Raw genomic sequence first — 72,089 nt, 5'->3', positions numbered from 1 at the left:
GTGTTAAGGTATATGTCATGCTTTCATTATAACTGTCATTTTATTATTAGGGGCCAAGCACCGAAGGTGCTTAGGCACCTATTGTTATTGTTGGCGTTCCGTACGCTTATTATTCTTCTTCTTCTTCTTCTTCTTCCGCTCTTGAAGTCTATGGCAGCCCATAGAACCGCTTGCGGGAAAGTTGTGAAATTTGGCACACAGTTAGAGGACAGAATGACCTTTGTCCATAGCAAATTTGGAGTCTCTAACTCAATCCCTCTAGCGCCACCAGCTGTCCAAAGTTGCACTTATGTTTATGCTAATAACTTTTGAACCATAAGGGCTAGAAACAAACTTCTTTTTTCCTCTGATTCATTGGGTCAAGACGAATCGATTGTACCATATGACGTCATTTTCCGTCATGAAAAATTTTCCGCCATTTTGAATTTTCTGAAAAACCTACTTTTTCGAACTCCTCCTAGGCCGTTAGTCCGATTTTCATGAAAATTGAACCAGATCATCTTCAGACAATGGTGACAAAAAGTTATGGAATTCAAGTCGATTGCCCAAACTGTTTTCGAAAAACACACGAACGAATTGTACATAGCGCTTGCGAAAATAGAAGTAAGGCTGTATCTCTGCAACACTTTATCATATTCAGACCAAACTTGGTACATGTCATGACAAGCATGACCTGAGGCATCATACAGTGTTTCGGCGCAGCGCCACCTACTGGAGTGGAGATATGAAAAATTGATGTTTTTGCTTATAACTTCTGATGGGTTTGTCCAAAAATCATAAATTTGGTCTCGTTGGATTCAGAGCATCATGCCGAGTCGAATGTTACCCAATTTTCCCATATCAGACATTTTGGCCGTCGGCCATTTTGAATTTTGTTCTAAAATGCTGTATTTTACGAACGCATTAGCGTATCTTTACAAAACTCGGTATAGGCCATCAGCACAATGCCCTGAAGGAGCCTGAGAATTTTCAGACCAGCGCCACCTTGTGGTCAAAAGTTATAACAAAATTTACGAAAATGCTAATAACTTTTGATTATATCAACCGATTGTAATGAAACTGGTCTCAGTAGATTCCTTGGGTCATGCTGAGAACATAGATATCAAATTTGCCATAGTCAGCTGAACTTCCTGTCCGCCATATTGTTTTTCTTTAAAAACCTACTTTTTCGAACTCCTCCTAGACCGTTGCTCCGATTTTCACCAAAATTGAACCGTATCATCTTCAGACCATGCCGACAAAAAGTTATGGATTTCAAGTCGATATGTCAAACCGTTTTTGTATACCGGAGCAATGAATTTGAGGTATGATGCAAAAATTACTCTTGAAGCTGTATCTCTGCAATGCTTTATCATATTCAAACCAAGCTTGGTACGTGTCATCACAAGCATGACCTGAGGCATCATACAGTGTTTCGGCGCAGCGCCACCTACTGGAGTGGAGATATGAAAAATGGCTATTTTTGCTTATAACTTCTGATGGGTTTGACCAAAATTCATAAATTTGGTATGGGTCATCAGGACAATGCTCTGAAGGAGCCTGAGAAGTTTTGGACCAGCGCCACCTAGTGGCCAAAAGTTATAACAAAATTGACAAAATTGCTAATAACTTTTTTTTCTAATTACTCACTGCTGCTGTTGGTCTGATGCTCCCAGCCATGTTGGCTGGCTTCTTGTGCCGTTTTTGTGCTTGGCCCCGTAATTGCTGCTTGCAGCTATATTTATTATTATTATTATTATTATTATTATTGATATCACTGTCCCGTCATCGCAAAACATCATCATCGCATCTTTAGCATTACTAATGTTTTTAATTACTATTGTTGTTGTTGTTATTATTATTATTATTATTAATTTTATTATTATTGTTGTTGTTATTAATGTTATTATATTATTACTATTGCAGTTGTATTGTCAATACAAAATTATCACCATTATCATATTTAGTATTACAATTATCACTGTTGCCATTATTATTGATACAAATGTTATTGTTATTATTATTATTATTATTATTGATTTTACTTTTTCTGTCAACACAAATTTTTTCATCACCATCTTCAGTATTAGTACCGCTTCTGTTATTATTATTATCAATGTTATCTATGATTGTTACTGATATTACTACTTATCATCACCATCTTTAGTATCATTATTAGGGGCCAAGCACCGAAGGTGCTTAGGCACCTATTGTTATTGTTGGCGTTCCGTACGCTTATTATTCTTCTTCTTCTTCTTCTTCTTCCGCTCTTGAAGTCTATGGCAGCCCATAGAACCGCTTGCGGGAAAGTTGTGAAATTTGGCACACAGTTAGAGGACAGAATGACCTTTGTCCATAGCAAATTTGGAGTCTCTAACTCAATCCCTCTAGCGCCACCAGCTGTCCAAAGTTGCACTTATGTTTATGCTAATAACTTTTGAACCATAAGGGCTAGAAACAAACTTCTTTTTTCCTCTGATTCATTGGGTCAAGACGAATCGATTGTACCATATGACGTCATTTTCCGTCATGAAAAATTTTCCGCCATTTTGAATTTTCTGAAAAACCTACTTTTTCGAACTCCTCCTAGGCCGTTAGTCCGATTTTCATGAAAATTGAACCAGATCATCTTCAGACAATGGTGACAAAAAGTTATGGAATTCAAGTCGATTGCCCAAACTGTTTTCGAAAAACACACGAACGAATTGTACATAGCGCTTGCGAAAATAGAAGTAAGGCTGTATCTCTGCAACACTTTATCATATTCAGACCAAACTTGGTACATGTCATGACAAGCATGACCTGAGGCATCATACAGTGTTTCGGCGCAGCGCCACCTACTGGAGTGGAGATATGAAAAATTGATGTTTTTGCTTATAACTTCTGATGGGTTTGTCCAAAAATCATAAATTTGGTCTCGTTGGATTCAGAGCATCATGCCGAGTCGAATGTTACCCAATTTTCCCAAATCAGACATTTTGGCCGTCGGCCATTTTGAATTTTGTTCTAAAATGCTGTATTTTACGAACGCATTAGCGTATCTTTACAAAACTCGGTATAGGTCATCAGCACAATGCCCTGAAGGAGCCTGAGAATTTTCAGACCAGCGCCACCTTGTGGTCAAAAGTTATAACAAAATTTACGAAAATGCTAATAACTTTTGATTATATCAACCGATTGTAATGAAACTGGTCTCAGTAGATTCCTTGGGTCATGCTGAGAACATAGATATCAAATTTGCCATAGTCAGCTGAACTTCCTGTCCGCCATATTGTTTTTCTTTAAAAACCTACTTTTTCGAACTCCTCCTAGACCGTTGCTCCGATTTTCACCAAAATTGAACCGTATCATCTTCAGACCATGCCGACAAAAAGTTATGGATTTCAAGTCGATAAGTCAAACCGTTTTCGTATGCCGGAGCAAAGAATTTGAGATATGATGCAAAAATTACTCTTGAAGCTGTATCTCTACAATGCTTTGACATATTCAGACCAAACTTGGTATGTGTCTTCACAAGCATGACCTGAGGCATCATACATTGTTTCGGCACAGCGCCACCTACTGGAGTGGAGATATGAATTTTTTTTATTTTTGCTTATAACTTCTGATGGGTTTGACCAAAATTCATCAATTTGGCATGGGTCATCAGGACAATGCCCTGAAGGAGCCTGAGAAGTTTCGGCACTGCGCCACCTTGTGGTCAAAAGTTATAACAAAATTTACAAAAATGCTAATAAGTTTTGACTATATTAACTGATTGTAATGAAACTGGTCTCTGTAGATTTCTTGGGTCATGCTGAGAACATAGATATCAAATTTGCCATAGTCAGCTGAACTTCCTGTCCGCCATATTGTTTTACTTTAAAAACCTACTTTTTCGAACTCCTCCTAGACCGTTGCTCCGATTTTCACCAAAATTGAACCGTATCATCTTCAGACCATGCCGACAAAAAGTTATGGATTTCAAGTCGATAAGTCAAACCGTTTTCGTATACCAGAGCAAACAATTTGAGATATGATGCAAAAATGACTCTTGCAGCTGTATCTCTGCGATGCTTTATCATATTCAGACCAAACTTGGTACGTGTCATCACAAGCATGACCTGAGGCATCATACAGTGTTTCGGCACAGCGCCACCTACTGGAGTGGAGATATGAAAAATGGCTATTTTTGCTTTTAACTTCTGATGGGTTTGACCAAAATTCATAAATTTGGTATGGGTCATCAGGACAATGCCCTGAAAGAGCCCGAGAAGTTTTGGACCAGCACCACCTTGTGGTCAAAAGTTATAACAAACTTGACAAAAATTCTAATAACTTTTTTTTTCTAATTGCTCACTGCTGCTGTTGGTCTGATGCTCCCAGCCATGTTGGCTGGCTTCTTGTGCCGTTTTTGTGCTTGGCCCCGTAATTGCTGCTTGCAGCTATATTTATTAGGGGCCAAGCACCGAAGGTGCTTAGGCACCTATTGTTATTGTTGGCGTTCCGTACGCTTATTATTATTCTTCTTCTTCTTCCGCTCTTGAAGTCTATGGCAGCCCATAGAACCACTTGCGGGAAAGTTGTGAAATTTGGCACACAGTTAGAGGACAGAATGACCTTTGTCCATAGCAAATTTGGAGTCTCTAACTCAATCCCTCTAGCGCCACCAGCTGTCCAAAGTAGCACTTATGTTTATGCTAATAACTTTTGAACCATAAGGGCTAGAAACAAAATTCCTTTTTCCTCTGATTCCTTGGGTCAAGACGAATCGATTGCACCCTATGACGTCATTTTCCGTCATGAAAATTTTTCCGCCATTTTGAATTTTCTGAAAAACCTACTTTTTCGAACTCCTCCTAGGCCGTTACTCCGATTTTCACAAAATTGAACCAGATCATCTTCAGACCATGCTGACAAAAAGTTATGGAATTCAAGTTGATTCCTCAAACCGTTTTCGATAAACACGCGAACAAATTGTACGAAGTGCTTGCGAAAATAGACATAAGACTGTATCTCCGCAACGCTTTATCGTATTCAGACCAAACTTGGTACAAGTCATTACAAGCATGACCTGAGGCAACATGCAGCGTTTCGGCGCAGCGCCACCTAGTGGTGCGGAGATATGAAAAATTTATGTTTTTGCTTATAACTTCTGATGGGTTTGTCCAAAAATCATAACTTTGGTCTCGTTGGATTTGGGGCATCATGCCGAGTCGAATGATATCCAATTTTCCCATATCGGACATTTTGGCTGTCGGCCATTTTGAATTTTGTGCTAAAATGCTGTATTTTACGAACGCATTAGCGTATCATTATGAAACTCGGTATGGGTCATCAGCACAATGCCCTGAAGGAGCCTAAGAAGTTTCGGACCAGCGCCACCTTGTGGTCAAAAGTTATAACAAAATTTACAAAAATGCTAATAACTTTTGAGTATATTAACCGATTGTAATGAAACTGTTTTCAGTAGATTCCTTGGGTCATGCTGAGAACATAGATATCAAACTTTCCATAGTCAGCTGAACTTCCTGTCCGCCGTATTGTTTTTCTTTAAAAACCTACTTTTTCGAACTCCTCCTAGACCGTTGCTCCGATTTTCACCAAAATCGAACCGTATCATCTTCAGACCATGCTGACAAAAAGTTATGGATTTCAAGTCGATAAGTCAAACCGTTTTCGTATACCAGAGCAACGAATTTGAGGCATGATGCAAAAATGACTCTTGAAGCTGTATCTCTGCAATGCTTTATCATATTCAGACCAAACTTGGTATGTGTCATCACAAGCATGACCTGAGGCATCATACAATGTTTCAGCACAGCGCCACCTACTGGAGTGGAGATATGAAAAATGGCTGTTTTTGCTTATAACTTCTGATGGGTTTGACCAAAATTCATAAATTTGGTATGGTTCATCAGGACAATGCCCTGAAGGAGCCTGAGAAGTTTTGGACCAGCACCACCTTGTGGTCAAAAGTTATAACAAAATTGACAAAAATGCTAATAACTTTTTTTTCTAATTGCTCACTGCTGCTGTTGGTCTGATGCTCCCAGCCATGTTGGCTGGCTTCTTGTGCCGTTTTTGTGCTTGGCCCCGTAATTGCTGCTTGCAGCTATATTTATTATTATTCTTCTTCTTCCGCTCTTGAAGTCTATGGCAACCCATAGAACCGCTTGCGGGAAAGTTATGAAATTTGGCACACAGTTAGAGGACAGTCTGAGCTATGTGCATAGCAAATTTGGAGTCTCTATCTCAATCCCTCTAGCGCCACCAGCTGTCCAAACTTGCACTTATGTTTATGTTAATAACTTTTGAACCATAAGGGCTAGAAACAAAATTCTTTTTTCCTCTGATTCCTTGGGTCAAGACGAATCGATCGCACCCTATGACGTCATTTTCCGTCATGAAAATTTTTCCGCCATTTTGAATTTTCTGAAAAACGTACTTTTTCGAACTCCTCCTAGGCCGTTACTCCGATTTTCACGAAAATTGAACCAGATCATCTTCAGACCATGCCGACAAAAAGTTATGGAATTCAAGTTGATTCCTCAAACCGTTTTCGATAAACACGCGAACATATTGTACGAAGTGCTTGCGAAAATAGACATAAGGCTGTATCTCCGCAACGCTTTATCAAATTCAGACCAAACTTGGTACATGTCATCACAAGCATGACCTGAGGCACCATGCAGTGTTTCGGCGCAGCGCCACCTACTGGTGCGGAGATATGAAAAATGGCTATTTTTGCTTATAACTTCTGATGGGTTTGGCCAAAAATCATAAATTTGGTCTCGTTGGATTCGGGGAATCATGCCGAGTCGAAGGATGTCCAATTTTCCCACTTCGGCCATTTTGGCCGTCGGCCATTTTGAATTTTGTGCTAAAATGCTGTATTTTACGAACGCATTAGCGTATCATTACGAAACTCGGTATGGGTCATCAGCACAATGCCCTGAAGGAGCCTGAGAAGTTTCCGACCAGCGCCACCTTGTGGTCAAAAGTTATAACAAAATGTACAAAAATGTTAATAACTTTTGACTGTATTCACCAATTGTAATGAAACTGGTCTCAGTAGATTCCTTGGGTCATGCTGAGAACATAGATATCAAATTTGCCATAGTCAGCTAAACTTCCTGTCCGCCATATTGTTTTTCTTTAAAAACCTACTTTTTCGAACTCCTCCTAGACCGTTGCTCCGATTTTCACCAAAATTGAACCGTGTCATCTTCAGACCATGCCGACAAAAAGTTATGGATTTCAAGTCGATATGTCAAACCGTTTTCGTATACCAGAGCAAAGAATTTGAGGCATGATGCAAAAACTACTCTTGAAGCTGTATCTCTTCAGTGCTTTGACATATTGACACCAAACTTTGCAAGTTCCATTGTCACCTCACTCTGACCATACCACAACAATTTGGACACAGCGCCACCTATTGGTCGAAAGTGATGAAGCAGTAAATCCTCATTTTTGATCATTTTTCAGCTCTTTTGCCTAAAATGATCTTAATAGGTCTTTAATTGCTCACTGTTGCAGTTAGTCTGATGCTCCCAGCGGTGTTGACTGGCTTCTTGTGCCGTTTTTGTGCTTGGCCCCGTAATTGCTGCTTGCAGCTATATTTATAATCATTACTGTTATTATCAATGCTATTACTGTTTAAATACTTCTACTATTACTACTATTATTTGTCATTTCTGCTTAGTTTTCATTGCTGTCACTATCACTGCTGTTTTATTGTTGTTTTTGTGTTTTGTTGTTGTGTTTTGTGTTCACCCTATGTTGTAAGTTTTGCACTCCTAATAAATAAATAAAAAAAAAAAACTAACAATAATGGTGTCATATGTTGTTTTGTTTTTGTACATTAAACTACACTAAAGTCATGGTGTATCAGTAACATGCAGATGTTTTTCAAGCAGCTCCTTCATCTAAAGCTGTTTATAAATGTATTACTCATAACTCATTTCTCATGAGCAGAAGTGAAAGTGTTCCAGTTGAGAGTGTTGAACCAATCAAAGAGTGAAACTGTGAGTTTGAGGTGAAAATCACATTTGCATTGGCAGGTTTAGTGATTGTGATCCTCTCAGAATAGAGCAGCTCCGTCTCCAGTGACCATGTTCAAACCCCAAGAGCTTCATTTGACATTTCCTGCTAAATGCAGCTGTTCTCAACTATTACAATCAATCAAAAGCAGCTGAAACTTTAGTGCAGGACTTTGAATGAACGACACACTGATCAATGATGCAGTCGGACACAAATGTAACGCGTTCAGAAGCTTTATTGAATGAACAGCAATGGCAGCACATTGAAAGACTGCTTCAGTATTGAGCTGTAAATCACGTGACTGCTGTGAATCCTGCCGGACGCTCAGATACGGCTCGTCTGGACCGGAGAAACATCAGCACTGGGAGCTCTTGAGGAACGAGGCCTCGTGATCAGCTCCGTCATGTCTTACTCTGCAGACGAAGCGATCCGCGCCTTCCCAGCGTGCTTTGCTGAGGCTCAGGACGCTGCTGCGGCTGTAGCGTCCTGTCCCGCTCGCTCTCTGCGCTGGTCTGAATCCCCTCGCTGACCTCTGACCCGTCCAGCGTCCAGCTCACCGTCGCCCCCTGTGGAGAGTAAGAGCTGAGCAGGCAGAGCAGTGCGGCTGAGTCTCCAGAGATCTGCAGAGAAGAGGGCGGCAGCAGAGACACGGAGGGCTTCACTGCGGGACCAGCTGCACAAACACACACAAACAACACCAACGTCTTTAGATCATCAATTAGTCAGATGTCACACACAGTAATGGAGGAAAAATCACAATCATTTCATCTTTACAGAAATTCCACATCACTGCTTTCTTTCATAAACCACATAGTAATGATCCTGCATTTAAATTTCAATATTCTCAGTTCAAATAAAATATTCACTGATACTAAATATATGAAGTATAAGATATATGAATAAATATAAATCAGTTCTCTGAAGCAGACATGATATACAGCAAATATTACAGTCATTTCATCTTTTCTGAATAAGGTTCAGTTTAATCTCAAACTGATTTTAAAAACATTGTCCACAAACTGATGATTTATATGTAGAAAACAAATTTAAATGATCATTTCATTATTAACTTAAGACACTCACAATCATAATTATCAGCAAATGTAAGATAAAATTATGAATTTTTCAGATCTTTCTCTTTGTCTGATGATGACGCCTACAAAATTATAATTATTTTGTCCGTATCATCAAACTTTTGTTTCATGCATTACAACATTTCTGAATTATCAAATTTACCATCAAAATTATGGACACAATTATGTATTTTAAGAAATAATTGAAAATGTCAGAAAATATTGCAATCAATATGTTTAAAAGACAATGTTATATCTGAGTTGTTATAATATCTGAAAATTACTCATTGTAAAATGAAATAAATATGTTAAAAGTAACATGAAAATATGCCTTGCCAATGAAAAAAAGATAAATATCATGAAATATCACTGAATATGAAACATGTAATTTGTGAAACAGCAGACAAATTTAGAAATTAGGAAACTAATTAAATTTACTATGAAATATTGTAGTTAATTGTTTTTTTTTATTTAAACTAATTTTATAATTTTTAAAAACTTTTTGCAAAATGCTTGTTTGAATAATCTAAAAACAAAACAATTATATATGAACAATTTTTAGAGAATTTTAGAGACTTACTGATGGTCAGTTTAGTTCCTCCACCGAAAGTGTACCACAGTGCTTCATTCTAGTGAAAGCGTCGTACAAAAACCTCCGTCACACTCAAATGAACACAAACTCCAGCAGAGAAAGAGACGAACGACACTCACACACACTGATATGAGACTCAACAGCAGCTCTTCTCAACATCAACATGATTGAGCTGAAAACACACACTAAATATTCATCTTTTAATGAAAAAACTTGTTATTGCATGAAGGCTTAAATCATTTGTATCATAATCAGTCCTAAAATGCATTGATCACATTTACAAACACATATGTGATTTAAACTCTGCTACTTCTATTTACCTGTTTTATAATGAAATCTTTAGCCAGATTTAGATGGTCATTCTCTATCGGATGACCTTTGACCTGTTCTACAGTATCATGATGATATCAAATCTGCAGCACAGGTATTAAATGCTCTCAGCATCAAAGTCTGAATGAAACTGATCATTAAAACAGTGTTTAGAGGGAGAAGATCCACCCAAAATAACATGAAGTAAATCAGGAGTGTCTGTTTCTGAAAATGATCAATAGAAATTTATTAGCAAAGATACTAAATGACAAAACAGTGTTTCTGCCAGGGACGTGCACAGGAATTTTGAGGGGCAGTTGCTCTGACCTAAAAAAAGGGCACTCCCCTACCAGGGCTGGACTGGGACAAAAAAATGGCCCTGGCATTTTTGCTCAGACCGGCCCACCACAATCGGCCAGACACCACCCACCAGTACACCATCCTTGCGGTCCCTGTAAATATGCATATCTACTGTTCCATTCCCCAAAGCCCCTACAAAACTGAGTAGTAAGTGCAAATGGACCAGTGTACTCACTCTCTCTTGACTGACTCCCTGGTGATCAAAGGTGGCAGTGGAGTAGGGCCTGCACACCAATGGACAGCAAAGATCATCAATCTTGAAGATTTTTTCATTTTTTTTCAATGAAACAGACAGCAGAAAAACTATAATTTACAATTACAACTATACTTTGTTTTAAAGAGCACAAACCCCTGTTTAAGTGTCAAACATTTACCTCTCATTGTTTAGATACATCCCCATTAAAAACAATGAAAAAGAAAACTATACTACCAAATTAATCACAAAAAACGTCCTAATAAAATGATATTCATGTTATTCACTTGCCATAAACAACCAAGTGTTCATACCAGAGTAATAGGGTACAAGAGCTACAAAACAACTTTTTATAGCTGAAAAGTGAGATCTAGTAGACCATCATCACGACTAACGGCTATAAATAGACACCTATAGTCTCGTTGTGAATAAACACATCATCAGTAATATTACATTATAATAATAACCTGATTTTTTTTTTTGAAAAATCAAATTGCATCATTTCACGTTTTTCTAGTTAATGAGAAGGGCCGTTACTGCATAAGTGAACTCTGATAGCTACAAAAAAAAAAACAGTGCAAAATAGCTTTTGCTGTGCTATTTGACTTTAGCTGACTGAGTGAACAGTGCAGTAGGTGACAGTCTGACTTTATAATAACGACGACGATTATGTTGTATTCATTAATTTAGGTAAAGCATCATCATCGTCGTCGTCGCATCGTGAGTCCCTCGCTCCCTCCCTCCCTGTTAATCATGTAACTACCCTTCTTACCGCTTCTATTATACTCTCCTGCTTACTCTGTCCCTCGTTGGCTTCACTGTCAGACACCTGCTGCTCCTCTGCCTGACAGGTGTCTCTTCCATGTTCTTCTATGTTCACCTGTTTTTGCACGTCGTCAGGTAATGTAGGTTTGGAAACTGAAGCTACAGTAACCGTACTAAACATGTCAGTAATTTTTGCACATGTTGAGGCATCAACCTCTAATTTTTTTCATTTTTTTGCCCGCAACTTCTCCGCACCCCCCTTGCACTTGCGCTTTTGTTTCTCCATCCTCCTAATCCACAGATGTTTTGGCTCTGAGTCTGAGCCACTGCATCTGACACACGAAACAGAGGGGACAGGGTGGAGTCTGTTAAGAATGTGATTGGGCCAGCCCAGTGTCAGTATGGAAAATGAACCAATGGGCCGCTGTCCCTGCTTTATGGGCCGGTCTTTGGCCAATTTTATGTTTATTAAAAAAAAAAAATCATATCATATCGCGACCCCGCCCCCAAGTGCGTCGGCCCACCGGGCATTTGCCCGGTATGCCAGATTAAAGTTTAAAGGTTCCCCTACCAACACCCCCCCCTCACGTGGCTATGTCAAGGACTGATAATAACCGTGGTATAAGCGGAATAATTGACTCCGCTTCGAATCACAGCTTAAATAGTGTTTTGACATCGACAACCCAAGTGCATTTTACCTCAAACTTGCGTCTAGTTATCTTTCTAAAGTAGAAATCGCTTCTCAGGTCGACATTAACACACTGACAAAATTATATTCAGAATTAAAAATATTTTTATACCACTTTTTAATGTGTGATTGAGTAAAGGTTTTCACGAGACACCAACCTTTCGCGAACTTGCTTCCAACACTCGTGTCATGGAGGGCTGTGCGCGCGCGAGACACGAGTATCTTAGATCGTTGTGAGAGACGCAGGGAAATGAAATGCAGCTGAACGTTTGCTCTAGTGTCACTTGACAAAGACGAAAACTAAGGACATTTAATCTATAATTTTATTTTATTTTAGTTAGTTTTGCCAAACACACATTACAGTTTTGGTTAGTTCATCGTTTTTTTGTAATGCCTCGTTTTTATTTTTATTTCAGTTAACGACGATGTTTTTTCCCACCTAAATTCGTTTTTTTCTTTCGTTTTCGTTAACGATTATAACCTTACTCACCTGTTCCGACCAACTGTAAGTCGTCTCACCCGACAACCGCGACAATCTCCTTCTAGTGCCGCTCATGCAGGCTCAGCTCAGGTGCCGGTCGCGTGCAGCGCTGCAGCCACATAAACAGAGTTTGCCCTTCCCCTACTGACTTTCACTTTCAGACGGGTGCCCGAATGAGACGAGAAGCTGTGCGATTTTTTTTTTACAGCAGACTCTAAATCTGCATCCATTTCATTTTTACTTCTTTCCCACCTCGGAAGGGCAACTTGAGTCGAGAAGGGCATATGGGCAGTTGCCCGGGCAACCTGAGCAACCCCCCTGTGCACGTCCCTGGTTTCTGCTGTCTTCAGGTAAATGATCTGGAGTGTGTTTGCATATTGATCAGATGCTTCAGTGCTCTGAGAGTGTTTATAGTGCTGTGAGTTTAACACTTCATCACTGACACACACAACAATCTTCATCAACATGACCTTCATCATCATCTGGACGCTCTTATACTGCTTTATACTACAAGGTGAACAGCATGTATTTGAAATATTTTATTTATAGAATATAATTTTGACTGCTTAAAAATATGTGAAATAATACTTTATGGACTAAAAAGTTAAGAAATGGTTTGTTTTTCAGGCTGTAGAGCTCAGATCACAGTGACTCAGACTCCTGCAGTGAAAACTGCTAAACCAGGAGAAAATGTTGAGATGAGCTGTAAACTCAGTACTGCTACACCCTGTGGCTCGACACCCTGTGTGTCCTGGTACTTACAGAGACCTGGAGAAGCTCCTAAACTCCTGATTTATTTAACAAACACCCTCCAGTCAGGAACTCCATCTAGATTCAGTGGCAGTGGATCTAACAGTGATTTCACTCTGACCATCAGTGGAGTCCAGACTGAAGATGCTGGACATTATTACTGTCAGAGTTACCATTGCAGAACAGATTCTTATGGTTATTGTGAGGGTGACTATGTGTTCACACAGTGATAAAGAGTCGTACAAAAACCTCCATCAGTCAGAGTCACAGTGACTGAACTGATACTGCAGCTGCTCAAAGGAGGATCTGAAACAACATCGTCACACAAACATTTTCTGAAATATTAAATCATCTAAAGCATTAATCTGCCACTCTTAATCTCTTTAATTATAGAGGTCAGAAAGAGATTTTGTGCTCTTATAGATCAGTCACACGTTTGAGATCTTGACTGATTTCAGTTGCCGCCTTTTATAAATATGAGCTAAAGCCCTGATCCTGTTAATCGTGATTCATAATTCTCCATGGTTATTTGTGATTGACAGGATGAGTATCTCATCCTAACATGTCATTTGTACACTATACACTGTATTCATACTATATACTGCAGACAGTAAGAGTTTTATATCAGCTGCTGTTTTAATTGTAGTCCTGATCAACAGTTCAGTTCAGACACGCCTCTCCCTCCTCTGCACCAATCACAGCCTCCGATAAGAAAGAGCAAGATAAGAATATTAATTTGTGCTTTTAACTGAATTTTTATTGAAAACTTGTTTACTAAACTGGCATCTGATGATAACATGATCTGATAAACCTCAGTGTAACTGATGAATATGAACAAACCTCTGATCCAATGGAGAGAAACTGGAACAGGAGAAACTTCTTCAGCTGGTACTTACAGAAACCTGGAGAAGCTCCTGAACTCCTGATTTATGCAACAAACCTCCTCCAGTCAGGAACTCCATCTAGATTCAGTGGCAGTGGATCTAACAGTGATTTCACTCTGACCATCAGTGGAGTCCAGACTGAAGATGCTGGACATTATTACTGTCAGAGTTATCACAGGCCTGGAGCATCCAGTGATCACACAGTGATAAAGAGTCGTACAAAAACCTCCGTCAGTCAGAGTCACAGTGACTGAACTGATACTGCAGCTGCTCAGAGGAGGATCTGAAACAACATTGTCACACAAACATCTGAAATAAAATCATCTAAATTAACCTCCTTTATAGATTAAGATCTTTTTTATTGAGGTCAAAAATCAAAGCATTAGTTGAGAGAAACAACTAGACAAAATCTGTCAGTGTCGCTGCCCGAGTGGCAACGTGGTTTAGGAATGACCAGCCAAAAGGGGCCCACTTAGCTTCTGCTGGGAGCGGCCCCCGGCAACAGGTGAGTGGGTTCCATTGGCTGATGGCGGGATGAAAGAAATTGGAATGCCTGGCCAGGAGGGCTCTCGCTGCATCCGACGGGAGATCAAGACTCATTCTGTCGGATGGGTAAGCCTCACTGGACAGAAAAAGTTAAAAAGATGGAAACTGACTGGGAGGGCTCTCGCTGCATCCGACAGGAGATCAATACTTGTGGCATCGGACAGGTAAGCCTCGCCGGACAAAGAAGGAGATAAGATGGAAACTGATCAGGAGGGCTCTCGCTGCATCCGACGGGAGGTCAAGACTCAATGTGTTGGATGGGTAAGCCTCACTGGACGGAAAAAGTTAAAAAGATGGAAACTGACCGGGAAGGCTCTCGCTGCATCCAATGGGAGATCAATACTCATGGCATAGGACGGGTAAGCCTCGCCGGACAAAGGAGGAGAAAAGATGGAAACTGACCGGAAGGGCTCTCGCAGCATCCGATGGGAAATCAAGGCTCGCAGCATTGGATGGGTAAGCCTCGTCAGCGGTGGAGAGAAAGGTTTTTTTTTTTCCCCTCTTCTTCTCCTTTCCTTTCCCTCCTCAGAAAACTGAGCTCCAGCAGAAGCAGAGGGGACATTGCTGCAGCAGAGGACTAGCTATATTAGCTATAGGATTAGCTATAGAACTGGGCTCCTATGGGAGTGGAGGGGACATCGTTGCTGCTGCAGTGGAAGGATCAGCCAGACAAACTGAGCTCCTGCGAGAGCATGGAGATAACGTTGCTGCACCGTGAAGGAGCTCCTGTGGGAGCGGCAGTGTAAGAACAGAGTGGGCTCCTGCGGAATCAGGTGAGAAGATGCTGCTGCAGCGATACTATTTTAGTGGATTAATGGTGTTAATTGCGGTGGATATGATGAGCTTGTAGGATTGAGCGAGAGAACAAGCTGAAGCTGAAGAATTTGGCTGGAAAGGGTTTGCTGAGCTTCTTTAACATGGAAGCGACTGGATTAGATAGGATATAGATCCTTAAAGCCTCTGATGGCCAGCGACTAGAGTGTTTGAATCTGATGCTTGGAGAGGCCTTTTGGGGCAGCTGTGGTTCCTTGCCGCTGTTGCTTCTGGCTTGCTTAGTTGGGGACACTTGATATTCAAAAATGTTTTGATCTGCCTTCATTGTCTTCACTGCACACCATTGTATGCAAACTGAACTGTCCTGGATGATGACCACTTTTCCTCCAGAGCTGTTGTATAGATAAATTAACTATGAATAAGTAGTTTTATGATGGAATGAATCAATACTGGACTTACTTAAGCTGCACAGTGGCACCATTTTCTTCTAGAGCTGCTGAGCAGCCAAAAGTATATTGCTATTACTGTAAAGCTGCCCCGACACAGCCTGCATGTAAAAAGCTCTATAAAACTGACTTGATTTGGTTGCTGTCTTGTGCGTAAGAAATATTTGGAAAAGTGAATAGGTTGGGTCAGGGTCCACCTTTGGAGCCAGCGCCTGAATTTCAGATTCATAAGGCAAACAAAACAAGATAATTGTAACAACAATTTAATAAAATAACACATAATACCGACATTTCATATTAGGGTTGCACGGTGTACCGGTACTACAGTAGTATTGCGATACTAAAGCTTCAAAATACTGGCAATGCCATTGTATTGGTAGTATGTCAGTACGGTAGTACCGTAAGGAATGTAGTATGAGCGGCAGGTACACTTCGTTTGAACGATTTTGCCTGCAAAATCATTAAAACAGACTGCCGTTGCCTGTCTGCTGTGCCCAGTGTAGTAAATGTTGTGTAGCGCCTTATTGTTCCCCAATCATGCAAAAAGATAAAGTTGTTTTTTTAAACAGCAACTCAAGCATCACTTAATCAACATCATTATATCTTTATATAAGAATGAATTCTCAGTTTTCCTGCTGCTCATTTGACCACTTCTGGAACAGGTGTAATTGTTTATTTATAAAAACATCTTTGCTAAGATGATTCAGACAAATGCAATTCCATTCATCAAGTGGCTTTGCACTCGTTATTTTTATTTATTTATTTATTTATTTATTTTATATATATATATATATATATATATATATATATATATATATATATATATATATATAAACATTGTATTATGTTTTAGTACTGCTCTCCAGTCAAGGTTGGAAATTTCATACCATGTTGGGTGCTTTCTTCGGTTACCAGTTTAGTAACCGTAGCTTTCTGCCAGCAGCAGATGTCATCAGGTGGTACCCAACCTTCCTTGAGTGTTTTGACCTTTAACCACAACACTCTCCAGTTGGTGGGTCGGCAGTGGTGGCCAAATCACTGCCCATCTACTCCTGGCTTCCAGCTTACTTCCTCTCTCTTACTCCATATCCAGCATGAAGCTCGTTCAGCCTCCTGTCCCATCCTATGAGTCACATGCTTCTTGCTCCTCTCATCCATGCCTAAAGCTGACAGCAACCGCCATGCTGATTTGGCAGAAAAGCCTGTACAACCTATTTCCACAGGGAACAACCATGCCTGCCACCCTCTTGTTTTTGCAGTCTTGGATTAACAGCTGATATTTCAAGGCTTTTCCCTCATGTGCCTCCTCACAGCCCTCCTCCCATGGCACGGTCAGCTCAACTAGGATGATTTTACGATCTTTGTCTGACCACAGAACGATATCCGGGCGAAGAGCTGTGTGGACCACTTCCGGGAACTGCAGCCTCCTTCTGACATCAACTCTCATTTCCCAAGAGTTTGTGGCCTGTAGCAGATTGGGTTTTGCTGACGCATTAGTTGCGAAGGGCCTAGATCCCTCCTTGATGAAGGTGATAATTTTCCCCTCACCTGTGCCACTTGGCCTCTTCTTGCACCTCTCTTGCTCTATTGTGTCAGCGAGGGACAAGAGTACCTTGTTGTGGCGCCACCTATAGCGCCCTTGGGTTAAAGGCGTTTTGCACCCTGACAGTATACAGGTCCTTCTCAAAAAATTAGCATATTGTAATAAAAGTTCATTATTTTCCATAATGTAATGATAAAAATTAAACTTTCATATATTTTAGATTCATTGCACACCAACTGAAATATTTCAGGTCTTTTATTGTTTTAATACTGATGATTTTGGCATACAGCTCATGAAAACCCAAAATTCCTATCTCAAAAAATTAGCATATCATGAAAAGGTTCTCTAAACGAGCTATTAACCTAATCATCTGAATCAACTAATTAACTCTAAACACCTGCAAAAGATTCCTGAGGCTTTTAAAAACTCCCAGCCTGGGTCATTACTCAAAACCGCAATCATGGGTAAGACTGCCGACCTGACTGCTGTCCAGAAGGCCATCATTGACACCCTCAAGCGAGAGGGTAAGACACAGAAAGAAATTTCTGAACAAATAGGCTGTTCCCAGAGTGCTGTATCAAGGCACCTCAGTGGGAAGTCTGTGGGAAGGAAAAAAGTGTGGCAAAAAAACGCTGCACAACGAGAAGAGGTGACCGGACCCTGAGGAAGATTGTGGAGAAGGACCGATTCCAGACCTTGGGGGACCTGCGGAAGCAGTGGACTGAGTCTGGAGTAGAAACATCCAGAGCTACCGTGCACAGGCGTGTGCAGGAAATGGGCTACAGGTGCCGCATTCCCCAGGTCAAGCCACTTTTGAACCAGAAACAGCGGCAGAAGCGCCTGACCTGGGCTACAGAGAAGCAGCACTGGACTGTTGCTCAGTTTTGCATGTCATTCGGAAATCAAGGTGCCAGAGTCTGGAGGAAGACTGGGGAGAAGGAAATGCCAAAATGCCTGAAGTCCAGTGTCAAGTACCCACAGTCAGTGATGGTCTGGGGTGCCATGTCAGCTGCTGGTGTTGGTCCACTGTGTTTTATGAAGGGCAGGGTCAATGCATCTAGCTATCAGGAGATTTTGGAGCACTTCATGCTTCCATCTGCTGAAAAGCTTTATGGAGATGAAGATTTCGTTTTTCAGCACGACCTGGCACCTGCTCACAGTGCCAAAACCACTGGTAAATGGTTTACTGACCATGGTATTACTGTGCTCAATTGGCCTGCCAACTCTCCTGACCTGAACCCCATAGAGAATCTGTGGGATATTGTGAAGAGAAAGTTGAGAGACGCAAGACCCAACACTCTGGATGAGCTTAAGGCCGCTATCGAAGCATCCTGGGCCTCCATAACACCTCAGCAGTGCCACAGGCTGATTGCCTCCATGCCACGCCGCATTGAAGCAGTCATTTCTGCAAAAGGATTCCCGACCAAGTATTGAGTGCATAACTGAACATAATTATTTGAAGGTTGACTTTTTTTTGTATTAAAAACACTTTTCTTTTATTGGTCGGGTGAAATATGCAAATTTTTTGAGATGAGCTGTATGCCAAAATCATCAGTATTAAAACAATAAAAGACCTGAAATATTTCAGTTGGTGTGCAATGAATCTAAAATATATGAAAGTTTAATTTTTATCATTACATTATGGAAATGAACTTTTATCACAATATGCTAATTTTTTGAGAAGGACCTGTATGTGCCAGTGTCCCCAATTGACCGCAGAGCTTGCAGTAGGAGTCGTCCCTCAGCCCCCATGTGTGCAGATGAGATGGTGAAAAAGTAATAGTTATACTTTACAAATAGTGTGATGCATATTTTTTACACATTACTGTTGCTCCTCTCTTGCCTGCAAAACTTCCATTGCAAGTTTTCAAAAACTCACAGATTCTGTTGCATTTAGTCACCATGAAATCAAAATGGACAATTTATGTTTTTTTATGGAATACTATGATATTGATTATAAAAGATTTATGAATGCAAATCATGATTTATTAACTTCATGTGCCTTGTAATCTACATGTAGCGACATCTGTTCTCTGAAAGGACAATGGGGCAACCTGTCACTCACATGAGATCCACCAATAGCAAACCACAACCATCCAATCAATTCCCCACAGACAAACTCAAGCCCCGCCCTACATTTATTAACTTCATTAGGATATATATCACAACAATAGGGAAGAAAATATGAGAGCAACGTTTTAATGTTGCAAGGTTCATCATTTATGAAGCAAACTCAGTTCAAATAATAATAAATGGTACACTAATGAAATGAGAATAGCACATAAATATTAATAAAAACATTATCTATGAACTTATTTCAGAATCCTGATGATTTGATATATTTGATTGTGTGAATGACAGGATGAGATGAACGAGCTCCTCCTGAACCTTCATTTAGAGCCTCATTTAAATACAGAATGAGTTCATTTGCATATTGATCAGATGCTTCAGTGCTCTGAGAGTGTTTATAGTGCTGTGAGTTTAACACTTCATCACTGACACACACAACAATCTTCATCAACATGACCTTCATCATCATCTTCATCTGGACTCTCACAGCGTTTGCTCAAGGTTTGTGGAGCACAAGTTTGATATCAATTCATTTCTTCAAGTATATTGTCAAAGTTTTGAGTTGATTTTCTTCTTGTTTCAGAGTGTAGAGGACAGATCACCGTCACTCAGAGTCCCTCAATGACAGCAGCTCAACCAGGACAAACTGTGAACATCAACTGTAAAACCAGCAGTAGAGTGTATAATGGTGATTATTTAGCCTGGTACTTACAGAAACCTGGAGAAGCTCCTAAACTCCTGATTTATAGAACAAGGAGCCTCCAGTCAGGAACTCCATCTAGATTCAGTGGCAGTGGATCTAACAGTGATTTCACTCTGACCATCAGTGGAGTCCAGACTGAAGATGCTGGACATTATTACTGTCAGAGTTTATACTGGCCTGAGAGCATTCTGTGGTTCACACAGTGATAAAAAGTCGTACAAAAACCTCCGTCAGTCAGAGTCACAGTGACTGAACTGATACTGCAGCTGCTCAAAGGAGGATCTGAAACAACATCGTCACACAAACATATGAAATAACATCATCTATATTAAGCTTTTTTTTTTTTTTATAAATTATTGAGGTCAGAATTCAAAGCATTAGCTGAGAGAAATAACTAGACAAAGTCCATAAGTGTCACTGTTAAATTTCCTCATATTCATACCCTCTTTAGACTAAAAATGTTGTGGAAAATGTATATCTGCCTTGAGATTTTGTGCTCTTATAGATCAGTGACATGATTGAGATCTACATGTGAGTCGTCCACCATATTGGATCAGTCAGATCTGGTCCGTGAACACTGGAGAGCAAGTGAACTCCTGACTGCATCTGCAACCTCTGTAATAAAGTTTCATGAGAACTAGTTAAATAGTAAAATCACTGTGGGGCATCGATTATAAAACACAAAGTTCCATTAGTTGCTTTTATTTGAGATATGGATCAACATCAAGGTGTGGTTATTATACAAAAGAACAACAATACTGACATAAATCACAAGTATAAAAACATCAAACACTCATAAATAGTTGCAGAAACCTCAAGCAGCAAAACAATCAAATCAACTTCCACTTGATGAACACACACAGTCCTCTATCAGAACACAGTCCAGACCTCAACTCTCATTCCAGTGATTTCCAGCATGTCCACGAGCTCCAAGAGGAAGATGTGTGGCAGATATTTAAGGAATAATCAGTATCGCCCTCTACTGCCTCATTCCCTTCATAACCTCATTCACATATGAATATCTATATATGCAATAGACATTAGCTGCTATTTTCACAGCATTTAGTTTATCATTAATGTTAGATTATCTGAAGTTAGATTTTCAGATTTTTACAGATTTTCCTCATTGGTTTTTACAGCCATATGCTGCACAATGCTGTGACATTTGCAATGAAAATGCATTAATTAATTGTTATATGAACCTCATATATGAATCTTGTCTCTCTATTAGTCAAACTCGTGTCTCAAAGCAAGTTAAATTCATTTTTCATCATCAGGTGGAGTGATTGTTTTCCTCTCAGAATAGAGCTGTTCCTGAAACACCAGAAACACTGAAAATAACTATAAAAGAGATGAGTGAAATGTGTCTGTCATGCATGTTTACCTAAAAAAATGTCATTTATTTATCATTTTATATCTGTGAGGTTCATAATTTGGCTGCATGTTCTCGTTTCATCATGTATCTGCAGGTGTTTTCATGCACCATTGAGCGAAGATTATTTATGAAATAAAATTGGCTTTAAAATAATAAATGTAATTGTGAGAAAGTATAAAAAGGTCACAATTATTTTTCAACATCCAGTTTGCTGCAGCAGTGTTTGATGAGGGAAATTTAATTTCTTAACATTTCTGCTCTGCTGTCAGTGTCTGAGACACATTTGAGAGGAAACGCTTTGAATTTGTGTCCCACCCCTGTGATTGGAGCTCAATATCAGAGCGTCTGTCAGTCCGACTGTAAATCCAACATCACTGTCCTTCAGTTTCACTCATTCCCAGTAAAGATGAGGACACACGCTCTGATCATCTGCTCTCTGCTGCTGCTGCTGCTGCTCAACGGTGACACTCACTTTACTGCATTTACTACATTTACTACAGTACATGAACCTGTTCTGGTAAAGATCATTAATGTCTTCTGCTGATTTTCTTCTTGTTGTGTGTTTCAGAGTGTAGAGGACAGATCACCGTCACTCAGAGTCCCTCAATGACAGCAGCTCAACCAGGACAAACTGTGAACATCAACTGTAAAACCAGCACAGATGTGCGCAATGGAGATAATTTATACTGGTACTTACAGAAATCTGGAGAAGCTCCTAAACTCCTGATTTATTGGGCCAACCGCCGTCAGTCAGGAACTCCATCTAGATTCAGTGGCAGTGGATCTAACAGTGATTTCACTCTGACCATCAGTGGAGTCCAGACTGAAGATGCTGGACATTATTACTGTATGAGTCGCCACTGCATAACTAATTGGCTTGGTGTTTGTAATGCTGATTATGTGTTCACACAGTGATAAAGAGTCGTACAAAAACCTCCGTCAGTCAGAGTCACAGTGACTGAACTGATACTGCAGCTGCTCACACACTTTCACACACTTTCACACACTACTGACACACAGAGGACAAACACAGGAACTACACATGTGCTCAAAACTGACTTATGACTGAAATCAGCTCTATTAGACTGTGATCTGTCCTGTGACAGACGGGTTTGACTCAAATATGCTCAGAATCAGAGAAAACAGAGTGTGTAAATTGATAAGAAATCAAACTAACAATAATGGCGTCATATGTTGTTTTGTTTTTGTACATTAAACTACACTAAAGTCATGGTGTATCAGTAACATGCAGATGTTTTTCAAGCAGCTCCTTCATCTAAAGCTGTTTCTAAATGTATTACTCATAACTCATTTCTCATGAGCAGAAGTGAAAGTGTTCCAGTTGAGAGCGTTGAACCAATCAAAGAGTGAAACTGTGAGTTTGAGGTGAAAATCACATTTGCATTGGCAGGTTTAGTGATTGTGATCCTCTCAGAATAGAGCAGCTCCGTCTCCAGTGACCACGTTCAAACCCCAAGAGCTTCATTTGACATTTCCTGCTAAATGCAGCTGTTCTCAACTATTACAATCAATCAAAAGCAGCTGAAACTTTAGTGCAGGACTTTGAATGAACGACACACTGATCAATGATGCAGTTGGACACAAATGTAACGCGTTCAGAAGCTTTATTGAATGAACAGCAATGGCAGCACATTGAAAGACTGCTTCAGTATTGAGCTGTAAATCACGTGACTGCTGTGAATCCTGCCGGACGCTCAGATACGGCTCGTCTGGACCGGAGAAACATCAGCACTGGGAGCTCTTGAGGAACGAGGCCTCGTGATCAGCTCCGTCATGTCTTACTCTGCAGACGAAGCGATCCGCGCCTTCCCAGCGTGCTTTGCTGAGGCTCAGGACGCTGCTGCGGCTGTAGCGTCCGTCCCGCTCGCTCTCTGCGCTGGTCTGAACCCCCTCGGTGACCTCTGACCCGTCCAGCGTCCAGCTCACTGTCGCCCCCTGTGGAGAGTAAGAGCTGAGCAGGCAGAGCAGTGCGGCTGAGTCTCCAGAGATCTGCAGAGAAGAGGGCGGCAGCAGAGACACGGAGGGCTTCACTGCGGGACCAGCTGCACAAACACACACAAACACAAAAAGTTACATTTTAAATGATCCCCAGAATGATTTTGAAAAACAATGTCCAAGTAAATTAATATTTAAATTGTCATGTCATTATAAGAAAACAAATTTAAATGATCATTTCAATATTAATTGTATTTTGACAATATTCTGATATTCAAACATCAGATTCAAATTTGATATTTTAAAGTTTAAAAGACAAATTTTCATAATGCTCTTCAACTGTTTCTTTTTGTCTGATGACCCCAACAAAATTATATTTTGTCCATATTATAAAACTTTTTTTCATGCATTTAAAAAACTTTAATTGTTACATTTACCAAGAATTACATAAAAACTATGTATATATCAATAACTGAATAGATTTTAAAGTACTGCAGTGAATACATGAAATTAACGAAATGTTAGCAATAATAAGATTTTAAATTATTCATGTAAAATTAAAAATTATATTTAAAAACTATATGAAATTATAAAATTTAAATAATGAAATGAATGAAAAAATATATTCAAATGATTTTTTACACAAGTTACAGAATATTTTAATCTCAATCTATTTTTTAAAAACATTGTCCACATGAAAAATGATTAATATATTGCGATTTCTTCATAAGATTTGGAAAACAAATTTACATAATTTCAGTATTATATATATATATATATATATATATATATATTCAAATTCCTCATATTTTTTGATACTCACAATCAATCATAATTTTCAGTAGTTTCAATAATACATTTTTAAATTCTGTTAAGACACACAACCATAATCATCATTAAACTTAATAGTTTAAATGATTGATTTTTTAAAATGCTCATTAACTAAATTTATCTTTGTCTGATGATGACGCACACAATTAAATTTATTTTGTCTGTATTATTAAACTTTGGTGCCATGACTTTAAAAACACTTAACTGTAAATTTTTAACTGTTAACTGTAAATATTTACCATTAATTATAGACATAATTACATATATCAAGAAATAATTGAATATATCATAAATAGTGCCATCCATACATTAAAATACAATCAAATGTCACCAATAAGTTAAATTATTAATGTAAAATGAAAAATAAAATTATTATTAAGGAAACTTTTAAAAAATATATATATATTTTTTTTTCTAATAAATGAATAATCTTTTTAACAAATGTTTGCTGAAATAATCAAAAAACAAAATAAAACTAATTTAAACTAAAATATCCTAATTTTTTTAGATAATTTAAGAGAGACTTACTTCTGATCACCAGTTTAGTTCCTCCACCGAAAGTGTACCACAGTGCTTCATTCTAGTGAAAGCGTCGTACAAAAACCTCCGTCACACTCAAATGAACACAAACTCCAGCAGAGAAAGAGACGAACGACACTCACACACACTGATATGAGACTCAACAGCAGCTCTTCTCAACATTAAATAATGATTATTGGACTGAAGTGACTTTCACAGAAACAGCCTCATCATCTCTAAATGTCTCTTGATGCATGAAAACTATTAAATCTGAATAAATAATATAATCAGAAAGACTCTGTACTGATCATCACACATCTGAACTGTGAGTTTCTAAATGATCATGTATTTCTCAAAGCATTTTAATAAGTTTTGATGACCTGTGACCTCTGGAATGACCTTTGACCTCTCATGGAGTTCACAGTGAAATACTCGATTCTTTTAGAGATTCAACTCTGTCATTTGATTCATCAGAAACCTGTAGTCTGAACCAGAGACTGAATGGAAAAGAAATGATTTATAAACGTGTTCAGAAGTGAAAACACTCGTCTGTTGGATCATGAGAATAAAACACATTTAAAGCCTCAAAACTGATCAGTTTCATCTGCATGTGCTCATTTTCACGTGTGTTTTACTCCAGCAGGGTTTTTGCTCAGAGAGTCACTTTGCATCGGCTCATGCTTCAGCGCTCCGAGTGTTTATAGCGTTCAGACTCAAACACTTTATAACACACTGCTGTTTACCACGGTACAAACCCAACAAACACCATGAATCTCTTCAGCAGCTTCATCTGGATTCTGGCAGCTTTTATTCCAGGTAACAGACGTGAAAGCTCGTCATTTTTGAGTCTTTAATGTTCATTTCATCTGATTAAACACATTAATGTTGTTGTCGACAGGATCCAGAGGAATCACTGTGACTCAGCCTGAAGCTGTGACTGTTTCTGAAGGACAAAACGCCAAAATAGAGTGTAAAACTGATACTGGGATAAGTGGATATGGTTTAGCTTGGTATCAGCAGAAAAATGGAGAAGCTCCTAAACTCATCATTTATCTGGTAAATGAACTCTATGATGAGAGTTTAAGCCGATTCAGTGGGAATGGAGAAGAAGATGGGACAGATTTCACTCTGACCATCAGTGGAGTCCAGACTGAAGATGCTGGACATTATTACTGTCAGAGTGTACATGAAATCAACAGTAAATATGTGTTCACACAGTGATAAAGAGTCGTACAAAAACCTCCGTCAGTCAGAGTCACAGTGACTGAACTGATACTGCAGCTGCTCACACACTTTCACACACTTTCACACACACTCAACAGTGAAGAAAAACTCAATATGATCTTATTGAACATCACTTTTGTTGAGATTCATCAGTTTTTAACCTTTTTGATTGTGATTTTTTTTAGAAGACATGTTTTTCTCCTGCTAACATTCTTTATGTAGAAATTCAGTCACTTTTGATCTTCATTGATCTTCAGATATTTTTCCATTCTTCACCACATTTTTTGATTTTCTGCATTTATAATTTATCCTCATTCTTCTTTCTAAACTGAATCATCATCAGCATCATAAACATGTTCTTCTTGATCAGTTTAATAATCTATTGATTTATTACCTTCATCCCTCACAATGCAGAAATTAACAGCATCATATAAACACATTCCTCAGTTTCACAGCAGATGATAATGAAAATAATTGATATAAATATCTATGTATGGAAGAAATAACAATGATATAAAAATTAATTTTAAAATTAAAGAATTTTTTTTCCAGATTATAATTTTTAAAACCTTGTTGCAACAATGCTTGTTTGAATCCACCATCTAAAAACATATGCAATGTCACCATATAAACATTTTTACAGAATTTTAGAGACTTACTGATGGTCAGTTTAGTTCCTCCGCCGAAAGTGTACCACAGTGCTTCATTCATAGTGAAAGCGTCGTACAAAAACCTCCGTCACACTCAGTTGAACACAAACTCCAGCAGAGAAAGACACGAACGACACTCACACACACTGTGTGTGACTCAACAGAGCTCTTCTCATGTCAACATGATTCAGCTGAAACTGCAGGAAATATTCACTTTAAAAGAAATACTTGTTAATGCATGAAGGATGAAATTTTATACATTAGTGAAAAACGTACATTTATCAATTTACAAAACATGTGTGATTTAATATTCTGCCAGAGTCTCAATTAACAGCTTTAGAATGAAGTCTTTAGCAGATTTAGATGGTCATTCTGAAGTTGGATGACCTTGTAGACCTGTTATTCAGAATTTAATGATAACATTTTTGCAGCACAGGTATTAAATGCTCTCAGCATCAGAAGTCTGAATGAAACTGATCATGAAAACAGTTTTAGAGGGAGAAGATCCACCCAAAATAGACATGAAGTCAATCAGGAGTGTCTGTTTCTGAAAATGTAATTGATTTTATGTGTCTGTACTAATGACAAAACAGTGACTGTCTTCAGGTAAATGATCTGGAGTGTGTTTGCATATTGATCAGATGCTTCAGTGCTCTGAGAGTGTTTATAGTGCTGTGAGTTTAACACTTCATCACTGACACACACAACAATCTTCATCAACATGACCTTCATCATCATCTTCATCTGGACTCTCACAGCGTTTGCTCAAGGTTTGTGGAGCACAAGTTTGATATCAATTCATTTCTTCAAGTATATTGTCAAAGTTTTGAGTTGATTTTCTTCTTGTTGTGTGTTTCAGAGTGTAGAGGACAGATCACCGTCACTCAGAGTCCCTCAATGACAGCAGCTCAACCAGGACAAACTGTGAACATCAACTGTAAAACCAGCAGTGATGTGTTCAATGATGGTGCTGATGATTATTTAGCCTGGTACTTACAGAAACCTGGAGAAGCTCCTAAACTCCTGATTTATTATGCAAGCACCCTCGAGTCAGGAACTCCATCTAGATTCAGTGGCAGTGGATCTAACAGTGATTTCACTCTGACCATCAGTGGAGTCCAGACTGAAGATGCTGGACATTATTACTGTCAGAGTTTACACAGTATCAGTGGCAGCTGGGTGTTCACACAGTGATAAAGAGTCGTACAAAAACCTCCGTCAGTCAGAGTCACAGTGACTGAACTGATACTGCAGCTGCTCACACACTTTCACACACTTTCACACACACTCAACAACAGACACATAAAGATCATAAAGAGATTCTCTCAGAAAGGTTTCTTTAGATCACTGTAAACTGAACACAATCACAAACTTCAGCAAATGTAGTTGTAAACAGAAGCATGTATGTTCATTCATCTTCAGCTGTCAATCATAACACAAGAGCAGCATATATAAACAGCAGCTTACGTCACTCCAGTGAGAATATTCTTCCTGCATCCCTCCATCACTCCATCTCCACCTTTATGTCCATTTTAATTCATTTCAGAAGTCCTGATGTTCATAGTCGAGTCTTGTGACAGAAACAGATCCTCCATCATGGACACGACAGATGTGTTTCCCTGCAGCATTAGTGCTGGTGATTTACAGACTCTTTCTGCAAGTTACATCGTTACGCCAGTAGATGGAGACGAGACTGACTTTATGAGTGAATCAATTAATTATTAATCAACTGATTTGTTCAAAACACTGAATCATTCAGGAAAGAAACAAGCATATTTGATGGCTCTGTCCCAATGAAGAGGCTGCATGTTCGTTCTGAAGATCAACCAATGAAATGATCCTTCACAGCCGCACTGAAATGTTATTGGTTCACGCTATAGTCAGTCTCTGAAGGCAGGAAATCAACTCCTTTTTTCCCTTATTAATTTCATTATTGCCTCCAATCCTCTGACATCATATCATTTTATTTTATTTCATATATATATGGCTCAGAATATCAAGTCAAACAGTGAAACTGAGTGGAGTTAAACTCATTTGCGTCACATTTGTGATTGTGTTCCTCTGAGAATTGAGCAGATCTCGTTTCATCATGTATCTGCAGGTGTTTTCATGCTCCATTGAGTGAAGTTTATTTATAAAATATGAGCTAAAGCCCTGATCCAATGAAAGACCCGAAACAAAAATGACACAAAAAAGGACATAATGTTACAATTATGTTTTATTGACTGAATTGTAATAAAATCAAGACTGTAAAAGCACACATATAGTCAGCAGATCTACTCTGAACACTGCTGTCTCCTCACAGTGTCTCCAGTGGACGCAGACTGGCCGCTCCGTGTGGCCTCACAGCTCACCGAGACGCTCTTCATCCACTCCTCCTCAGAGAGAGTCAGGCTGCTGCTCCAGCTGTACAGACCGTCCTTCTCCAGGAGCCCAGCGCTGCTCTCCTGAGACCTGCTGCTCCCGTCCACCTTCAGCTCAGGCTCCAGTCTGACGGGAAGCCCTTGTTGGCCACACACACCAGTGTCGCTGTGTTCAGAGAGGAGATCTCTGCGCTGGAGGGCGGCAGGACGCTCACTTTAGGAGGAGTGACGCCTGAGAGAAGCACAGAGAAATCAGTTACCAGTGGCTTTCCATTAGGATTCAAGAGAAAACTAGGAGAAATTCTCCAACACATTAATGCTCACAAACTCCTACACATGAAAAGAGAAAATGTTCAGAATTCATTTCACATTCTGGTAAATATGCTGATTAATTATTAAAGCTGCAGTCTGTAAGTTTGCCCTTTGTCTCCATCTCTGTTTGAAACCTGCAGTTGCAGTTATTTGTGGAATGATCTTCCTCACATGGGTTGTGCGTCGGCACGGCTCCTCAGCGCGGACGAATCTAATGTTTTGAGGTGTTTGTGTGGCTGTCAGTCACCGCACCAGTGTGGATCTTCACTTACTTCACAATTACTGATTCAACGTCTTGGAAGTTTGTTCAAAATAAGAAGTTTCACCGGAAAATGTCATCTGAACAAGTACGAAACATGTCTGCCACTTTTGTTCTGAACGACTGAGGAAAAAAAGTTTTATGATAAACCGCGCTACCAATGGCAGGGCTCTACAGTGTGACCATTTCAGTCGAAATTACTGTGTGTGACTGTGAAAAAGTGTTTAGAAGCACCAGTGCTACTGACCCGATCAGACCCGGTTCTACAGGGGTGCTAGAGGGTACAAAACAGGACAAAAAGATTTTGCAAACGCGATGCGTCAGTGTGTATTTGTGTTTCAGTCTGGAGAGTGTGGAGAGAGAAGGTGTTGTTGCAGCGCTGAGCAATGTAGCCAATCACTGATGATTTCTTCAATACAGTGGCCAATCAGAGGCATTTAAGTTATACTGTTCAAAACGCTGGGGTTTTGAATATAAAATTATAAAAATAAAAAAAAATTCTTTTGTTTTAACAAGTTGGAAAAAGAAAATTTTGACTGAGAAAAAAACGACTTTTCACGTCATTGTGCATCAATTTTACAAACAAGAACCTGTCCTATACTCTAAAGAATGCTTTTTTTTGTTTTGTTTTGAGTGACTGTCTTCAGGTAAATGATCTGCAGTTCATTTGCATATTGATCAGATGCTTCAGTGCTCTGAGAGTGTTTATAGTGCTGTGAGTTTAACACTTCATCACTGACACACACAACAATCTTCATCAACATGACCTTCATCATCATCTTCATCTGGACTCTCACAGCGTTTGCTCAAGGTTTGTGGAGCACAAGTTTGATATCAATTCATTTCTTCAAGTATATTGTCAAAGTTTTGAGTTGATTTTCTTCTTGTGTTTCAGAGTGTAGAGGACAGATCACCGTCACTCAGAGTCCCTCAATGACAGCAGCTCAACCAGGACAAACTGTGAACATCAACTGTAAAACCAGCAAAGATGTGTATTATCATAGTTCTTATGGACATTATTTAGCCTGGTACTTACAGAAACCTGGAGAAGCTCCTAAACTCCTGATTTATTTAGCAAAGACCCTCCAGTCAGGAACTCCATCTAGATTCAGTGGCAGTGGATCTAACAGTGATTTCACTCTGACCATCAGTGGAGTCCAGACTGAAGATGCTGGACATTATTACTGTCTGAGTTTAGACTACATCAACAGTAACTTAGTGTTCACACAGTGATAAAGAGTCGTACAAAAACCTCCGTCAGTCAGAGTCACAGTGACTGAACTGATACTGCAGCTGCTCACACACTTTCACACACTTTCACACACTTTCACACACACTCAACAGCAGAAACACAAATATGATCTTAATATCAGCTTTGTTGAGCTTCATTAGTATTTCTATAGATAATTAGAAATTCTTTTGATGTCATCATCATTTTTAGATCATTTATGGTTTATTTATCCTCATTTCCACTCACTCAATATTTTAGTCATTGCTATTTTTGATCATGTACTTTTATTATTTTTTCTTCCTAATCTTAGTTATACAGTAAAGATCTGAGGAACTGAAGCTGTCGATCACACAGCGAGAGTTTATCTGGACACTTCCCAAAACTCCTGTTATAATCAGTGACGCTCTTACACTACACAATCAATCTCTGACTGGATTTACATCGTGTTTGCATTGTTAGTTATGGTGAAAGCATTTCTGGAGTGCAGAAATTTAGTTGTAATGACGAGATCACTGCATTCACACCATCAACAGACTGTCTGTCATCTGCTCAGTTTCTCATCACTGCAACCTTCCCTGTGATGAACAGATCTAAATATAAGGCAATAATCAACACTTTTCACCATTCGTTCATTTAGACAGCTGTAATAGTAAAAATGTAGTGATAGTATTCGAGAAGGTTTCACACGTAAACAATCAGAGCGCTAAAATCAGAGTGGAAATAACCATTTATTTCTAAATTATGACAATTATTTGATGTAAAATCATATGAACATTATAAGTGCACCTCAGGAAACATTATAAATAATAATAAATCAGTTGGTGAAGCGACTCAGACGCCTGCAGTGAAATCTGTTCATCTAGGAAACACATTCACCATGTCCTGTAAAAGCAGTCCTGACGTCTATCAGAGTTGGGATCATCAACCTCTATCCTGGTTCAGTGATAAAGAGTCAAAAACCTCCGTCAGTCAGAGTCACAGTGATTTGTGCTAGAAACACTGAATAAGTTCATTCACAAATATGAGGCTGCAGCAGATGAGAAGATTTGAAGTCAATAACATCATTTTAGAGCTTCAGACGACTGAGAATATCGAGCACAGGTGAGATTATCAGAGATCCAAACACTGAAGGGTTCATCCTAGACCATTTGTCTATTTAACCCCAAATTTATCTGTGTATCATCTAGATACCCTGAAGACATCAAACAAGTGATCAACAGAATTTGGATTCATCAGATTGTTGAGAAGATATAGTTTTATAAGTGTATTGAGCCATGGCTAAATGAACTATCTTCTAAACGCTTTGACTAATTAAAATCCTTTTGATAACTTTTGTCATTAGTGTCTATGGATGACATGCAAAATTTCGTGTGAATCGGTCAAGTGGTTTAGGAGATCGAAAAAGGTTTTAGCAACTCAAAATGGCTGACGGACTACAACATGTTGTACTAATGTTGTCCACTAGAGGGAACCACAGGAGAAGAAATCTGTTTTTCTATCATTTTCCATCAGTTTAAATGTTTGAATCCAAAATTCACAGAACTTCATACACATGGACAACAAGACTTTCTGAGTAAACATGCTGAGTTTCAGGAACTTTTTTTTTTTTTTTTTTTTAAATCAGTCATTTAAATGAATGGGACTCAGAGATGAAGGTCATAATACTAATGCTGTCCACCAGAGGGAGCCACAGGACAACAAATCCTTTCAGATCTCTTTATGAAAGTCTGTGTAAATGGTTCAATAGATTGACTTGTAGTATAAAAAAATGCATATAGGCCTAAATTCATTATAGTTTCATAAAGTTTAATAAAGCCCAATATAATTAGTTTGCAAAAAAAACTGTAATCTCCAAAATACTTACAGATCATTCATTTTTATATTAATATTCATTTTATACTATACTATTGAAAACATATTTGTCAAGTTGCCAGACGTGACTGAATGTATTGCCGTTCGATTGAAGGAAAGAGACAATATTATCTGTCTATTTTAATATAGTACATAGAATAATACTTCCATAAAGAGATATTAAAGACTCATATTTTATTTGGAAAGACACATGGCCATTGCTGTACCGTCTACTACACGATTCAAAGTGTTTCTGGATTGAAGTTTCTGAGCTGTAAAAGATCCCAATAACAATTCAAGCTACAAGTTAATCCTATTATGCTAGAGGATGTTCATGTGCATTAAAGCTGTCTAAAGACCAAGAGTTTGTCTTACATTGACCATATAACCTGTTACGGCCAATTTGTAGGTCACTATATTAGGCAGCCTGTATGTATCCTTTGGCTCAACCAATGACTTTAGGCCAGGACTGCAGTACCTGTTTGTCACTTTGGGTGGCGCAATTGCATACAGTGCTATAATATATAAATATATATAAGTCATCAAATAAACTTCCTGTTCATCAGTGGTGTGTCTGTCTGTTCACACCGCCCTCTAGTGGCACAGTGATGTAGTGCAAGATAACAGGAATGAAACTGTTCTGTCATCAGTACAGCTGTGATCACCTGCGGTCTCGTACCTGCAGCCGAATTACAGTCGAGCTGATGATCACTAAAGCACTTTTGCTCATGTGATTTTGCTTAGATGATGATAAGTTTCATCTACATTTCATTTTCTCACAGTGTTTTTTAACATGGGGTTTGAATTATTCTAAATTTTATGCTACATTTTTCTAAGTTCACACTTAGTGGTGTATCGTGATTACATGATAGATATTTGATGTTGTGATTAACAGGATGAGATGAACGAGCTCCTCCTGAACCTTCATTTAGAGCCTCATTTAAATACAGAATGAGTTCATTTGCATATTGATCAGATGCTTCAGTGCTCTGAGAGTGTTTATAGTGCTGTGAGTTTAACACTTCATCACTGACACACACAACAATCTTCATCAACATGACCTTCATCATCATCTTCATCTGGACTCTCACAGCGTTTGCTCAAGGTTTGTGGAGCACAAGTTTGAGATCAATTCATTTCTTCAAGTACATTGTCAAAGTTTTGAGTTGATTTTCTTCTTGTTGTGTGTTTCAGAGTGTAGAGGACAGATCACCGTCACTCAGAGTCCCTCAATGACAGCAGCTCAACCAGGACAAACTGTGAACATCAACTGTAAAACCAGCACAGATGTGTATTATTATAGTTCTTATGGACATTATTTAGCCTGGTACTTACAGAAACCTGGAGAAGCTCCTAAACTCCTGATTTATTTAGCAAGCACCCTCCAGTCAGGAACTCCATCTAGATTCAGTGGCAGTGGATCTAACAGTGATTTCACTCTGACCATCAGTGGAGTCCAGACTGAAGATGCTGGACATTATTACTGTCAGAGTTATCACTACATCAACAGCGAAAATGTGTTCACACAGTGATAAAGAGTCGTACAAAAACCTCCGTCAGTCAGAGTCACAGTGACTGAACTGATACTGCAGCTGCTCAAAGGAGGATCTGAAACAACATCGTCACACAAACATCTGAAATAAAATAATCTAAATTAATCTTCCACTCTTAATAATTTAGAGGTCAGAAGGAGATTTTGTGCTCTTATAGATCAGTCACACGTTTGAGATCTGAGTGATTTCAGCTGCCGCCTTTTATTAATAATAGATATTAATTTTCATAATTCTCCATGGTTATTTGATTTGAGTATCTCATCCTAACATGTCATTTGTTCACTATACACTGTATTCATACTATATACTGCAGACAGTGAGAGTTTTATATTAGCTGCTGTTTTAATTGTAGTCCTGATCAACAGTTCAGTTCAGACACGCCTCTCCCTCCTCTGCACCAATCACAGCCTCTGATCAGAAAGAGCAAGATAAGAATATTAATTTGTGCTTTTAACTGAATTTTTATTGAAAACTTGTTCACAAAACTATGAGAAGATACAAACTGGTATCTGATGATAACATGAGCTGATAAACCTCAGTGTAACTGATGAATATGAACAAACCTCTGATCCAATGGAGAGAAACTGGAACAGGAGAAACTTCTTCAGCTGGTCCTTACAGAAACCTGGAGAAGCTCCTGAACTCCTGATTTATTCCACAAACTGCCTCAACAGTGTCATTTACTGAAGTCAAACAGTGAATCTGAGCGAGTTAAACTCATATTTCATCATCAGGTGGAGTGATTGTGTTTCTCTCAGAATAGAGCAGATGTTCATCGTCCTCAGAGGAGTTTGATGATCCTGTGACTCCAGAAACACTCAAAATAACTATTGAGCAGAAAAACATGTAGAAAAGGGTTTTTCAAACTCAAATCAAATCAAACTTTATAAAGCACTTTAAAACAACCGAAGTTGACCAAAGTGCTGTACAGAAAAATATATAAAACATAAAATACTCAACTCATACAAGACATAAAAACAAAAACAAATTAAGAAACAAATGTCAAAATCAGTCAAAGGCCAAAGAGAAAAGGTGGGTTTTAAGAAGTGACTTAAAAGAAGACAATGAAGAGGCCCGTCTAACGGGCAGAGGCAGATCATTCCACAGTTTAGGAGCTGCTACAGCAAAGGCACGGTCCCCTCTGAGCATCCGCTTGTTCTGGGCACATTCAGGAGCAGCTGATCAGCTGACCTGAGAGAACGGGTGGGTCTATAAGGGTGTAGCAGCTCAGAAACGTAGGGTGGAGCAAGACCATTTAGAGATTTAAAAACAAATAAGAGAATTTTAAAATGGATCCTAAAATGTATGGGCAGCCAGTGAAGTGAGGCTAAAATAGGGGAAATGTGCTCGTATTTGCGTTAACAGACGTGCTGCAGCGTTTTGAACCATCTGCAGACGAGCAACAGAAGACCCACTAACCCCCACATACAGTGCGTTACAGTAATCCAGCCGAGTGGTAACAAAGGCGTGGATTACTGTCTCAGAGTGTTGCCTCGAAAGAAATGGCTTTACTTTGGCCAGCTGCCTCAACTGAAAAAAGCTTGATTTAACGACCGCCCTGATCTGACTGTCAAGCTTGAGGTCAGCGTCGATTTTAACCCCTAGGTTAGTGATTGTTTGCTTGTTGTACTGGGCCAAGGCCCCCAAATCAACAGAAGGGGTCCCAATGGTGCCACCAAAAACCATCACCTCTGTCTTTTTTACATGAAAACTTAAAAAAGTAAGAGACATCCAGGCCTATATATCAGCAAGACACTCGAGTAACGGTCCGACAGTGTCGTTCTTTTTAAGAGGCACATAAATCATCTGCGTAAAAGTGGAAAGACATGCCATGCTTCCTGATTATTGAACCTAGTGGGAGCAAATACAAAGAGAAGAGAAGTGGGCCTAAAACTGAGCCCTGTGGGACCCCACAAGAGAGAGGAGCAGAGGAGGACTCAGAGTCACCACAACTGACACAGAAAGTCCAACCATCCAGGTAGGACCTAAACCATTCAAGTGCTAATGCTTGATGCCCACCCACTGCTCCAAACGTGAGATCAGGATTTCATGGTTCAGCAGTTAAATCAAGAAGCACAAGAATAACACAATCACCAGAGTCAGTAGCTAAAAATATATCATTAAACACTTTTAAAAGAGCAGATTCTGTGCTGTGCAAAGTTTTAAAACCGGACTGGAACATTTTTGTGGGCTTTCAAAAAGGCCATTAATTGACTGCAGACTATCTTTTCAAGGATTTTTGAAAGAAAAGGTAGTTTGGAGATAGGCCTAAAATTTGCAAGATCTACAGGATCCACACCAGGTTTTTTAATCAGAGGTTGCACTACTGCATGTTTAAAATTTTTATGACCACACCTGAAGACAGACTGCTATTAACAACTGCAAGAACATATGGCCCTACAGTAGGAAAGACCTCTTTAAAAAAGCCGAGGAGGAACAGCATCATGTGGAGAACCTGAGGGCTTCAAATGATCAACAGTCTCCTGTAACACAGACAAGGTCACAGGCTCAAACCTGTCAAAACCAGCAGAAGAGGACAGGGATTGAGGGGTCATAAGCAGAAGGTGAAATAAGAGCTCTAGTGGTAGTGACCTTATCAATAAAAAGTGCATCAATACAGACAGTTTGTGGAGCATTAAGAACAGAATCAATAGTCTTAAACAAAACACGAGGCTTGTTACAGTTTGACAGAATAATTCCAGATAAATACTGTCTTTTAGCATCTTTCACAATTGTCTGATAATGACGCCAACAGTCCCTTAGCATTTGAAGTGATACATGCAGTCTGTCCTTTTTCCATTTGCGCTCAGCTCTACGGCACTCGCGTCTGACAGCACGAGCCGTGTCATTCAACCAAGGCTCAGAGTTAGTTTTAGGCTGCCTAATTTTTTGCATTTTGAAATGTAGAATCTATAAATGTTCAATAATATAAAAGCAATATCACACTTGTAATCGTGATGTTGGTCTGATATTGGGATTAAACAGCTCCTGTTCATCTGATGTTGCTTCATCAATAAAGGATTATATTAACATGTGAAATGTTTTGAAATCTCAATGAAACCACATTAAACCATCTTAAACCTGTCACTGCTGAAGCGTTTGCATAGAGAGAGTGTTTTACATGAGCGACACACGCTTCAGTGCTCTGCATGTGTTTATAACTCTGTCAAACATCAAACATGATCAACAACTGTTTTTCACTAGAACTGAACCTACAACCAACTAAAATGACTTTCAGCACCATATTGATCTGGACGCTGGCAGTATTATGTCGAGGTTTGTGTCAGTAAAGATTACAGACATTATTTACTTGTTATTTTTATGTGTTGTGAAGATATATGGTTGTAAAAGTGTTTGTGATTTCTAATCTTTCTCTCTTGTCAGAATCTGTTGGTCAGGTGACAGTGACTCAAACTCCCTCAGAGCTGCTCTCTCAAACTGGACAATCAGTCACTGTGACCTGTAAATTCAACAGTGATGCGAACTGTTGTCACAATGGACACCATTTTGTTAGCTGGTACTTAAAAAAACCTGAAGAAGCTCCTAAACTCCTGATTTATGGAGCAATCAGTCGGGAGTCGAAAACTCCATCTAGATTCAGTGGCAGTAGATCATCTGGGAGAGATTTCACTCTAACCATCAGTGGAGTCCAGACTGAAGATACTGGACATTATTACTGTATGAGTGACCACTGGATTGACAGTAAAGATGTGTTCACACAGTGATAAAGAGTCGTACAAAAACCTCCGTCAGTCAGAGTCACAGTGACTGAACTGATACTGCAGCTGCTCACACACTTTCACACACTTTCACACACACTCAACAACAGACACTCTAAATCATAAAGAGATTCTCTCAGAAAGGTTTCTTTAGATCACTGTAAACTGAACACAATCACAAACTTCAGCAAATGTAGTTGTAAACAGAAGCATGTATGTTCATTCATCTTCAGCTGTCAATCATAACACAAGAGCAGCATATATAAACAGCAGCTTACGTCACTCCAGTGAGAATATTCTTCCTGCGTCCCTCCATCACTCCATCTCCACCTTTATGTCCATTTTAATTCATTTCAGAAGTCCTGATGTTCATAGTCGAGTCTTGTGACAGAAACAGATCCTCCATCATGGACACGACAGATGTGTTTACCTGCAGCATTAGTGCTGCTGATTTACAGACTCTTTCTGCAAGTTACATCGTTACGCCAGTAGATGGAGACAAGAGACTGACTTTATGAGTGAATCAATCAATTATTAATCAACTGATTTGTTCAAAACACTGAATCATTCAGGAAAGAAACAAGCATATTTGATGGCTCTGTCCCAATGAAGAGGCTGCATGTTCGTTCTGAAGATCAACCAATGAAATGATCCTTCACAGCCGCACTGAAATGTTATTGGTTCACGCTATAGTCAGTCTCTGAAGGCGGGAAATCAACTCCTTTTTTCCCTCATTAATTTAATTATTGCCTCCAATCCTCTTGACATCATATCATTTTATTTTATTTCATATATATATGGCTCAGAATATCAAGTCAAACAGTGAAACTGAGTGGAGTTAAACTCATTTGCGTCACATTTGTGATTGTGTTCCTCTGAGAATTGAGCAGATCTCGTTTCATCATGTATCTGCAGGTGTTTTCATGCTCCATTGAGTGAAGTTTATTTATAAAATATGAGCTAAAGCCCTGATCCAATGAAAGACCCGAAACAAAAATGACACAAAAAAGGACGTAATGTTACAATTATGTTTTATTGACTGAACTGTAATGAAATCAAGACTGAAAAAGCACACATATAGTCAGCAGATCTACTCTGAACACTGCTGTCTCCTCACAGTGTCTCCAGTGGACGCAGACTGGCCGCTCCGTGTGTCCTCACAGCTCACCGAGACGCTCTTCATCCACTCCTCCTCAGAGAGAGTCAGGCTGCTGCTCCAGCTGTACAGACCGTCCTTCTCCAGGAGCCCAGCGCTGCTCTCCTGAGACCTGCTGCTCCCGTCCACCTTCAGCTCAGGCTCCAGTCTGACGGGAAGCCCTTGTTGGCCACACACACCAGTGTCGCTGTGTTCAGAGAGGAGATCTCTGCGCTGGAGGGCGGCAGGACGCTCACTTTAGGAGGAGTGACGCCTGAGAGAAGCACAGAGAAATCAGTTACCAGTGGCTTTCCATTAGGATTCAAGAGAAAACTAGGAGAAATTCTCCAACAGCGAGAGAAACAACATGAAGAAAACAGTCAAAGAAAATCCCATCATTATTCCTTTAACACATTAATGCTCACAAACTCCTACACATGAAAAGAGAAAATGTTCAGAATTCATTTCACATTCTGGTAAATATGCTGATTAATTATTAAAGCTGCAGTCTGTAAGTTTGCCTCTTTGTCTCCATCTCTGTTTGAAACCTGCAATTGCAGTTATTTGTGGAATGATCTTCCTCACATGGGTTGTGCGTCGGCACGGCTCCTCAGCGCGGACGAATCTAATGTTTTGAGGTGTTTGTGTGGCTGTCAGTCACCGCACCAGTGTGGATCTTCACTTACTTCACAATTACAGATTCACGTCTTGGAAGTTTGTTCAAAATAAGAAGTTTAATGGAAAATGTCAACTGAACAAGAACGTAATTTTGTTCTGAACGACTAAGGAAAATCTTTATTACAATAAATCGCACTATCAACCTTCTTTATGAATACAGACGTGACGTAATGACGCAAACTCCAATTTCCCACAGAAACTGACCCGAACCTCAAATCAGAAAACATTATTACAATCTTACCGTTGTGAATCGAGCTAATGTAAGAATAGTTTTCAACACTGATTGGTTATGTACTTGCTCAGTAATTGATTTGGGATCAATTTTAACCAGAAAAAGATACGGACAGCAGCTTTAAATAAATTTAAACGAAAATATCATGGAGTTTTGAATCCCCACAAAAACTCAAGCTTTCAGTCTATATGGAAACTTAAAAGAAACGCAGCATTTTTAGAGTGAAAAAGACAAATAAGAGTCCAAACGAAACAACAAATAGAAACAGAAGTACTATTATTTCTCTATAATGTTTGTACTTGATTCACTTTATCAGCATTAAACTTTCAATAAGTTGATCTGAATGTTTTTAGAGAAGAATTTTTACAAAGCGATGAAAGTCATATTGCAGTTATAGATTTGAAGTGTCATTTTCATGATCAACTTCACTGAAACTCGCTTTGGTTAAAAGAGTCAAAGATCAGATGTGAAGAAACACAAGAACTGCAGGAATTCACTACAATTTAAGATGGACAAAGAAATCATGAAGGAAACATTGTGTGTCTCGTCCACTCGAACTTTAAACTTCATTTCCACAAATATAAACCTTTTCACTCCTCAGAGACGCTTTATTAAGATAAAATACAGTCAAGAGTTTGGAAATATTGAGTTTAACCATTTATAATTGAATTATCTTTGAGGAAAACAAAGATCCAATGACTATAAACCATCTTTACAAACATTCAATGTGAACTAACTGCACAAAATAATATTAAAAAATATGCTAAAAGCGCATCCTTTCTATAAAGTGCTACAAAGTATTAAACAGTCAGCTGTTGTATTAAAAATATTAATATTAATATGTGATGATTTACTTACTGCCAACATCCAGTTTGGTTTCTAAATATCTCACAGCAGATATTCAGATTAATATACTGAAGTTGGTCTTGATGATTCAGAAATGAACTGAATGATTTTTTTTTTAACAGTTTGTCTATTAGAAGATTGAATGATATGAAAAAGACTGATTTTACTAGATGTTCACTTCAGTAATTGTATTTTGTGTCTGTTAATGAGTGACTGTCTTCAGGTAAATGATCTGGAGTGTGTTTGCATATTGATCAGATGCTTCAGTGCTCTGAGAGTGTTTATAGTGCTGTGAGTTTAACACTTCATCACTGACACACACAACAATCTTCATCAACATGACCTTCATCATCATCTGGACGCTCTTATACTGCTTTATACTACAAGGTGAACAGCATGTATTTGGAACAAGATAAATTATATAATTTTAACACAATTTTAAAATGTGAAAAATAATATATATTTTAATGACTGATAAATGAATTGTTTTTTCAGGCTGTAGAGCTCAGATCACAGTGACTCAGACTCCTGTGAAAGCTGCAACACCAGGAGAAACTGTTATGATGAGCTGTAAATTCAGTAGAGCTGCTACAGACTGCAACCCACCATGTGTTGCCTGGTACTTACAGAAACCTGGAGAAGCTCCTAAACTCCTGATTTATAGAACAAGGAGCCTCCAGTCAGGAACTCCATCTAGATTCAGTGGCAGTGGATCTAACAGTGATTTCACTCTGACCATCAGTGGAGTCCAGACTGAAGATGCTGGACATTATTACTGTCAGAGTGAACACAGTGGTCCAGTGTTCACACAGTGATAAAGAGTCGTACAAAAACCTCCGTCAGTCAGAGACTACGTCTACACTAAATCGGATATATTTGAAAACGGAGTTTTCCTCTGAAAACGCTCCGCGTACACACTATCATTTTCAAACGTTTTCCAAAAGTTTCTCATCCACACTGAAACGTATGAAAACGCGTACATCCCCCTACTGCGCATGAGTAACGCTTCAACCTGCGTCATTTCCGCTAGGCATTTATTTACTTTCCGACAATGTCCAGGAAAGCAGGCACTGAGTTTTTTTAAGTGGACAGACAGTGAGGTGGAGTTGTTGCTGCGAGTAACACAAGAGTATAAAGTGGCCAAAGCCCACGAAAATGTAGACTGGGAGACGTGCCAAAACAAATACGGCGAAATACTGGACCGCTTCAAAGAGCAATATCCTGCGGATGCCGTCGATTACCCCCACAGTAAGGACGAGGTAACAAAACTCACAATAACTACAAAATTAAAGGCTATCAGGCTTAAGTACAGGCATGCAGTAGACTCCGGAAGGAGAAGCGGGCATGGAAGAGTGGTACTACTGTACTTTGAACTCTGCGAGCAGATCTGGGGTGGTTCTCCAGCTGTCACCACCATTAATTGTGGCATTGAGACAAGCGACATAAACAACAGAAGCAGCGTTACCAGCGATGAAAGTTATCCACCGTCAGTCAGTCGCGATAGCCCTTCTCCTTTGCTCAGTAGTTCTGCTCCTTCTCCGGCTACAGCAAGTGAGGAATCAGAGTCTACAGAGACTCAAAACAGACGTGACAGGCTGAACGCAACGCTGTCATCATACAGACAAGAGAGGCTTAAGCGAAAATTGTCAAATGAAGGACAGCTCATTACACTTGCACAGGAAGATCTTAAGCTAAGGAGGCAGACATTTGAGAGGATGGAGGCTGCAAACAGAGAGTTTTCAGAGAACATTGGCAGACTGACATCAAACATTGAAAAATTAACAAATTCACTTACAGACGTATTTTTGCTTATGAGACAATCAATGGCCCAGACTCCATTTGTTGCACCACCGCCGCTGCCACGACGTTACAGCTCACACCATCAGCAACCTGGTTACCTGTATGGTTCAGCTGTTGCCTCTGCTCCCTCTTCAGCACCAACCAGACAAACACCACCACAGCACCATGAAGATTCTGCTCCATTTTCATACACTGAATTTCTTTACTCTACTGACACAGAGTAGTCATGTCTTTAATACACGATATACGTGCTTGTTAAAAAAAGAAACACTTTTTGTTATTGTTGGTTTAATTCTAATGCCTTGTTCAAGTTTCCTGTAGCCATGGTTACAACGTTGGTCCTGTGTTTAAGTTGTTTAATGGACTTTTTTGGTAATGCTCTGTTTTTCTCTGACTCCTTTCTGATGACAGACATATAAAGTTTACCTTAAAGTGAAATTTATTTATGTGGACATTTTTCGTTTCATGTTTACAATGCTTACAAGGGCATGAGTTAATTTTCACTGTACTGTTTGACAGAGTGGAGTTTTTTTTTATGCAGTAACAACAAGTAGCCTAACTTTTCCCCCCTGCTGCATATCTTGAAGCAATTACACAATAAATGATTGTTCATAAACAAAATACATTTTATTCATTTATAGAATTAGTGTATCACTTTTTACAGATCTGATGAATATAATGTGTTAATTTGTTGAATTAACACTTTCCAGGCGCATAAGCATGTTAGATTTTATATCATGTTAACAGAAAACTGTATATAAAACAAACTGAATGTATAGTCTAATCACACAAGCTCAATGTCATCCAAACATGACTCAGTTTACTGCTTTATACAGAAATTTATATGCAATCTGAGCATCATTCAAGGGTCAAGAAACTTGGTGAGCACATTTCTTACTCGCCTCCCCTCAGTTTCATTGCATTCTGTTCTGATATTTGTGTGCTGTGTTGGTGGCTGGAAGTCTCTGTCATATTGGACAGCTGCAGCAACATTTTGGTCTGGAATGCTTTCTCTGTTAGCTTCACAAAAGTTATGCAAAACAAAACAGGCATTGATGACGAATGGAAGATCATCCAGATTTATGTCCATTGCCCTCCGTAATGCTCCAAACCGTGCTTTTAAACGTCCAAATGAGCATTCAATCACCATTCTGCACTTGCACAGAGAATACCCAAAGTATTGTTCCTGAGGAGTAGAACCTCCACTCGCATACTCTTTCATAACATAGGGCAGCAGGGGGTATGCTGGGTCTCCGAGAAGAAATACAGGAACAGGATCTTCTCCCTCCACGATTACTTTTGGACAAGAAGGAATCTTTCCATGTTTCAAGTAAGCATTGATTTTTGAATTGGCAAATATTCGAGCATCATGAACGCTGCCAGGCCATTTAATAACAACGTCCATGAATGTGTACTTGTAATCACAGGTAGCCTGAATATTCAATGAGAATTTGCCTTTCCTGTTGATGTAATCAGTGGAGTTTGATGAAGGCTGCTTAATTTCGACATGCGTGCAATCAATAGCCCCTAGACACTGTGGCATTCCGTGTGTAACCCAGGTTACTAAGAGCCTTGTTAATGAAAAACAGAAAAGGGAATAAAAACTATAACACTCATGAATATGTAAATCAGTAATTTATTTTAATAACATTTGTGAAATAGAAAATAGGAAAATGCATAAATTCAAAAAGAAATAAACTAATTTGAAAAATATTCAAATAAAACAAATTTGAGATTGGTCCAATGAGGAGAGCGAGGAGTTAGCCCCGCCCTATGATCGGAGCTGTGCGAGAGAGAGTACGAGCGAGAACGCGCGAATGCGAAAGAGAGAAGCAGCAGTTACGACGCGGTCCTGAAAAAGAAGAAAAACAGAATTACAACACATAAATCAGCACTTTTGTTAAGAAAAATAACAGATTTTGAGAGAAGAAACGTGAATTGAACATCGTCAATCGTTTATCACGGTTGATGCTGGTGTAAACTGTTATAGGAGAGAGAAACTTCCAGAGGTTGGAGTTTTGCCTGTCTGAAAACTTCATAACTAGAAAATTCGAATTCTCTTGGTTGGGTTTTTTTCTTTTCTTTCCCATCTCTGTCTTTCTTTTGCCTATCTTCTGCTTTCCATCATCTCTTGAGTCGGATGCAGCATATTTTCTGGAATCGGACGATCGTCGAAGAAGACTTTGAACTTGAACTGTCCCTGCATTGCACTAGAAAGAGCCTGCGAGCAGGAACTGGCGAGTCATGCCCATATAAGGATCGAGCTGCGTGAATCAAGAAAGTGGTAGGATTGTGCACACGCTTTTCCTTCGTTTTTCTGACCGAACTGCGTTGCTCAGGACTCAATTGCGGAAGACGGAGCTCGTGTAAGCAGCACTGAACTGAGTTAAAGTTTGGTGAAACCCTAATCCACATTGGGACTCTTATTGAGAGCATTAAGTTTTATCTATTGTAATTTCTTTCTTTTTTTTTTATACTGATTTTCTACTCTCATATTCCACTGTCAAATTATTTGGTTTTATTTTTATTTTATTTTTGTTGTTGTTATTTTTCTGAAGAACAAGAGTGAAAAGGGTATTTCAAAGTGTCATTTGGAAGAATTGTATTCATAGTCAAAGTCAGTTATTATATATATATTAAATAAGCCAATTAGAAACAAATTGAATAAATAGGTAAACATAAATTTTATATTCTATGTATCTATATTCCATATTAGCAGAATAAGAGTCTAATTAGCTTTATTAGATTGAACTTAAATAGGTTAAAAGAGATTAATTTTATAAAATATAAACAATAAAATAGAAAAATAGAAAATTTAACTATATAAGGGTTATAAGAAGAACACATTTACTTATTTTATTCTTTTCATTTATTTCATTCTCCATTACCCCTTTTTGGTCGCTATATCCATTTGTTTGTTTGTTTATTGGTTTTGATGTATTGAAACTCTGACTTATTATTTTTTTTTTCTTTTATTATTGCATTATTAACATTCCCTTTAATATACTTTACCTGATTCTGATGCAGCCAGTGTTGTCGTCTTTTTCTTCTACCCCTGTTGCTGACACAGTCTCTTGAGCGAGTCTGATCTTCTGGTCGCTGGTCCAAATTTAGAACTGGTGTATTCCTTTTTCCGCTCATTTCCGTTATTTACTGTTTGGGAGGGAGGGTCGCACTTGCGCCGCGACGCGCGCGTTACAGAAAGTTGGCGAGCCAGCCAGGAGACTGTTGCTTAGCAACAAGGACAGCAGTAGGAAAGCCAGAAAACAAGAACATTTTTTTTACGAGAAAAAAAAACCAGAGTGTTGAACTTACTTCGCGATAATGGAAATCATAGAGAGAGAAAACGTGAATGTGGAAAATGCTCTCATAGTCAAAGGCCTCACGTTAACCGAGACAGATAACGAGCTAGAGACATTCTTGCAAAAGTATGGCTCAATTAGACGTAATCTGATAATTGATGACCAAACTTCTGAGTTCCATCACCATGGTATCGTGGAATATGCTCACAGCACTTCCATGTTGAACTTAACACCCTTGTTACCCTTAACCCTGGGAAGTCTCTCAAACCCGAGTGTTACATTCCAAGTACGAGCTCTGGCTAGCGTCTGTAAGCAGACAGCTAGTGGTACGGTCACTGAAGAGTATCTTGAAACGTTGAAGGCCCTTGCTAGGGGAAGTGGGAAGTCTTTCTTAGATGTGCTTAAGGGGGAGTTGGAAAAGCTTCAGGAAGCCCACTCCGCTAACCGTTCTCCATTAAGAGCACAAAATGCGAGCTTTAATGATTCTGAGAGTGTGGAAGCAATCGTTCCAGAACCTGTGTGTTGTTCCCCGATGCCCTTGTCTACCTCTGCTGAAATGCGAACCCCAGAATCAAAAGACCCAACCAAGAGACGGGAGGCCTCTATGACCTTCCCAAATCCAGAAAACGTTGTTGATGGTGTTACCGTGACTACTAACCCTACCTTTCCTGCGAGCATCGCTGACCCACCGGGCATACAAAGAATGGTAGTAGAGCACATAGTGAAGACTGCTGATGCCACAATGGCACAGCAGGCCTCAGTTCGACTTAGAGTTTTCTCAGGGAGGAGCCCGCGCCCTCCAAATGAACCCGATTTTGATACTTGGCGAGCAAGTGTAGATCTCCTGTTAAGTGACCCGTCGGTTTCAGACTTGCATAGAGCGCGGAGGATCTTAGACAGCTTGTTGCCTCCAGCTGCAGACGTAGTGAAACATGTGCGACCTCCAGCTTTGCCGGCGGTATATCTTGAGTTGCTGGAGTCAGTCTATGGTTCTGTAGAGGATGGTGATGAACTTTTAGCCAAGTTCATGGGCACTTTACAGAATCAGGGAGAAAAGTCATCAGATTTTTTGCATCGGTTGCAAGTTATTTTGAGTACAACGATTAGGAGGGGAGGCATTGCGGAGAGAGATCACGATCGTTGCCTCTTGAAACAGTTCATGAGAGGGTGTTGGGATGATGGTCTCATAGCCAGCCTTCAGTTAGGAAGGAGGGAGGCTCACCCACCCACCTTTGCTGAGTTAGTTGTATTAATCCGAACAGAGGAGGGTAAGCATGCTTCCAAGGAAGAGCGGATGAAAAAGTACCTTGGGTTGTCAAAAGCTCCTAATTCCTACCCGAGACCACGAGCTGCCCCTCACCAAGTATCAGCTTATTCTCATGAGACATCAAATTTTGACACTTCTGAAACATACCTCATAAAGAAACAACTTGCAGAGGTCCAGGCCCAAGTTGCTAATTTAGGTCAAACCACAGGCCATAAGCGACCGAGTGCATCCTCTGAGAAGGTGGAGTTGAGCACTTTGAGGAAAGTAGTGGAAGATTTGCGTACTCAGGTAACCACTCTGAAGGCATCCATGGCCCAAGAAGTAAGGCGCGAAAAATTCAGATGACTTAGAAATCGCTAAGCTGCGACAACAAGTTGCTGAACTGCAGGCTCAGAGTGTTGCTCAAAAGAGTTATAGAGACTACTCCCGTGAGGCTGCAAGTCCCCGAGTTTTCCCGCCTCAGAATTTCTTAGAGACAGACATTGGTAGAAGTGCTAGAAGGGCCCAACCAATGACCAATCGGCCTCGTCCTGGATATTGTTTCAGATGCGGAGAAGACGGGCATTTGGCCGTTGCTTGTGATAACGCTGCGAACCCCACAAAGGTTGAGGAAAAGAGGCGTAAGTTGAGGGAGCAACAAGCTCAGTGGGACTCGCTGCGTGGTCATTCCTCTTTGCCTTTAAACTAAGGGAAGTCTCTGTAGCGGGGCATACAGAGACGAGGTGTAAAAGTATCCGCCCTAAATGTTACAGGCAAGAGCCTGTCACAAGCAGTCATCATAAGTCTCCTCTAAAAAGCCTGCCGAAGGGGTTAGTAGGGGTTAAGTGCACTGCGCAGATCACTATTGATGGAAAGGAAGTAGATTGTCTCCTTGACACAGGGTCTCAGGTCACTACAGTTCCCCAGTCATTCTACGAGGCACATTTGTCTGATTACCCGCTGAAGTCCTTAGAAAATTTGTTGGAAGTGGAGGGAGCCAATGGGCAAGCTGTGCCATACTTAGGGTACACTGAACTGACTTTAAAGTTTCCTAGAGAGTTCATAGGCGTTGAAGTTGAGGTCCCCACGTTAGCTTTAATAGTTCCAGATCTAAAGAGTCTGTCGCAAGTTCTTGTCGGAACCAACTCCCTGGATGTGCTTTACAGCCATTGCATTAAGGAAAGTGAGAGTAGCCTTCATTCGAGTCTCCACGGATATCAGGCGGTGCTTAAAGTCCTTGAGGCAAGGTGGAGACAAACTAGCAGTGAAGCATTAGGACAAGTGAGGCTGGTAGGGAATCTTCATGAAGTCGTTCCTGCCGGGAGCACTGTAGTTCTGAATGGATACATTCAGCTTCGGGAACCCTGTATGGAGAAATGGGTAATTCTTGAGCCCCCATCAGCTCCATTTCCAAGCGGCCTCCTGGTTGCGAACTGTGTGCACACATTGCCTTCTAAACGCTCCTCTCAGCTGTCCGTTCTGCTTAAGAATAGTACTCAGACAGACTTAACTATACCCCCTAAAGCAGTATTGGCTGAGATCCATGCTGTACAGAGAGTCGTAGAGAAACCAGCCCAGAATTCAAGCAAGGTTGAGTCACCAGCACCTACCCACGCCAATCTTACCTTTGATTTCGGAGACTCTCCCTTGTCTTCAGACTGGAGGGAGCGGATAACAAACCTGTTAAATTCCATGCCTGAGGTCTTTTCTTTACATGATCTTGATTATGGCTGTACAGGTCAAGTAAAACATCAAATCAGACTATCTGATGAGACACCCTTCAAGCACAGGGCGCGTCCGATTCACCCACAGGACATTGATGCTGTTCGAAAGCATCTTCAGGAACTAATGACTGCTGGAGTTATTCGTGAGTCGCAGTCCCCCTTTTCTTCGCCCATAGTTGTAGTCCGAAAGAAAGATGGCTCGGTACGGCTCTGTATCGACTTTCGGAAGTTGAATTCCCAGACGATCAAAGACGCATACGCTCTGCCCAATCTGGAAGAAGTCTTTTCTGTACTTACAGGCTCAAAGTGGTTCTCTGTGCTTGATTTAAAGTCTGGGTTTTACCAGATTGAGATGGATGAGGCTGATAAGTGCAAGACTGCTTTCGTATGCCCTCTTGGATTCTGGGAATTCAATAGAATGCCCCAAGGAATCACGAATGCGCCAAGTACGTTCCAAAGATTAATGGAGCGGTGCATGGGTGATCTTCACAGGAAACAGGTACTAGTCTTTATTGACGACCTGATAATCTTTTCAGAGACCTTGGAAGAACACGAGTCGCGGTTAGTACAGGTCCTCAACCGGCTTAAAGAATACGGGTTGAAGTTGTCGCCTGAAAAATGTCGTTTCTTTCAGACATCAGTCAAGTATTTAGGGCATGTAGTCTCGAGGGATGGGGTAAAGACTGACCCGGCTAAGATTGAAGCTCTTAAGACTTGGCCAAGGCCCACAAATTTGAAAGAACTGAGAGCGTTCTTAGGATTTGCAGGGTACTACAGAAGGTTTGTGTGTGACTACTCGAAGATAGTCAAACCTCTCACGGGACTCACTGAAGGGTACCCTCCGCTTCGTAGGGGCCGCAGTGGGAAACGAGAGGGGGGTGAGTACTTCAACACCAAAGAGCAGTTTGGTGATCGGTGGACCACTGCATGTCAGAATGCCTTTGATGTTATCATTTCTAAGCTGTCCTCCGCTCCTGTCCTGGGTTTTGCTGACCCCAAGCTCCCGTATATGCTTCACACCGATGCCAGTACTACTGGGCTTGGTGCGGCATTGTACCAGGAGCAGGACGGGCAGATGCGGGTAATAGCATTCGCCAGTAGGGGACTGACAAAGAGTGAAGCGAAATATCCTGCACATAAGCTTGAATTTTTGGCCTTAAAGTGGGCTGTCACAGCCAAGTTCAGCGACTATTTGTATGGTGCAGATTTCACTGTGGTAACCGACAGTAATCCCCTGACGTATGTTTTGACTTCTGCAAAGCTTGACGCTACCAGTTACCGTTGGTTGTCTAGTTTGTCGACATATACTTTTAAGCTCCAATACAGGGCTGGGAGTCAAAACCAGGACGCGGACGGGCTTTCCCGGCGTCCGCATGGTGAGCCTCTGGATGATCTCGTCTCTCAGAAAGAAAGAGAAAGGATCAAGCAGTTTACACTCCACCACCTGGCAGCGCCTGAAACCGGGTCTGAGGTTCTCATGGCGGATGTGGTGAATGCCATTTGTGAGAGGCATCAGGTGATTGGTTTGCCTGAAAGCCCTGACTTAGCACACTCTCCAGTTACATTGGTCGAGTCCCTCACTCATAGCGTTGATGCTTTGCCGAATGAATTTCAACACGAGGTTGAGCATGGTCTTCCTGATCTCTCTAACATCTCAGAGGCCACATTAGCAGAATGGCAAAGGGAAGATCCAGAGCTTGAGGTAGTATTTGAGTGGATGAAGAATGGGACCAGACCAGGTACTCTAAGGGGTCAACCACCTGATATGGTATTGTGGTTGAGGGAGTGGAGTAAACTTGAACTGAGGAATGGGGTGCTGTATAGGAGGAAGCAAGAACAAGGGGCTCTTCATTATCAGTTAGTGCTACCAGCTAGGCTAAGGGAGATGGTGTTGCGTAGCCTCCACGATGACATGGGGCACTTGGGTATTGAGAGGACCCTGGACTTAGTGAGGTCCAGGTTCTTCTGGCCTAAAATGTCCCAAACGGTTGAAAAAAAGATCAAAACCTGTGAACGCTGCGTGCGCAGAAAAACGCCTCCAGACAGAGCCGCTCCTCTGGTCAATATTCAAACCAGTAGGCCTTTAGAGTTGGTCTGCATGGACTTTTTATCGTTAGAGCCAGATCACAGCAATACCAAGAACATATTGGTTATCACCGACCATTTCACGAAGTACGCCGTGGCGATACCGACCCAGAACCAAACAGCTCGTACAGTTGCAAAATGCCTTTGGGAAAATTTCTTGGTACACTATGGGTTTCCTGAGAAACTACATAGTGACCAAGGGCCCGATTTCGAATCCCACACAATCAAGGAATTGTGTCATGTTGCGGGTATCCATAAGATTCGTACCACACCCTATCACCCCAGAGGTAACCCGGTAGAACGTTTTAACCGGACTCTTCTCCAAATGCTGGGGACTTTGGAGAATGAGAAAAAGTCTAAGTGGAAGGAGTTTGTAAAGCCCCTAGTGCACGCATACAATTGTACGCGCAATGATACAACTGGGTATGCTCCTTATGAGCTCATGTTTGGGCGGCTGCCTCGCTTGCCAGTGGATTTGGCTTTCGGCTTGCCAATAGAATCTCCTGCAAAATCCCACTCTCAGTACGTGAAAGATTTGAAAGACCGGTTGAGAGAGAGCTATGAGATAGCTAAGAAGAATGCTGCTAAGCTAGCAGAGCGTAACAAAAGACGGTTCGATGAACGCGTAGTTGCTTCTACTTTGGAGGAGGGTGACAGAGTTCTTGTGCGCAATGTTAGGTTGCGAGGGAAGCATAAGCTCGCTGACAAATGGGAGCAAGGTGTCCAAGTAGTAGTCAAGAGAGCAGGCGACTTACCAGTGTACACTGTCCGGCCAGTTGGACAGAGTGGCCCTCTCAGGACGTTACATCGTGATCTGTTGTTGCCCTGTGGATTTTTGCAGCCAGATCAATGTGAGCGGCAGCCTAAGCAAAGAGTTTGCAGGCCTAGGACTAGAGCTTGTGCAAATAATGAGTTACAAGAGCTAGAGTCTGTGTGTGAGGATTCTGGGTCAGAGGATGATCAGTTTCTTAGTCCTTTGTTAAGGGATAGGCTGAACTTTGAAACTCGAGTTTTAGTGAATCCTGAGCCCTTACCCTGCCCAAGACCCCAGAACGTCAAAATTGACCTACCTGTTGGTGAACCTGTTGGAGAGAGTGTACCTACCTGTAGGTTATCAGGGGAGATCTTAGAAGAACCTGTAAAGGAAGCCATACCTGATTGCGGACCTGTAGAGGAAAGCTTACCTGAATTAGGAGAAGTAGGACCGTCTTCTGATGAGCTAGAGTTAGGTCCCATCAATACAGGATTGGATCTCTGTTCCAAGTCGGTAGATGAGTTGCCTGCCCAGGAGACTGAAATGGAAGCAGAATGTGAGGGTGAGAATAGGAGTAGAGAGAGTCCAGTTCCAAGTGAAACTATGGATGCTGTAGGTGACCAGAGTGAACAAGGAAATGACACCGAGTTTGAGCACGGAGTGATTCCCAGGCGTTCACAAAGAGAAAGACAGCCTGCAAAAAGACTTGAGTATCCCCAATTGGGAAATCCGCTTACCGTGGTGATTCAATCTCTGTTGCAAGGTCTGAGTGCCGCATTCAGCACTTCTTTAGAGGCGAATGTTGCTTCTGCTGATACTGTACCTGTGGTTGTAACTCAACCCCAAAAATATGCAGATGCAGCGGGACGTGCATGAATTCAGGAGGGGAGGGTGTAACCCAGGTTACTAAGAGCCTTGTTAATGAAAAACAGAAAAGGGAATAAAAACTATAACACTCATGAATATGTAAATCAGTAATTTATTTTAATAACATTTGTGAAATAGAAAATAGGAAAATGCATAAATTCAAAAAGAAATAAACTAATTTGAAAAATATTCAAATAAAACAAATTTGAGATTGGTCCAATGAGGAGAGCGAGGAGTTAGCCCCGCCCTATGATCGGAGCTGTGCGAGAGAGAGTACGAGCGAGAACGCGCGAATGCGAAAGAGAGAAGCAGCAGTTACGACGCGGTCCTGAAAAAGAAGAAAAACAGAATTACAACACATAAATCAGCACTTTTGTTAAGAAAAATAACAGATTTTGAGAGAAGAAACGTGAATTGAACATCGTCAATCGTTTATCACGGTTGATGCTGGTGTAAACTGTTATAGGAGAGAGAAACTTCCAGAGGTTGGAGTTTTGCCTGTCTGAAAACTTCATAACTAGAAAATTCGAATTCTCTTGCATATTATCTGGAACCGGACGATCGTCGAAGAAGACTTTGAACTTGAACTGTCCCTGCATTGCACTAGAAAGAGCCTGCGAGCAGGAACTGGCGAGTCATGCCCATATAAGGATCGAGCTGCGTGAATCAAGAAAGTGGTAGGATTGTGCACACGCTTTTCCTTCGTTTTTCTGACCGAACTGCGTTGCTCAGGACTCAATTGCGGAAGACGGAGCTCGTGTAAGCAGCACTGAACTGAGTTAAAGTTTGGTGAAACCCTAATCCCCATTGGGACTCTTATTGAGAGCATTAAGTTTTATCTATTGTAATTTCTTTCTTTTTTTTTTATACTGATTTTCTACTCTCATATTCCACTGTCAAATTATTTGGTTTTATTTTTATTTTATTTTTGTTGTTGTTATTTTTCTGAAGAACAAGAGTGAAAAGGGTATTTCAAAGTGTCATTTGGAAGAATTGTATTCATAATCAAAGTCAGTTATTATATATATATTAAATAAGCCAATTAGAAACAAATTGAATAAATAGGTAAACATAAATTTTATATTCTATGTATCTATATTCCATATTAGCAGAATAAGAGTCTGTTAGCTTTATTAGATTGAACTTAAATAGGTTAAAAGAGATTAATTTTATAAAATATAAACAATAAAATAGAAAAATAGAAAATTTAACTATATAAGGGTTATAAGAAGAACACATTTACTTATTTTATTCTTTTCATTTATTTCATTCTCCATTACCCCTTTTTGGTCGCTATATCCATTTGTTTGTTTGTTTATTGGTTTTGATGTATTGAAACTCTGACTTATTATTTTTTTTTTCTTTTATTATTGCATTATTAACATTCCCTTTAATATACTTTACCTGATTCTGATGCAGCCAGTGTTGTCGTCTTTTTCTTCTACCCCTGTTGCTGACACAGTCTCTTGAGCGAGTCTGATCTTCTGGTCGCTGGTCCAAATTTAGAACTGGTGTATTCCTTTTTCCGCTCATTTCCGTTATTTACTGTTTGGGAGGGAGGGTCGCACTTGCGCCGCGACGCGCGCGTTACACGTGTGTTTCATAAAAGTTTGTGACAAGTGTCTGTACCTCTGGTTCTGTGAATGGAAGTGAAACATACTCGGGACCCAGGTGAAATGTGATAGCTCTGCATACTTCTCTGATTATTTTAGACACCGTTTGTCGGGCTAATCCAAACGCATTCGCCGTTTTCCGCAGCCTACCTTCGTCGCTTAAGTAGTATAGAGTACATGCAACCTTTGTAACAACATCCACCGGTGATCTCAGTCGTGTTGTCTGGCCTTGAATGTGAGGTCGTAATAGTTCACTCAGATGGTACAGAGAATCCCTAGACATTCTAAAGTTTTCACGCCACTCCTCAGGCACGACAATTCCACGCACAAAGTTATCCCACCACGCACGGCAGCGTCCAGGTCTCACCCAAAATCTCCGCTCCATGTATGGTCTGAAACGCAACTGTCTTCGCGTTCCGCCGCTAAACAGCAACTGCGAGTAAACATTCTGCCTTCTTTGAAGAAACGCAATCTGCAGTATGTACAAACTGACATTAATTTTTAGCAATGCTGTCAAAACGGAGAGCATGTAAAACAACTGTTGTACAATGTAGTTCACCATCTTGGCTGAATTGGACACATGACTGCATCACATGACAAAAAATACGTCATCGTATTCAAAAGCCTCCGTTTTCACAGTCCACATTACGACGCGAAGACGGCGTTTTCAAATTTATCCGCTTTGGAGAGCGTTTTCCAAAAGCTACGTTTTCGTTGACTTAAAACGCCGTCTCAGTGTGGACGGAAGGCCAAAACGGAGAGAAAAATATGCGTTTTCAAACGAAAACGTATTAGTGTGGACATGGCCAGAGTCACAGTGACTGAACTGATACTGCAGCTGCTCACACACTTTCACACACTACTGACACACAGAGGACAAACACAGGAACTACACGTGCTCAAAACTGACTTATGACTGAAATCAGCTCTGTTAGACTGTGATCTGTCCTGTGACAGACGGGTTTCACTCAAATATGCAGTTAAATCAAACAAAACACACTTTTCCTCAGTTCCGGTGTTCAATCATACTGTACCTCTGATAAACTTGCCTTATAAAACTACTGAAACTCCATGAGCAGAAGTGAAAGTGTTCCAGTTGAGAGCATTGAATCAAACTTTCAATAAATGACACACTGATCAATGATGCAGTCGGACACAAATGTAATGCGTTCAGAAGCTTTATTGAATGAACAGCAATGGCAGCACATTGAAAGCAGGGGCGGAGCTACGGGTGGGCCAGATTGAGAGCTTGCCCACCCAGTCAGATCTAGGGAAATATATATATATATATTTTAATAAAACAATTTTCTAACGTTTAACAATTCTTCAATAACTTTTTTTAATTTGATTTGTTTTTTTTCATGCATTAAAACTCTTAATAAGAATATGCTAATTCGTTTCTTCTTCAGTTACGTCACACGCCAGTAGTAGCCTGTTATGTTCTTCGCGCAAATATCCGGATTTCTACCAGCAGCGCCCTAAAAAATGGCTAACCCGCTATCTATGATGCATTTTAATAAAGAAAAACGACTTGACAAAGATGACAGGACACCGTAACAACTTTTATCGTTTAAACGAGAACTAACAGATAGGCTAAATGGTCCGTGTACGTTTTGATAGTTTGTTTTCCAATTTGAAGTGAAATACGCAGAAACGAGAAAACGGTCAGATTTTGACTCGATTTTCGTTTTTTTCGGGTCACGGATAGAAAACGGAAACACGACTTCAAAACTCGTTTTCCACATGTGGGCGGTCATTACACGCCCCTTTCAGCCGATTGGTCAATCAAATCTGAGCCAGTGACGTCATCTTCAGTTCGTTCAACAAAATAACAGTCCTCTGCCGCTATATCAGTAGATTTCATAAATCGGCTTTCTTCTGTGCAACCTAACGCGTATTTCACAGAAATATTTATTTCAGAAATGTTAATCAGCACACAGACTGTTGTAATGCTGTTTGTAGTTTAACATGCATGGTGAAACTGCGCTACCCACACAGAGGAGCGGATGAAAAGCACAGATTAATAAAAAAAAATATACAGTTTTTATTTTATTCTATTTTGAATAAATAGAATAAATCACAATAAATAAGTAGTGTAAGCAATTTTGAAAAACGAACAATAGCTCATCTCTCTTTATTTATTTATTTTATATAGCCTAACATTGCCTGCTGAATATAGGCTAATGTTAATAACCCTTTGGTTAAAAGATTGAGGGAATATGTAAAGATCAAACATTAAAGATCAAAATTACAGCTACATAGCTATTTTAGTTATGACAAAAATAATATATAAATGTTAAGCCAAAACGAATTAATTTAAAGCTGAACTGAAACAGAAACCGCGTTATCTCTAATTTGACACAAATCCAAATGTTTCAATATTCACGATTTGGAGGCTAAACTATATTTATTATTTAAACGCTTTTATTGTAGACTACACAGACTACTTAAAATGAGCAGTATAACTTTTTATATATTTGGTTGAATGTATGTTATTTTGACAGTTAACAGGCTGCGATGTCAAGTTACTAAAACTGATGTTGTGTGCGTGAGGCGCCGACGCGTTCACTTGAATTTTCTTATAAAAGCGGAAACAACTTAAAATACTTAGACATTTATGGTCAAATATATGTAACACCATTCGAATCTGTGAAGGGTTAAATAGGCCTATTATTTTTGTACACTCACAATAAAAACAAAACATTGCTCGTAAAATAGCTAAACAAAGAAATTTTCTGCCGACTCGGTTTCCTTTCTGTGAACTTCTCAAAAATGAACCGACACTCATATTGTCGCATTTTCCCCCCTTTCATTTTTGGTAATATGTTAATTACTTAAGTGAAATAAATTTCGCGCATAGACATAGGCTATTTATTCCTTTTATATAATTGAATCCTTTGTTCTCCGTTCACAGAAGCGCGACAGCTGCGTGATGATGATGAATCCTCATGTTCTGTTGTTTATTTTACTATTTGTTCATGTAGACTAAAACTTAACCCCTGGGTTTTTTTAATGATTCACAGACATTTATCAAATTTCGTTTAATTCTAATTTAATATAATCTTTTAACGGTTAATGAAACGATGATCACGTCAGTTGAAAGTCAGGGGGAAAAAAACAGAAATTATATTGACAAGGCAACAATAATTTTCGTTTAGTTTAAGTTTTTCAAAACATCCACAGAACTGCATACAGTAAATTTTCCCGCTGTTTAAGCCACGAATATTTACAAAATAAAATAATTACAAAGATGATAAAAGATAATAAAATAATTACAAAGATAATAAACGTTCTATGTTTAATATACGAGAGTTTTGTTTTGCTGTTGTCCATTGAAGCAATTGACGCAGAATCGCCAATAGCGTTAAATCGAAATTGAAAGTAAAATGTTCAGGGCCATTTATAGCTAATTCATTCAAAAGCGAAGGAAAGACAGAAAAAGTGAGGATAGCAAGTAGACTGTGACATATAATAATGTTCACTGTGTTCATAAAAGTGTTTAATTTAAGAGATAAAATCTGTATGGCCATTTATAAGCTAAGGAAAACTAAAAAGCCCCCCGATGGTGATACCGTTATTAGGTGTTGCCACCTAGTGGATAGCCTATTTTCTAATATGACTGCATAGTCTACTGCAAAGAATGCGTCTGCTAAATGATTGAATTTAAATGTATAAAATGTAAACAAAACATTAAAATAAGAAAAAAATGAGTGCAGTAGCCACTGATATAATAGAGAATAGTCTATCAGCCTATTGATCGGTGGTAGTAGCCCAAAGGATGTCATGCGCTTGGTAACAGATGTGGAGGCATTTACATTTTACATTTTACATTTTAAAAACACAATGACAGCTTAAAAACAGACTTAATTAAATTTACTGTAGGTTTTTTAAACTTTTATTTATCTGTGCAAACATATTTCTGTGAAATACGCGTTAGGTTGCACAGAAGAAAGCCGATTTATGAAATCTACTGATATAGCGGCAGAGGACTATTATTTTGTTGAACGAACTGAAGATGACGTCACTGGCTCAGATTTGATTGACCAATCGGCTGAAAGGGGCGTGTAATGACCGCCCACATGTGGAAAACGAGTTTTGAAGTCGTGTTTCCGTTTTCTATCCGTGACCCGAAAAAAACGAAAATCGTTTTTTTTAACAAACGAAAAAACGGGAAAAGACCGTTTTCTCGTTTCTGCGTATTTCATTTCAAATTGGAAAACAAACTATCAAAATGTACACGGACCCTAAATGAGTTTATGACTATATCAACATCTTCAATTCAAAACCCAGCCGACTCTGACTTGTTTAGAACAGACATCAGCCATACAGGGTAAGCTACAGATGTTTAGTCTGGCCCGCCGTGGCATGATAATGCAAGTCAATAAATACATAAATTTGCTGCATCAATTGTGTTTTGTTATGGTCTCGTGGTAGAAATTTTGACAAGCGTTTCTGAGGTTCTGGGTTCTAATCCGCCCTCATATCTTCTTTTTTTTCCTCATTAAAACCAAAGGTGTTCATCAGTGATCGTACATCAAGTGCAAGGACACGTTGTGTGCATTTTGTTTCGTGCTTTTACCAGAACGAAACTTTCGATTGTCTGTGTGAAGACTGCGCATGTGCACGAGCGCCAAGAGAACTAATAACAGCAGCAATGAGCACTGGCCATTTCAGAAACAACACATTCCAGCGGAAAGATCGCCTCTTATTTAACACAGACATAGGCCTACGAATTCCTTATCGAATGTAGATGTTTCTTTCTTTTAGGTACAATTATTCGCTGAGTTCAAGTATCAGAAAGATTCTCGCAGAAAAACAGCTGAAAGCACACCCTGTTTTTTACTTATTTTATTTTACAAAAGTACAAGGTTTTGTTGTTATTGTGAGTGTACACAAATAAAAGTAGACCATTTGTAGTCTTGCACTAATCTGTAGGCTATCGCCAAAAATGACGAAATGACGCGTTCGTCGGCCAGAGGGATAAAAATAGCCAATTTAGTTTCATATATTTAAATATTGGGCTATAGCTTAATATTATTATTTTTTAATTTCACCTTGTTGATTATGAAAAGTGAATAGCATGACGGATGCGCAATGTCGGGAGACATGCAGCGGGTCAGACATGAGTTTGACCACTTCATTAAGTTTTGTTTTATAGTAGGCTAAGTCTTTCTTTAAAGTGAATTTCGTTTTGTAGAAATTGTATCTCAATTTCAATCAATGTTTCATCAACCAATTGCCTATATTTAATAAATAGGAAGAAAACCAAGAACGTCGGGTGGAATGGATTGAAGTGCGTAACAAACGAACATGTTTCTGCGGCCTTTGAATAAGGCTGAAGCAATATTCTGTTTTTATTGAATTTCTTAAATAAATAAATATAAATTCATTCGATGAATCTGAACGTATGTTTACATGAACGCTTAAGTGATCGGTTTAACGTGCACGTTTGTCACAAGTTTCAAATCAGAATTGATTTTTTTTTTTAAATTTTTTAGAATCGTAAGCTGACTTTTTTTGTTATTTTTATTTATCCATAGCTGCCTGTTACCATGCCAGGTTATTTCCAAATATGTGATTATTATTATTTTTAGGTTATTCTTTTAATCGGTTGGTGCTGTTGGTTCATGTTGTAACTGCAGTTTTGTCTTGTTCTTATCTCATTCTAGATTTACTTGAATTGATATTGTCACGTAATATTATATTAAATAACGTAATTTGAACTTGCCATACCTTGACTTTTTGTGAATTGACACCACTGAGGGACTGTCTGTCATTTTTTTCCCTCCCAAATTAAGCCAGTTGAAAAACAAGGGATGATGCGAATTATTCTGGCCCACCCACCATCCACTTTCTGCCTCCGCCACTGATTGAAAGACTGCTTCAGTATTGAGCTGTAAATCACGTGACTGCTGTGAATCCTGCCGGACGCTCAGATACGGCTCGTCTCGACCGGAGAAACATCAGCACTGGGAGCTCTTGAGGAACGAGCCCTCGTGATCAGCTCCGTCATGTCTTCCCAACGTGCTTTGCAGAGGTTCAAGACTGCTACATTACAGCAGCCAAATAAACTCTGATATTAAAAAATCAAGTCAAAGTACCCAACTAAAGAAAACACTGATTACCGTGATGATGATATCAAAAACCCAAACAAATTTCAATAAAATTTCAACAACAACAAAAAACCTCTGTTAAGCTAGCTTCTGTAGATTTAAAACAGATCTGCTGAGATCTTGAGAGATTAATGAATTATTTTATCTTCAGCTGATCTTATCTAAGGCTGTGGCTGAAGTCAGTTGTGGTTCTTGTTTCTCTGTTCTTTGTTGATTCTGCTTGTTAACAGCAGCTATCTTCGATAAAGCACAATCATTACTTGATTATCTCATTAAATCCAACACTGATTCAGTGTTACATTTAACAGCCTGTAGTGTGCACACTGAGCAGTGTTCAGTTCATCTGGGCTAACCCATGTGGGGCCTACATGGAAACTGCAGACAAAACTGACGGTGCCCCAGTTAGACAGCAGGTTAAACCCTTCTAGGCCACACAGGGCTGTGTTGGTTGGGAAGCGTCCCGCTAGCGCAGGGGTCCTCAACTCCGGACCTCGGGATCCACATTCCTGCAGAGTTTAGCTCCAACCCTAACAGTTAATGATAAAATTAAGTGATTAATTAAGGGATTATTAAACTTTAATGATGAACATGTGCTGTTAACAAGCAGAATCATCGAAGGACAGAGAAACAACAAGAACTACGACTGACTTCAGCCACAGCCTTCGATGAAATCAACTGAAGATAAAAGACATTAAATCACTCAAGATCTGATTAAACATCTCCACAAACAGCATTACCAGCTTCACTTATTACTAACCAGACTGACTTTATTTCTGACAAACGTCTACAGATGTTCTTATTGAGAATTAACAGAGGTTTAGATGTTGATGTCTTATTGAAAATGTTTGGTTTGAGATCACCATCAGGAAGATCAGCATTTGCTTTAGTTGAGCTCTTGACCCTTTACTTTTGTTGAGATGTTTCTTGTTTCATATGCATGTCAGAAATAAAGTCAGTCTGGTTAGTAATAAGTGAAGCTGGTAATGCTGTTTGTGGAGATGTTTAATCAGATCTTCAGAGATTTAATGTCTTTTATCTTCAGTTGATTTCATCTAAAGCTGTGGCTGAAGTCAGTTGTAGTTCTTGTGTTTCTTTCCTTCAATGATTCTGCTTGTAAATAGCAGGTATTAATTCTGATCAGTTTGCAATTGCAATTTTTTGTGCCACAATGCATGCTGGGAGCCATGATTGAGTTTCATATGCTGGCATGAAGCATGTCACCATTGTTGCATTTCACTCGCTGATTGTTGATGTCTGTGTCTTGATAACACTGTAGTTAATAAAATACTGCTCACAAAGTTTTCTGAATATATGATTGGCACAACAGTGCTGAAAATCAGCCAATAGTACCACAATGTTGACGTCAATGCATAATGTTTAATTGTATCAACAAAACTACCTTCTGATCAGTGATTAGACTTTAGATTTGATCAGTGAAGTTACTTAATACATAAGCTACTTCATAATGAGATCAGCATTAAATACAAGAAATATTATATAATGCTATTTTGGTACAACATCTTCAACTGCCATAAAAGTGCCATTAAATCAGCCACAGAAAAAGCTAACATAAGAAGTCAAGCGTGAAGAGCCCAACTGGGAATACTGATCACCATAATGGTGACTTCAAATGTTTGTTCCTCTTTCCTTCAGTGGTTCTGTTTGTTAACTTCAGGTGCCATCAGCCGTTCTGAGTGACAGTTTCAATGCAAGTTCATTTTGAATGGATTTTGTTAAAATTTAACCTGAGAACCTTTATCCTGATGTTGTACTTTGACCCATTTCAACACACCCTATGTTGTACTTGAGCATCTTAACACTTATCAGGAAGAGATTGACTTGTTATTTCTCCTTTCTTTCATACTGACTCGCTTCTTTTTTGACAAAAGCAAAAGAATCAGAGATCAATGAAGAACGGAGAGAAAAACGTCCAACAATGATTTATGAGTAGTTTAGTTCTGAGCAGACAGCAGATCTTATTTGAAACTATCGTTCACAAGTAAAGTTTAGATAGCTGGAGCTCAAACTGTCAAAATGGCGTCACTGCATGTATCTTCAGAAGAACTTTCTTGTCCCGTGTGCTGTGAAATCTTCAAGTCTCCTGTTCTTCTGTCATGTAGTCACAGTGTCTGTGAAGAGTGTCTTCAACAGTTCTGGAGAACCACCAAAACTCAGGAGTGTCCTGTCTGCAGAAGATCCTCAAAACTCGAACCTCCAGTTAATCTTGCACTAAAAAACTTGTGTGAGTCGTTCCTGAAGGATATCCGTTCATCAGGGTCTGAGGAGATCTGCAGTTTACACAATGAAAAACTCAAACTCTTTTGTCTGGAGGACAAACAGCCTGTGTGTGTAGTGTGCAGAAGATTCACTGAAACACGCCAATCACACATTCAGACCCATCAGTGAAGTTGATCCATCATATAAGGTAATAAATATTTATTTCTGAGGATTAAAGCTTGTCATAAATATACAAATGTATCAATACCATTTTATTCATATAGTGTGTTACATATATAAGCATATTGATATTACAGAAATCTGTGGTGTCCGTAAAAGTCCTGAAGTCCTTAAAAGGGAAACATAAAAACAAAGAAAACATTTTAAAACATCAGACCATGGGGATGGGATTGCATTCACCATTATAGCTTTCAGAAGGATACTCACTATTGCCCCATTTGTGGTTGATTCTTTTGACATATTCACATTTAGAATTGCTTAGTCTGACATTACATGTTCCATTATTGGAGAACACGCTCAACCATTATCTGGGGGATCTGATGCTTTGATTCTAAATTAGTCTGACTCCTGACTAATTTTACAGAAGGAAAATTCTCAATAAATAGCTGTGGTCTTTAATATGATGGCTGGGTGGCACTAAACGCACATGATTATTGTCTTAAAAGGTACTTAGACAGGATATTAAAAATAAACACAATACATACAATAATATACACGTATTCACTGTTGTATCTGCGACAGCACCAGCTTACGCAAAGTGTAATACATCAGTGTCCGGATACCTCGGTTCATTTCGTTCACTTCTTGCTGATATACTGCACTCAACTGCCATGCACTATATTAGGAATATTATATTAGGATTAGAGAATCATCTGAACAGTTGAGTGATCATGTATGCAGAAACAGAGGCCCTGTCCTAGATGACAACTAGCCCTCATATTATCTTTGGGGTCTGTGAGACCCCACGCAATGTTTAACGCCTCTAAAAATATGGTTGACATCTTTTTTTTTGCTTCATATTTGATGACTTTTCGTGTATGAAGAAACATAAAGTACCTGATGGATAAAAATTTGAAAATAAAATTATATTCTGGAGGTTTTTAATTGCTGGGGTCAAATAGACCCCACTGGCAAACCGCTGTCGCTGGTTTTTGAGGATAATACGAGGGCTAGAGTGGATTCCTGTGCTGAAATTGACCCCGACTCTAGGGGGATTCAGAGTTGAGGAATAGACTCTTTTGGAGTTAACTCTCCATAGGCTTAAGCCCCTGCTCTTTTTCAAATCGAATAAAAAGTTCCCACTCTCAACAATTAATACGATTACAATCAGTTTAAAAGTCCAATCTGATTTGAAAATGCTCAAACTCCTCCATTGGAATAAAAAAGCCCCAAAAAATTGAAAATTTCTGTCACATAACACTATGTTCGGAATTATGAATTCATTCCAATCTAAACAGCGTAATAACCCACATGTGGTTTGAACATCCTCTTTTGATTCACAGGTCAGTTCTTCTCTACTCTGCCCCAGCATCACCTCTAAGGACTCCCATTTACAGTGTTGGTCATCCCGTAAGTCACTGCACGTTTGTCCACTTTTTTCTGTAAATTTCACAATAAACTTTTAAGACCAGACAGCTCCCAGGATTCATAGCAAAACACATCAACATACAATCCGAATTCCGGAAAAGTTGGGATGTTTTTTAAATGTGAATAAAATGAAAACTAATAGACTTTCAAATCACATGAGCCAATATTTTATTCACAATAGAGCATAGATAACATAACAAATGTTTAAACTGACACATTTTTACAATTTTATGCACAAAATGACCTCATTTCACATTTGATGCCCGATACAGGTCTCAAAATAGTTGGGATGGGTGCATGTTTACTGTGGTGTAGCATCTCCTTTTCTTTTCAAAACAGTGTGAAGATGTCTGGGCATTGAGGTTATGAGTTTCTGGAGTTTGAGTGTTGGAATTTGGTCCTGTTCTTGCCTGATATAGGTTTCCAGCTGCTGAAGAGTTCAAGGTCATCTTTCATTTAATGATGCGCCAAATGTTCTCTATAGATGAAAGATCTGGACTGCAGGCAGGAAAATTCAGCATATGAAACTCTTCCACGACGAAGCCATGCTGTTGTAATAGCTCTGGTATGTGGTTTTGCATTGTCTTGCTGAAATACACAAGGCCTTCCCTGAAATAGACATTGTCTGGAGGGGAGCATATGTTGCTCTAAAACCTTTATATACCTGTTCAGCATTCATAAGTGCCTTACCAAAACATGTAAGCTGCCCATACTGAATGCACTTATGCACCCCCATACCATCAGAGATGATTGGCTTTTGAACTGAACACTGGGAGGTCTCCCTCCTCTTTAGCCCGGAGGACACGGCGTCCGTGATTTCCAACAAGAATGTCAAATTTGGACTCATCTAAACACAGAACACCTTTCCACTTTGAAACAGTCCATTTTAAATGAGCCTTGTCCCACAGGACATGACAGGCGCTTCTGGACCATGTTCACATATGGCTTCCTTTTAGCATGATAGAGCTTTAGTTGGCATCTGCAGATGGCACGGCGGATTGTGTTTACCAAAAGCGGTTTCTGGAATTATTCCTGGGCCCATTTAGTAATGTGATTGACACAATCATGCCAATGAGTGATGCAGTGTCGATAAAGGTCCAATAAAGGTCTTCAGCCTTGTCCCTTACACACAGAGATTTCTCCAGCTTTATGAATCTTATGATGATGTAATGCAGTGTAGATGATGAGATTTGCAAAGCCTTTGCAATTTGACATTGAGGAACATTGTTTTTAAAGTATTCAACAATTTTTTTTATGCACTCTTTCACAGCTCTTCACTTCTGAGAGACTCTGCCTTTCTAAGACAATCCATTTTATAGCTTATCATGACAAACTTTCTTGCTTTTTCAACCATTTGTTGCCCCTGTGCCAACTTTTTTGTGGCAGGCATCAAATTTGAAATTAGCTCATTTAGTGGATAAAAGTGTAATATTTCTCTGTTTAAACATTTCTATTGTGAATAAAATATTGGCTCATGTGATTTGAAAGTCTTTTAGTTTTCATTTTATACAAATTTGTCCCAACTTTTCCACAATTTGGGTTCTATTGTAATCTGTTATTTGGTTTAATTTGCTTATTTTACAAAAATATAACAAACCGAATTTATTAATTAAATATTTAATCGAACAAAATGCTAATAACACTTATTTGTTACAGTTTTAATGTAAATAATATATTTTGATCAACAATAACAATAGCACTGAAGCTGCTTCATTATAAAAATGTTTTTGCTTTTTAAATAAAGCAATAAAACAAAACATCAAATGTATACATTTATTTGTGTGAATTGACATTTTCTGTTTTAACACCACAGGCAAAAATATGATCAGTTTAAATAAAATTGATGAAATACGCAAGAAAAGCATCTTAATTGAAAATGGAAATCCTGCTCGATACCGTCTGCAAAAAAATGCAGACAATTTGGATCATCCTGAACCATATAGAAAAATCACCTTTGGGAAAAGAGACAGACAGAAACCCCATAAAATCATTCTGATGGTGGGAGAAACAGGAACAGGAAAAACAACCCTGATCAATGCGATGATCAACTACATGTTAGATGTTCAGAGAGAAGACAAGATTTGGTTTGAGATCACAGATGATCAGAGTGACCGAACATCAGTTCACAGTCAGACCTCCAGCGTCACTGTTTATGGGTTTTATCTACAAGAGAGTCCAATCCATTTAACAATCATTGACACTCCAGGATATGGAGACACTCGTGGAATTGATCTTGAAAAAAAGATCACCAAGAGTTTGCTCAGTTTAAGTAAATCTGCTGAAGTGATCCATGAAATACATGCAGTGTGTCTGGTGATTAAAGCAACACAGAATCGACTCTCTGACAGACAAATATACATATTTGATGCTGTTCAGTCTTTATTCGGAAGAGATATTGCTGAAAACATTGTCTTGCTCTTCACATACTCAGATGGAGCTCGACCTAAAAATGCCCTGACGGCTGTTAAAGAGGCTAAAATCAAGTGTGCAGAGAATGACAAGAATCAGCCAGTGTATTTCCGGTTTAACAACTGTCAGTCAAAAGCTGATGAAGATGATGATGAAGATGAGGAAGACCGTGAACAGAGGCTGAATCAATCATGGAATCTCAGTTTTAAAGGAATGATGCAATTATTCAAGTTTCTTGACACAATACAACCAAAATCCCTAAAGATGACCCGAGATGTGTTGCAGAAACGGAAGCAGTTGGAGGCAAATATTTCCAATCTAAAAGCACGTGTTCAAACGACAGAACTAAAGCAAAATGAGCTGAAACAAACTCAAGAGGCTCTGGAGAAGAACAAGGAACCTGCAAACTTTAAATATGAAGTTGAAGTGCCCTACAAAGAATGGGTTGATATTGATACTTCTGTAGCCAAAGCAGCGATGTGCTGCACCGTCTGTGAGGAGAACTGTCATTATCCAGGATGCTGGTGGACCAGTGATCTTTCATGGTGCAGTTCAATGAGAAATAATCACTGTACAGTATGTACAAATAAATGCCACTTCAGCAAACACATCAAAGCAGCGAAAATATATGTAACAAAGACAAAGAAAGAGAAGAGAACATATGAAGATTTACAGAAGAAATATGATGGTAAGATTGGAGACGGCAAGTGTGTGGTCAAGATGCTGGAAGAAGAACTGCAAGAATCAGAGAAAGAGAAAATAAAGCTGGTGAATGAAGCTTTTCACTGTGTGGAAGCTCTGGAGAAGATCGCACTCAATGCTGATTCTCTACTCACACTTCAGCACATTGATTTTCTGATTAAGAAGCTGAAGGAAATAAATGAGTCTGAAAAAGCTGGAACACTGGAAAACATCAAGAAGAGAGCAGGAGAAAGAAAGCAAGGACCCCTGGGATACTTGGCAAGATTTTTCAAAAAATAAACACAAATCATGCCTTTGTTCAAATTATGCTGAAAACTGGATCCTAAAAATGTTTGTGCTTTGTTCAAAAGCATGTCCTTCGTGTGATATTAAGCGATATTATCATCGATCATAATTGCAATATTATATGAATCTACAAGTGCCTGCATTTCCCATTTGTAAGTTGCTTTGAATTAGCTAACTGCATCTGCTCAATTAACTAAGGTGATATTCGTTTATACAGTAAGATGCTATTGAAAATATAGCAGTGAAACTGTGAAAGAACATTGTTATTCATCGTAAAATGATGTGCATGTAATCATTGTCAGGCTTTTTAACTGTATATATCAAGCACTGCCATCTAGAGGCCATATGAGAAACTGTTGAGTTTCATCCAACAGGTAAAAAAAGATACATTTCTAAGCTCTGCTTTACTATAAATCTGGACTGTGCTTGTCACAAAGAGATTATGAAATCCTTGCACTGGTATTTCACTTTTATCAATAAAGCTTTTTTAAAGATGCTTATATGTGTTCATTTAACCCTGTTGAAATCAAGATTAGTTTTAGATAGCTCTTTTTTATTTTTTACAAAAGAGATCTCTAGGAGGATAAATAAAATATTTTCTAAAACATTTTGATACGATGGGAGTGAAAGTGATAGTAGAGGAGAACTAGACCATGAAAGGACCAAGAAAGAACTCAGGTCACTTAAACTTCATGTCGGAAATTATCCGGAACTATTATTTGAACTATTATTTGATATTATGAAATAATATTTCACCCCAAAATGAAAACATACAGATTGGAATCACATGATTGTGAGTAAATGACAGAATTTTTTGGGTGAACTGTACCTTTATGAGTACAGTATGTCAATCAAGAAGTACACTCATAGAAAATCTGAAATATGATCCTGAAATTCATCACACTTGCAAGGGTCAAGAGCCTAACTAAAGCAAATGCTTGCCTCCATATCGGTGACTTCAAACTTTATTATTTTCAATTAAACAGCACTAAGGCTTCACGGAGGCTAAGTGAGGTCTGCCCGTGCAGGGCCAGTGCTAAGGGGCCAACATTTTGGCAGCCCTCACTTAGGTGGGGCCGTAAAGGGCCAGTGGAGGCTTGTTTGCAGGGGAACTTTATCTCGATTCAGTGGCATCAGTGTAGTCCAGACTGAAGATGCTGGACATTATTACTGTCAGAGTTCACACAGTGGTCAAGAGTCGTAGAAATCCTCCGTCAGTCAGAGTCACAGTGACTGAACTGATACTGCAGCTGCTCACACACTTTCACACACTTTCAACACTCACACACTCAAAATTCTCTATGAAAGGTTTCTGTAAATCACTGCAAAGAAAAACACCATCACTAAAATTTTATACGTGTAGCTGTGAACTGATTGTTGTATTCTATGAACAAAGAGCATGTTGATCTGAACCTGGCTGGTCAGTAGATGTAGGTCATAGCAGCAAATGTTGTACCCCTTGAAAAGTGGGAAAATATATATTAATAAAAGAGACACGGACTCGTGCTGAGCTGTATTGGCTGTGACGCACAGCATAGTTCAGCGTCAGCTACTCCCGGCAGCCTTTGAGTTCCCCCTACTGGACACTCCTTGAATTACATCTAATTTTTAGTTAACCAACAGAATTAGAACAATAATATACTTCACATGAATTAATCATTTTGACTTAGCACTTTTTATGTTGCAGTTAACAAACTGATAATAGTTATGAACTGTAAAAGTTAATTATATTGATCTTTTTAAACCACTACACAAACACACTGTGCGGTGATCATGCTGAATTTCTGACACTGTCAGAAAATAATCGTAGGCTATCTTTGATCGCAAGACCAGGAAAACAGCCGTCTTTGAACCTCTCTCACTGTACGACATAGGACCACCAATTAAATGCCACGATCACGGAAATCGCCACGATTGTTTCACGATGACAATCTTTCTTCTGGGACAGCCAAAAATAGTGCAGTGTATCCCGGGCTTTAGAAGCAGGAAAAAAGGGATTTGAGCGAGTTTGACAAGGACCTATATATATATATAAACATCTTCTCTCTATTAGTCAACCACAGCAGGCTCAGAATATCAAGTCAAACAGTGAAACTGAGTGGAGTTAAACTCATTTGCATCACATTTGTGATTGTGTTCCTCTGAGAATTGAGCAGATCTCGTTTCATCATGTATCTGCAGGTGTTTTCATGCTCCATTGAGTGAAGTTTATTTATAAAATATGAGCTAAAGCCCTGATCCAATGAAAGAGCCGAAACAAAAATGACACAAAAAAGGACATAATGTTACAATTATGTTTTATTGACTGAATTGTAATAAAATCAAGACTGAAAAAGCACACATATAGTCAGCAGATCTACTCTGAACACTGCTGTCTCCTCACAGTGTCTCCAGTGGACGCAGACTGGCCGCTCCGTGTGGCCTCACAGCTCACCGAGACGCTCTTCATCCACTCCTCCTCAGAGAGAGTCAGGCTGCTGCTCCAGCTGTACAGACCGTCCTTCTCCAGGAGCCCAGCGCTGCTCTCCTGAGACCTGCTGCTCCCGTCCACCTTCAGCTCAGGCTCCAGTCTGACGGGAAGCCCTTGTTGGCCACACACACCAGTGTCGCTGTGTTCAGAGAGGAGATCTCTGCGCTGGAGGGCGGCAGGACGCTCACTTTAGGAGGAGTGACGCCTGAGAGAAGCACAGAGAAATCAGTTACCAGTGGCTTTCCATTGGGATTCAAGAGAAAACTAGGAGAAATTCTCCAACAGCGAGAGAAACAACATGAAGAAAACAGTCAAAGAAAATCCCATCATTATTCCTTTAACACATTAATGCTCACAAACTCCTACACATGAAAAGAGAAAATGTTCAGAATTAATTTCACATTCTGGTAAATATGCTGATTAATTATTAAAGCTGCAGTCTGTAAGTTTGTCTCTTTGTCTCCATCTCTGTTTGAAACCTGCAATTGCAGTTATTTGTGGAATGATCTTCCTCACATGGGTTGTGCGTCGGCACGGCTCCTCAGCGCGGACGAATCTGATGTTTTGAGGTGTTTGTGTGGCTGTCAGTCACCGCACCAGTGTGGATCTTCACTTACTTCACAATTACAGATTCACGTCTTGGAAGTTTGTTCAAAATAAGAAGTTTAATGGAAAATGTCAACTGAACAAGAATGTAATTTTGTTCTGAATGACTGAGGAAAATCTTTATTACAATAAATCGTACTACCAACCTTCTTTATGAATACAGACGTGACGTAATGACGCAAACTACAATTTCCCACAGAAACTGACCCGAACCTCAAATCAGAAAACATTATTACAATCTTACCGTTGTGAATCGAGCTAATGTAAGAATAGTTTTCAACACTGATTGGTTATGTACTTGCTCAGTAATTGATTTGGGATCAATTTTAACCAGAAAAAGATACGGACAGCAGCTTTAAATAAATTTAAACGAAAATATCATGAAGTTTTGAATCGCCACAAAAACTCAAGCTTTCAGTCTATATGGAAACTTAAAAGAAACGCAGCATTTTTAGAGTGAAAAAGACAAATAAGGGTCCAAACGAAACAACAAATTAGAAACAGAAGTACTATTATTTCTCTATAATGTTTGTACTTGATTCACTTTATCAGCATTAAACTTTCAATAAGTTGATCTGAATGTTTTTAGAGAAGAATTTTTACAAAGCGATGAAAGTCATATTGCAGTAATAGATTTGAAGTGTCATTTTCATGATCAACTTCACTGAAACTCGCTTTGGTTAAAAGAGTCAAAGATCAGATGTGAAGAAACACAAGAACTGCAGGAATTCACTACAATTTAAGATGGACAAAGAAATCACGAAGGAAACATTGTGTGTCTCGTCCACTCGAACTTTAAACTTCATTTCCACAAATATAAACCTTTTCACTCCTCAGAGACGCTTTATTAAGAGAAAATACAGTCAAGAGTTTGGAGATATCGAGTTCATTTAACAACAGACTAAAAATAATTATCATTTTTGTGACTTTAAAACAGCTTAAGTAAAAATATCATAACACTACATTTTAGAAATTTTAAGTTTAATTGTCTTAAATTTTCAAATAAAAAAGTGATACCAAAATATGTTATTTTCTTTATGTAATTTCAACCATTTATAATTGAATTATCTGTGAGGAAAACAAAGATCCAATGACTATAAACCATCTTTACAATCATTCAATGTGAACTAACTGCACAAAAATAATATTAAAAAATATGCTAAAAAGCGCATCCTTTCTAGAAAGTGCTACAAAGTATTAAACAGTCAGCTGTTGTATTAAAAATATTAATATTAATATGTGATGATTTACTTACTGCCAGCATCCAGTGGAAGATTGCATCCATTGCAATCTTCAGCAATATTTAGATGGTCATTCTCTATCGGATGACCTTTGACCTGTTCTACAGTATCATGATGATATCAAATCTGCAGCAC

The 72,089-nt window shown here is 39.3% G+C and overlaps 1 protein-coding gene, 2 long non-coding RNA genes, 3 pseudogenes and 7 gene segments (V, D, J or C); 8 read left to right on the top strand and 5 right to left on the bottom strand.

Moving 5' to 3' along the window:
* Positions 1 to 8,218: 8,218 nt before the first annotated feature.
* Positions 8,219 to 9,874, bottom strand: LOC125257887. The gene is made up of 2 exons (XR_007182463.1): positions 9,655 to 9,874; positions 8,219 to 8,674 (listed from the first exon to the last, which is right to left on the bottom strand). It is a non-coding gene; the product is annotated as an uncharacterized LOC125257887 (long non-coding RNA).
* Positions 9,875 to 12,808: 2,934 nt separating this feature from the next.
* LOC125258589 lies at positions 12,809 to 13,442 on the top strand. The segment is given in 2 exon segments: positions 12,809 to 12,976; positions 13,090 to 13,442. Coding segments are annotated over 2 exon segments (402 nt in total).
* Positions 13,443 to 23,161: 9,719 nt separating this feature from the next.
* Positions 23,162 to 26,794, bottom strand: LOC125258588. The segment is given in 2 exon segments: positions 23,162 to 23,616; positions 26,743 to 26,794. Coding segments are annotated over 2 exon segments (369 nt in total).
* On the top strand, positions 24,899 to 26,527 carry LOC125257871. The segment is given in 3 exon segments: positions 24,899 to 25,184; positions 25,500 to 25,675; positions 25,758 to 26,527. Coding segments are annotated over 2 exon segments (372 nt in total).
* A 536-nt stretch (positions 26,795 to 27,330) lies between the features above and the next one.
* Positions 27,331 to 27,955, top strand: LOC125257860. The segment is given in 2 exon segments: positions 27,331 to 27,503; positions 27,593 to 27,955. Coding segments are annotated over 2 exon segments (384 nt in total).
* A 978-nt stretch (positions 27,956 to 28,933) lies between these two features.
* LOC125258587 lies at positions 28,934 to 29,410 on the bottom strand (annotated as a pseudogene).
* A 1,492-nt stretch (positions 29,411 to 30,902) lies between these two features.
* LOC125257901 lies at positions 30,903 to 32,227 on the top strand. The gene is made up of 2 exons (XR_007182477.1): positions 30,903 to 31,999; positions 32,086 to 32,227. It is a non-coding gene; the product is annotated as an uncharacterized LOC125257901 (long non-coding RNA).
* Positions 32,228 to 33,805: 1,578 nt separating this feature from the next.
* LOC125258585 lies at positions 33,806 to 34,281 on the top strand. The segment is given in 2 exon segments: positions 33,806 to 33,854; positions 33,944 to 34,281. Coding segments are annotated over 2 exon segments (387 nt in total).
* Positions 34,282 to 37,369: 3,088 nt separating this feature from the next.
* Positions 37,370 to 38,071, top strand: LOC125257835. The segment is given in 2 exon segments: positions 37,370 to 37,578; positions 37,687 to 38,071. Coding segments are annotated over 2 exon segments (438 nt in total).
* Positions 38,072 to 39,096: 1,025 nt separating this feature from the next.
* Positions 39,097 to 40,949, bottom strand: LOC125258584 (annotated as a pseudogene).
* A 163-nt stretch (positions 40,950 to 41,112) lies between these two features.
* On the top strand, positions 41,113 to 41,727 carry LOC125257872. The segment is given in 2 exon segments: positions 41,113 to 41,299; positions 41,408 to 41,727. Coding segments are annotated over 2 exon segments (369 nt in total).
* A 22,433-nt stretch (positions 41,728 to 64,160) lies between these two features.
* LOC125257829 lies at positions 64,161 to 68,054 on the top strand. The gene is made up of 2 exons (XM_048174590.1): positions 64,161 to 64,223; positions 66,055 to 68,054. Exon 2 carries the CDS (start codon positions 66,063 to 66,065, stop codon positions 67,629 to 67,631), a length of 1,569 nt encoding a protein of 522 aa, XP_048030547.1. The 5' UTR covers positions 64,161 to 64,223; positions 66,055 to 66,062; the 3' UTR covers positions 67,632 to 68,054.
* Positions 68,055 to 69,917: 1,863 nt separating this feature from the next.
* On the bottom strand, positions 69,918 to 70,943 carry LOC125258582 (annotated as a pseudogene).
* Positions 70,944 to 72,089: the final 1,146 nt, after the last annotated feature.

The sequence above is a fragment of the Megalobrama amblycephala genome, linkage group LG22 (genome assembly GCF_018812025.1).
Source record: "Megalobrama amblycephala isolate DHTTF-2021 linkage group LG22, ASM1881202v1, whole genome shotgun sequence".
NCBI lineage: Eukaryota > Metazoa > Chordata > Actinopteri > Cypriniformes > Xenocyprididae > Megalobrama > Megalobrama amblycephala.
Note: the sequence above shows the minus strand (reverse complement) of the source record. Positions and strands in the feature narration are given on the sequence as shown.

Coding starts and splice junctions, on each gene's coding strand:
- LOC125257829 (XM_048174590.1), top strand. CDS start 66,063: ATGATCAGTTTAAATAAAATTGATGAAATACGCAAGAAAAGCATCTTA.